General features: G+C 45.5%; 1 protein-coding gene, 3 long non-coding RNA genes, 3 other non-coding genes and 1 pseudogene across 9 annotated transcripts; 6 read left to right on the top strand and 2 right to left on the bottom strand.

Annotated features, from left to right (window-relative positions):
* Nucleotides 1–24583: 24583 nt before the first annotated feature.
* Nucleotides 24584–38174, bottom strand: LOC137840552 (uncharacterized). Of its 2 annotated transcripts, none has more exons than XR_011087287.1 (2): nucleotides 35751–38174; nucleotides 24584–24845 (listed from the first exon to the last, which is right to left on the bottom strand). It is a non-coding gene; the product is annotated as an uncharacterized lncRNA (long non-coding RNA). The 2 variants fall into 2 exon arrangements; XR_011087286.1 differs by lacking the exon at nucleotides 24584–24845 and adding an exon at nucleotides 34625–35150.
* LOC125974393 (U2 spliceosomal RNA) lies at nucleotides 31859–31941 on the bottom strand (annotated as a pseudogene).
* Nucleotides 38175–42718: 4544 nt separating the features above from the next.
* Nucleotides 42719–42909, top strand: LOC125974391 (U2 spliceosomal RNA). The gene has a single exon (XR_007483518.1). It is a non-coding gene; the product is annotated as a U2 spliceosomal RNA (small nuclear RNA).
* Nucleotides 42910–43377: 468 nt separating this feature from the next.
* On the top strand, nucleotides 43378–49505 carry LOC137840549 (uncharacterized). Of its 2 annotated transcripts, XR_011087281.1 has the most exons (4): nucleotides 43378–43424; nucleotides 43556–43672; nucleotides 45509–45618; nucleotides 46151–49505. It is a non-coding gene; the product is annotated as an uncharacterized lncRNA (long non-coding RNA). The 2 variants fall into 2 exon arrangements; XR_011087280.1 differs by having other exon boundaries at nucleotides 43393–43672.
* On the top strand, nucleotides 43622–43783 carry LOC125974387 (U1 spliceosomal RNA). The gene has a single exon (XR_007483514.1). It is a non-coding gene; the product is annotated as a U1 spliceosomal RNA (small nuclear RNA).
* Nucleotides 49506–49945: 440 nt separating the features above from the next.
* Nucleotides 49946–50060, top strand: LOC125974401 (U5 spliceosomal RNA). The gene has a single exon (XR_007483520.1). It is a non-coding gene; the product is annotated as a U5 spliceosomal RNA (small nuclear RNA).
* Nucleotides 50061–50438: 378 nt separating this feature from the next.
* Nucleotides 50439–52892, top strand: LOC125973220 (uncharacterized). The gene is made up of 3 exons (XR_007483080.2): nucleotides 50439–52244; nucleotides 52460–52677; nucleotides 52747–52892. It is a non-coding gene; the product is annotated as an uncharacterized lncRNA (long non-coding RNA).
* A 13497-nt stretch (nucleotides 52893–66389) lies between these two features.
* LOC125973458 (outer dynein arm-docking complex subunit 1-like) lies at nucleotides 66390–67352 on the top strand. The gene has a single exon (XM_068651523.1). The coding sequence runs from the start codon at nucleotides 66390–66392 to the stop codon at nucleotides 67350–67352; it is 963 nt and encodes a 320-aa protein (XP_068507624.1).
* The last annotated feature ends 4586 nt before the right edge of the window (nucleotides 67353–71938 follow it).

Genomic DNA, 71938 nt, shown 5'->3' with positions numbered 1-71938 from the left:
AATAGTGACCAGCGGGCTTGGCGGGAATTCAATCTCTTAGCTGACTTTATGTATTCTAAATTCTTATGGTCTGTCCAGACCAAAAAAGGCTGCTGTGCTCCCTCCAACCAATGTCTCCATTCTTCCAATGCCAGTTTTACTGCCAACAGTTCGCGATCTCCCACATCGTAATTCTGTTCGGCGGGCGTCAGCCGTCGAGACAGGAACGCGCACGGATGGAGCTTGTTGTCGCTCTTGGCTCTCTGTGATAGAATGGCCCCTACTCCTCGATTGGAGGCGTCCACCTCCACCACAAACTGTCGTGACGGGTCGGGAAGCGTGAGGATGGGAGCGGTGCTGAAGCGGTTCTTCAGCTCCTGGAAGGCCGCCTCCGCCTCCGCCGACCAGCGGAAGGGAACCTTAGGAGACGTGAGCGCGTGCAAGGGAGCCGCCGTGGCACTGAAGCCCTTGATGAACCGCCGATAAAAATTGGCAAAGCCCAGGAATTGCTGCACCTTTCTGCGTGAGTCAGGGGTAGGCTATTCCGTTACCGCGCTAACTTTCGCCGGGTCCATCTCAACTTTGCCCGGGGCTACGATGAAACCGAGAAAAGATACGGTGTTCTTGTGGAATTCACTTTTCTCGGCCTTTACGTACAGTTGGTGTGCAAGGAGTCGTCGCAGCACCGTCTCGACGTGAAACCTATGGGTCTTCAGATCCGGGGAATAAATCAAAATATCATCCAAATATACGTACACAAAACGGTCCAAACAGTCTCTCAAAACATCATTTATCATGGCCTGAAACACAGCGGGAGCATTGGTGAGGCCAAATGGCATGACTAGGTATTCAAAGTGTCCTCGATGGGTGTTGAACCCTGTCTTCCATTCGTCCCCTTCCCGGATGCGCACTAGATGGTATGCGTTGCGCAGATCTAACTTTGTGAACACCCGGGCTTGCTGTAATTGGTCGAACACGGTCGACATCAGTGGGAGCGGATACCGGTTCTTGATTGTGATCTGATTGAGGGGACTATAGTCAATACAGGGACGTAGGGTGCCGTCCTTCTTGCCCACGAAAAAGAACCCCGCCCCCGCAGGCGACGATGATGGTCGAATCAGTCCTGCTTGCAGGGAGGAGTCTATATATTCGTTCAAGGCTTGCTTTTCAGGTCCCGAAAGAGAATAAAGCCTCCCCTTGGGTATAGTTGAACCCGGCAGGAGTTCAATGGCGCAATCATACGGACGGTGGGGAGGTAGGGAGGTAGCCTTGGCCTTGCTGAATACCTCGGCCCATTGGTGGTAACACGCAGGGACCCCGGTTAAGTCTGGGGTTTGCGCGTCTAGAGCAGGAGGCACAGCGCGCGGGTTAGACTTGATACAGGAATCATGACAGTCGGGCCCCCATCCCGTTATTTCCCCTGATCCCCAGTCTATAGCGGGGTTGTCGCGTTGAAGCCATGGATACCCGAGAATGAGAGGGTTCATTGGAGAGGTCACGACATGTAGCCGTATATTCTCCTGGTGGGGCCCAATCGACAGCGAAACAGGTTCTGTTATGTGAGTTACCTCAAAAAGTGCCTGTCCATTGAGTGCCTTAGCTTTCACGGGAGTGTTCAGCAGGTCAGTCTTTACCCCCCCATCGGCGAGCAAATGCCCAGTCTATCAAGCTTTCATCCGCTCCTGAGTCTATTAGCACTTCAAGTTCTATTTCTTTTCCCAGCTGTGTAATCCTGCCCTTGGGGAGCACTCGCCCCGGGGACAGAGCCGCAGAGAAGGCGCTTACCTTCAGGGTCCTCCTCACCGGACAAGAGAGAAGGAGGTGTCCGAGCTCACCGCAGTAGTAGCATCTTCCTTCCCGGCGTCGCCGTAACTTCTCCTCCTCTGTTAACTTAGCTCTGCCCAACTGCATCGGTTCTGGCTCCTGGCGCTGCCGATCCCCGTCCGGCCTGGAGTGGTTAGCGTCTAGGACGGAAGGACCGGCTACTGGGACGAAGGCGGGGGCGTTCCTGCTTCGGTGCTTCCTCCACTCTTGCAGCCGGTTGTCGGTGCGGATAGCCAGAGCGATGAGGGCGTCGAGGTCGGTGGGAAGATCTAGGGGGATTAGCTGATCCTGTATGGATCCAGAGAGGCCCCAGAGGAAGATGTCATACAGTGCCGTCGCGTTCCAACCGCACTCCGCGGCCAGCGTGCGGAAACGGATGGCGTTGTCTCCGACGGTCTCTTGTCCCTGGACTATCTGACAGAGTTGGCGAGCCTTTTCTCGGTCAGCGGAGATTGGGTCGAACACCGTTCACAGAGCCTCGATAAAAGCGGGGAGAGAGCGACAGGAGATGGAATCCCTGGCCCATTCCGCGGTGGCCCACGTGCGGGCCCTTCCCGTCAGGTATGATACCATGTAGGCCACCTTGGAGCGCTCGGTGGGGAAATCTGCTGGGGACCTCTCAAAGTGCATCTCGCATTCAGTAATAAAGGCCCGGCTAAGGCCGGGTTCACCGGAGTAGCGCTCTGGAGGAGCCAGTCTGGCACCGCCGGTCATGGGAGCTATTGCAAGGGGAGTAACTGGGGAAGCAGCGGGTGTACTGGAGGTCGCTGCTGGTCCCGCGTTTAAGAGCGAGTGCACGTCCTGCATTTGCTGACCCAGCTTTGCTACTTGGGTGGCGACCGCTCCTCTGAAGTCTTCTTGACTCTTAGCGAGTCCTCGGATTTCTTCACCCAAGTCGCCCACTTGCCTCTGGTGCTGGGCGAGCTGTGAGGCATGGGAGCGCACTGCGGCGCACAGGTGCTCCGACTCTGCCGAGTCCATGTCTGGCCGGTGTGTACTGTCAGGCTGGGAACAAGGCGGAGGACTCGGATTCAGAGTTGTTTCTTTCTCTGATTTATTCCAGCACACACACTGATCAAAAGTACAACTCAAAACGCCTCTTGCGAGGGAAAACACGTGGCAAAAAGTACAAACAAAAGCGTCGCACTGGGGCGAGACAAAAAGGCTATGGGGATCACGGCACTAACAAAAAGCGTCGCTCGGTGGCGAGACAAAAAGGCTATGGGGATCAAGGCACTAACAAAAAGCGTCGCTCTGTGGCGAGACAAAAAGGAGGAGTCTTACTGAGAGCTTGGACGTCAAAGAATCGCTGGTGGTCGGGACGAGGCAAGACACTGGCACAAGACAAGGGGAAGACACGGACTAAATACACACAAAAGGGCGGGGACACAGGTGCTGACAATTAGTGTCAACTACACAGGTGCACACATTTGGGATCAGGGAAGACAAGACAACCAAACACCGAGGAAGGAAACACGAACTGAAACGGAAGGGATGACAAAATAAAACAGGAAGTAAAGTTACGCGACCGCATGACAACCACTACACCATGGAAACTACACTACATGTATAGCCTTTTGAAGAGCTTGGCAAAATTTCAACAAAAGTGCGAATGGTTTTCACCCAGTCTCAAATCAGGTACCCTTTAGCGAAACTACCGTAATTTCCGGTGTATAAGCTGTGACTTTTTTCCAAAATGTTGAACCCTGCGGCTTATAGTCAGGTGCGGCCTATATAAAAAAAAAATCGTGATTTTTGTGATGACTTGATCACTTTTACTCTTAACACTATTATATATAGTAAAAGCTACAAAACAAACTGACAGATGACTCGTTTTCAAATCAGATGAGTAAAAACTGGTCAAATATTTTTAAAAAAGATATTAAAAGTGAAGACAATTTGCAATTCTAGTAATGACACACGAATTTGATGCACAATTTGTCTTCGTGGGCCACATAGAATGATGTGGCGGGCCGTACCTGCCCCCCGGGCCTTGAGTTTGACACCTGTGCTCTAAACCCTTTCTCTTACTCTGCCATGTGACTCAGAGATTACACAAAGCAGTGGCGCTGTTTGGACCATCTGCATTGTATTAAAACCCAATCAATCAGCATTTAAATTCAATTATGCTCACCAAAAACAAGTTGTAATGAATGTGAACTTTTAATGCATTTTATTCAGAAGGTTACTTTGAACCCTGAGGCTTAAATGGCGGCGCGGCGTACTTATGGATTTTTACGGCCTCCGGCCTCCAGGGGGCGTGTTAGAGATTTGCTTACTCCAACTTATTTTGCAAGAACCACAAGGAGACAGGCAAGTTCTTTTAGACACCTGCAGGTGGAGAGTTCACTCGCTACAGGAATGAAGTCTAAAAGTCTCCTCCCTGCAAGGGCATATTTATTAGGAGGAACAGAGTGGGGGTGGGAGTGGACAGGTTTGGTGAACCCCCGGCCTCTGATAAGATCAGAGCAGGGGGTGTTTTACACTATTGTGGGAAACAGACTCTGCATTGTGAGGGCCAGACGTGATTGATTTAATTATTACATTGTGAGGGCCAGACGTGGTTGATTTAATTATTACATTGTGAGGGCCAGACGTGGTTGATTTAATTATTACATTGTGAGGGCCAGACGTGATTGATTTAATCATTACAGTCTACATTCCAACATAATCATAGGATCAAACTAACCTGAAAACCCTAACATCTCCCTCCTGATTTATCATATGATTATGCCACCCCAAACAACAACGATAAGCAAGAAAAAAAAAACATATATACGTATAATGAAGAAAGTAGAATGGTAAAAATAAAAACAACAAACAATGATAGCAACACTTTCCAGTGAAGATGAGGCATTACCTCAACACCCCAGATCAAACTTATTGTGTAAGCGAAAAACCTGCTGGCCAGATGTTATTAGCAGGAAAATTCTTACACGGCCCCGTTGCCACAGGCGGCCAGAATGCTATGAATAACAAAAAATAAAAAGAAAAACACAGAAACAGTACATCATTGTATCCATCACTTGCGAAGCATTTTCGATGGTCAAATCATCAAGTTTCTGTAAAACATGCTCAACAGAACAGCATCTACGCAATCCATGTTTCATCATCGTCATCACATCCGTCATTTCTAAGGAGTTGTATATGAACTTGGGCTACAGTAGAGGACACAAACTTCGACACAGCAGACTTCAAACATGGGATAACGCAGGTCGTAAACGAGCACAACACCACCAGCACAACAAGCACAGGAGACAGCAATTTCAAAAGCAGTTGCCACCAGTTGCCAGAGAAAAACCACGAAAAGAAATCAAACTGATGTGGGACCTTGTCATTAGACATGGCCTGCTGTAAGTTCTTCAGTGAATTCATGGCGTCGTTGATGTGGGTGTCATTTTCTCCTGGTATGTATGTGCAACAGGAAGTCCCAATGATGTGGCACACACCACCTTGTGCTGCCGTCAACAAGTCCAGAACCATCCTGTTTTGCAAGACCATCAGTCTGATAGCCTGAATCTCTCTATTTTGTCCATCGTTGACTTGCAGCGAGAGATTCACAAAGGATTGAAAACGATAGTTCAGTGTCTCGATGAAGAGCGATAGTTTCCCAACCCCAATCTGAGGGAAGAGCGCAAGGACAACTTTGTCTCCGGCAGACCATACTTTATGGTCCTCTGGAACGTTCACACCCCAGACAGGGTCATGAGGGTCAAAGGTTGTAACTGCTCTGCGTCGACGTCCTGTAGAGTTACGTGCTCCTGTCAACAAATGGTGTCGTATCCTGTAGGTGTGGTCTGTCACCCACACTGGTGCACACACTCCTGTCCAGTTGGCGGGCAGCATCGGATAAACCTTGTGACCACAAAGCCACCAGCCATTCTGTATGAAGTATGTTCCGTTCGATGGTGTAGCCATGTTGGTTGGAGAGCCCTCCCCACCTGAAATGGCTCTCTTATCTTGACACTCATCGGTGATGTCCAGAGCTCCCATCCAGTTTCCTCCTGGAGAGCAGTCGTCGTTAATGCAGACGTGGGTCTTGTTACCTTGGATGTAACATGTGTAATTCACTCCAGCTGGTCTCTCTGTGTAGGCCACTTGTGGTATTGTTCGTCCTTTAACAGTCACATTGAGATTTGTCCAGAACAGCTGATCACAGGCACCGTCAGCAAGTCCAGGGCGGTAAGGGTCAGCATCTTTGACTGTGACGGCACGGTGCTGATATCCAACTCCTCCCATGGATGCCATACATTTTGCTTCAGTGGCATTCATTGCTCTGGCCTCCAAGCGAACTTGCGTGGAGGAAGGGGGGAGTTTCGAACACACATAGCATCCCTCCTGTGTGTGAGCTCTCACAGTGAACCTGACATATCGGTACCAAGTGTTGGTTTCGTATGGGTTTGTGGGGTCCCATGACCAGTCTTCAAAGTTCTCATCATGTGACCATCGTTTACCACGGGCAACATTGTCATTTGGTCTGTTCAGATGAGTCAATAGACCATAGCACGCTCCAACCACAACGCAGCAGAGGATCCATCTGGCATATGGAGCCCCGTTGCTACTAGGATGGCAGAGACACTGGGACATCCCCTCGCCTAGCGGAGTGGGGATCGATGAATTCTTCACCAACATTGAGACGCCTCGCCCTAAACGACAGGGCCCCTTTGTAGTCAGCCTTCCCCACCACTCCGAATTAGGGGTCCAGCACTCTCTGCAACTTGCAGTGGCTGAGGTGAATCCAGCTGGGCCGTTGAGAGATTTTTACCGCCGTGGGAGTAGCAAGCAAAACTTGGAACGGTCCCTCCCACCGCGGGCTGGCCCAGTTCTTTCTTTTGATGACCTTGATGTAGACCCAGTCTCCTGGATTGATGGGGTTGTCCACCTGTGAGGGGGAGAGATCAGGCGGCAGTAAATTTGCATTTGACACATCTTTCAGTTTGAGCGTCCTGATTAGATAATCTGCCAAGGTCTGTTCTTCATCTGCTTTTTGCAAATCTGCAGGGAACACTGGTAGTCTATATGGTCTCCCATGTATGATTTCAAAAGGTGTTAGTCCTTCTGAAGTGGGAGTAATTCTCATATAGAGCTTCACTAAGTCGAGGCACTCTGGCCAAGGTCTGCCTGTTGTTTCCATGCATTTTTTCAACCTGCTTTTGATAGTAAAGTTTGCCCGTTCAACCAGGCCTGCGCTCGAAGGATGCCAAGCACAGTGGTTTTTTAACGTTATTCCAAGGTGTACAGCCATGTTCTGCACAACTTGGTTCACAAAGTGTGGACCATTGTCACTGTAAATGGTTTGGGGGATGCCATGAGTTGGTATGATGGTTTTGCAGATAGCTTTTGCCACTGTTAAGGCATCTGCGCGTTTAGATGGAACTACTTCCACCCATTTTGAAAATGCATCAATTATCACTAGGCAGTATTTGTAAGGTCCACTTTGTGTGAGTTCAATAAAATCCATATGCATGATTTGAAATGGATAAGAGGGTTTTGGAAATGAGCCTCTCTTAGATCTCATGTTTCCTTGTGGATTATGTTTCACACAAACAGGACATGCTTTACAAATTTTTTTTAAGTAAGCATCTAAACCAAAGGTAGTGAATTGTTGGTCTATGATGGACTTCATCCCTCCTGTCGACACATGGCAAGGCCCATGTGTCGCAAGCGCTGCTGCCTTAAAAAGTGATTTTGGTAAAACAGGTTTGTCATTGATGCGGTGGATATTATCTGTATCCACTATTGCACCTTTTGTCGTCCACATTCGTTTTTCTACCATTGGAGCATTGCCCTGCATATCTGTCAGTACAGTCTTATCTATGAGTTGTGTGTCCTCTGAACCCATTAAAAAAATTTCATGGCCATGTCTCCCTGCAGCTGCTTCTTTTGCAATCTTGTCTGCTAATCTGTTTCCATTTGAGACTTCATCTCTGCCAGTGGTGTGAGCAGCACATTTACACACAGCTAGTTTAGCAGGTAAAAGAATGGCCTGCAACAAGTCTTTTAACAAGGAGGCATGGGTAACTGGCTTACCGGTTGATGTTGTCATCCCTCTGCGCTCCCATTGTTTTGCAAAATAGAACAGAGTAGAAAACGCATACTGACTGTCTGTGTATACAGTGACTTCCTTATCTTCCGCTAATTGACAAGCTCTTGTTAGAGCAATCAGCTCAGCAGCCTGTGCTGACCTGGTGTATGGAAGCTTCTCTGCTTCAACAATCTGGTTTGGCAATTTCACAATTGCATAACCACTTTGATTGTTCCCTTTAGGATCCTTTGAACATGATCCATCCACAAACCACTTTTCCCCCTTGTCAAGTGGCGTGTCACTTAAATCTCCTCTGGGCAGCTGTAGATGTTCTGTAGCATCCAAACAGTTATGTGGTGTTCCATCCCCTGGCAACGTTGCTGGGTTAAGGATTGTGCACCTCTTTATCACGATGTGTGGTTGTGACAGAAGTATAGCTGTGTAGGACAGATGTCTGGCTGGCGACAAAAAGTTCATTTTGCTTTGCAGCAGCAACACATCTACAGCATGTGGAACCAGCAGCTCCATTTTGTGAAAGAGCACCACATCTGCAGATTGTCTCACTGCAAGCGCCGCCGCGCATACTGCTTGGACACAGTCCGGTAAAGACAGAGCCACTGGATCCAGTTTTTTTGAATAAAATGCAATTGGTCTTAGTTTGCTGCCATGACTCTGCAGCAACACTGAGGTCATAAAACCATTCCTGCAGTCTGCTGTTTGCACAAAGGTTTTATTGTAGTCTGGCAAGATAAGAGTTGTGGTTTCTATCAGAGCCTGTTTCAGCACTACAAAAGCATCATCCGCTACTGGTGTCCACATGATTTTTTCTGTCATTGTCATGGGAACTCCATGCACAATATCCAGCAGCGGTTGTGTTTTTTCCGCATAATGTGGGATCCATGCTCTGCAGTAATTGCAGAGCCCCAAAAATGACATCATTTGTTTTTTTGTTTCAGGTTTCGGTGTATCTGAAATAATCTGCTTTCTGGTTCTTTGTATCTGTCTTCCAGAAGCCGACAAAGTGTGACCTAAATAGTTCACTTCCTGTCTGACCCATTGTAACTTATTTTTGCTCACTTTATTCCCTGTTTTGCAGAGATAGTGTAACAATGCTAAGGAGTCTGCCTTGCAAGCAGCTTCAGTTTCAGAGGCTACCAGGAGATCATCTACATAAACTAGAAGTTGGCTTTTGTTTGACATCTGAAAATCAGCCAAACAGGCCATGATAGCTTGAACGAAAATAGTTGGACTATCAGCAAATCCTTGTGGCAATCTGGTGTATGTATAGCTTTGTCCTTTAAAGGTAAAAGCGAACCAAAACTGTGAGTCTGGGTGAATTGGCACTGAGAAAAATGCATTGCTGAGATCAATTACTGTGAAAAACTTCTGATTAGGTTTCAAAGTGTTCAGAAGTGTGTGTGAGTCAGGCACATTGGGTGCTCTTGTTTGCACTGCATCATTCACTGCTCGTAAATCTTGTATCATTCGCCAATTAATTTTGTCGGCCTTTTGGACTGGAAAAATGGGAGTGTTGCAAGGAGAATCCGAGCATTCCCTAATGATTCCTCCTGCCAAAAGATCATTTATAACAGGGGCAATCCCATTTATTGCCTCCTGTTTTAAAGGATATCGCTTAACTCTTGGACGCCACTCTGATCTTGGTTTGATCTGTACTGGGGAAATTGATTTTAAAAGTCCTACATCAGATGGGCCCTTGGTCCACAGTTTTTCAGGAAGCCCAGCCAATTCCCCCTCCTCCTTTTCATTCAAACAAATGTCAACTAGTCAGGGAAGCGCACAAGCGCCTGCTCTGCCTACAGCCACTTCACACACTGTTTGCTTCCACACGTCACAACTGGTACTGTAGCTCCACCCATCACCTTTGTCCTCATAATCAGTCACAGATCCAGCAAGTTTAATTCGGGAACCCACATCTGCCCACGTTATACTGTGAGGTTTAAACAATGAGATGTGGGGTACAGCCGACAATTTGTATCTGTCTTTCTGAGGAGCGGGCAAGAGTACAGCGGCAGCTGCAAATGACCTGCGATCAGTGTACAGAGCAGTGATTGTTAAAGTTACTTCTGTGTCGCTGAGAAAACTTCCAATATAGTCATCTTGTGGATCAGTGAGAATATTCATGGTGACATGTAATTCAGTACAAGTCATTTCTGATTCAGGTTGGGACAATTGTTTTCGAGCTTCACTCAGCAATCTGCTTGGGAGTTTAGGATTTCGTTCAGGAGGGATGGCATAGGAGCAGCAAATCTGTTCACCTGCTTGTGCAGCATATGAGTCCACATCTCTCACTCTACATGCTCGCATGCCATCCTTTACTGGAATTATTGCAATTCCCAACCGAGTCATCAGATCTCGTCCCAACAGGTTTATGGGACATTTTGGGGATAGGACAATCGAAACTGAAGCCATGCTTCCAGTTTCCTTATCTCTCACTTCAACTGGATTAGAGATACTTTCCTTGTGTACCTGCCCATCAGCAGATTTCACCCAAATAGTATTTTGGGAGGCCTTTAGATTTGGGACTTTAGTTTTTATCACGGGTTTACAAGCCCCGGTATCACACAAAAACTCGACATCACTGCCTCCAATGTTTAGAGTAACATATGGTTTTTCTTTTAATGCACTCAGAATGTCCCATGCTGTATGGACATCTACTATTTCTTCCTCTATAGGAGCACCAGAGGTCAAAGGAGGGGGTCTAGTCATGCTGAGAATTTGGCCTTTCCTCTGCCCCTCCCTGCACCCTTTGATTGATATTGTTTTGCAGAACGACACTCCCTTGCAAAGTGTCCTCGTTTCCCACAGTTCCAACAGTTGTCAGAATCTCGTGGGGGTTTTGAATTATATGGCTGCCTGCGACCTTGTTGGCCTCTATCTCTTCCTCTAACATGCTGGGACCCTTGGAAGAAGACTGTTGTATCTTCATCTAGTTCATCATCATCATTATCTAGATGAAATACATCAGAACTTTTGCCTTTTTTGATCACTTTTTCAGCATGTCTGGCCCATTGCATAGTTGTTGACACACTTGCAACATCCACTTCCACCAAATGTTTCCTCACCCAGTTGCCTATTTCAGGGCGGAAATTAGTGAGGAGCGCATTTTTAAGCTGTTGTTGATAAGCACTCTCAGCTGTATCATTGAATGGGATGCCACTATGCACCCTGAATTCTTTTTCAAATCTCAAATGAAAATCATCAGTATCTTCGCCAGGCTTCTGTTTTATTGCTGCCAAATGACCATAATTTGCTCGTCTTTGAAATATAGTTCGCACTCTTTGCACAAGACCATTCCATTGTGCTGCATACTTCCCTCCCAATTGATTTCCCTCAACGGGATAGGGAAAAGGCCCTTGATTATTTCTGCCTGTATAATTTCCTCTAACCTTTGCCCAGTCTTTTCCCAAGGAGGACATTGCAGCTTCTCCTGCCTCATGTCCATTCAGTCTATAGGAATGTATAATTCCAGCCATGTCATCTGCCCATTTATCTGGGTCTTCAGCAACAGGGGTAACCCCTTCAACTGCTTTTCTTGCCTCTTCCAAAGTCCATGGCCGGAAAACATATGTATGTGGGAGTTGGTCTTCCCCTACAAGAGGATTTGGCACCTGTATCATTGGGCACACATCAACCTTGTCTAAATTTTGAGAAAATCTCGCAGCAGTGGTCAAACTTCTTGTTTGTACAGGACTTCTAATAATGTGACCCTGACTTCTTTTGCTGTTATATGGGGGGGGGCTGAATTTTTCTTAAACTTGGATACAAGTTTTGTGTGCGAGCGGAAGGCCCCTCTTGCTCCTCTGCTCGAGCTGCCCCTTCAGCGTCGGCTGGAGCCGTGGCCGCGGCAGTGCGCCTGCGCACTGTGGCCTCATTGTCTTCCGGCCTGACAAACATAGTCTCAGCCTCATCACCTTTCATCTTTCTATCTTTTGTCTTTTGGATTTGTTCTCTTCTCTCTTGTGAAGCTTTTAACCACATTTTAGCACAATCCAATTCTCTCTCTTTTCTTTTCTTTTTCAGTCCATTTTTTCTTTTTATTCACACTCTCTTCTAAAACATCAACTACTATCTTCCACACTTCAACTCTCAACTTCCCTTCTACTCCATACTTTTTCTTCCACTTCGGCATATATTGCATACAATTAAGAAATCTACTCGCCATGTACTTCTCATCTCCGTCAAGAGGTAGAGATTTACCGTTTTTATTTCCCATCTTAATTCTAGTAGTTTTAGGTTATATAATTTCTTTTTCTCAAAAATATTATTATTATTACTTATTTATTTCTTTTATGTCTTTGAGGATCCTCAATGCAGGTTTAAATTGACCTTTCAACAAATTTCCATTCAGTCTATAGGAATGTATAATTCCAGCCATGTCCTCTGCCCATTTATCTGGGTCTTCAGCAACAGGGGTAACCCCTTCAACTGCTTTTCTTGCCTCTTCCAAAGTCCATGGCCGGAAAACATATGTATGTGGGGGTTGGCCTTCCCCTACAATAGGGTTTGGCACCTGTATCATTGGGCACACATCAACCTTGTCTAAATTTTGAGAAAATTTAGCAGCAGTGGTCAAACTTCTTGTTAGTACAGGACTTCTAGTAATGTGACCCTGACTTCTTTTGCTGTTATATGGGGGGGGGGGGGGGGGGCTGCAGGTTTGTTAAGCTTGGATACAAGTTTTGTGTACGAGCGGAAGGCCCCTCTTGCTCCTCTGCTCGAGCTGCCCCTTCAGCGTCGGCTGGAGCCGTGGCCGCGGCAGTGCGCCTGCGCACTGCGGCCTCATTGTCTGCCGGCCTGACAAACATAGTCTCAGCCTCATCACCTTTCATCTTTCTATCTTTTGTCTTTTGGATTTGTTCTTTTCTCTCTTGTGAAGCTTTCAACCACATTTTAGCACAATCCAATTCTCTCTCTTTTCTTTTCTTTTTCAGTCCATTTTTCTTTTTATCCACACTCTCTTCCAAAACATCAACTACTATCTTCCACACTTCAACTCTCAACTTCCCTTCTACTCCATACTTTTTCTTCCACTTCGGCATATATTGCATACAATTAAGAAATCTACTCGCCATGTACTTCTCATCTCCGTCAAGAGGTAGAGATTTACCGTTTTTATTTCCCATCTTAATTCTAGTAATTTTAGGTTATACAATTTCCTTTTCTCAAAAATATTATTATTATTATTACTTATTTATTACTTATTTATTTAATTATGTCTTTGAGGATCCTCAATGCAGGTTTAAATTGACCTTTCAACAAATTTCTAGCCTGTATTATTGCCGTGGATCAATGCTAGAACTGCTATTTAGTCAATTTATCCTACCAGTCACACACTCAATCACACAAACTCCAGCGCTTTTTTAGGCCTATCCAGGGATGGGTGTAAAACCCTCCCAAACAGCTTTGGAAAAACGGACAAAAGAAAAAATCAATTAAGAAAAAGAAGCTCTGTTTTTCTTAGCCCGTTTCTTCCACTGGGACTTGAACCCAAGCTATTCTTTGGCTTGGAAAAACATACAAAGAAAAATCTACGCCCTTCTTTGATTAACAAAAAAGAAGGTCCGTGTTTCTTAGCACGTTCCTTCCACTGGGACTTTAACCCAAGCCAGATCCCTCAGCTCGGAAAAACAGACAAAGAAGAGTCTACACAGTTCTTCGATGAACGAAAAAGAAGCTCTGCCTTTCTTAGCCTGTTTCTTCCACTGGGACTTGAACCCAAGCTGGCTCCCGTGCACCTCTATGTGTTACGTGTTTAACAACACAACACAATTTCAGGCCTTTAACTTACTTGTCCCCTGGTTCGTTGCACTGCCGGGTCCCGTCAATCCACCTCTGTCAGACGAAGGCAGACCTAAGATGCTGGCCCAGCGAAGAATTTCCTTCCCAGGTCTTTCTTTACCAGGTCCGGCTAGTGGACGCTGGCCCGTCGACGGTGTACAGCGCGTCGTCCTCCGTCAGCCAGATGATGGGTATGAGGGTCCCGGGTTTCGGCACCAAAATGTTAGAGATTTGCTCACTCCAACTTATTTTGCAAGAACCACACAGGAGACAAGGCAAGTTCTTTTAGACACCTGCAGGTGGAGAGATCACTCGCTACAGGAATGAAATCTGAAAAGTCTCCTTCCTGCAAGGGCATATTTATTAGGAGGAACAGAGTGGGGGTGAGAGTGACTGAAAAGGAAACCCTTGTGCTCTAGTCAAAACATATCAGGGGATGTTTTACGACCTTCTGTAGGATGAGACAAGGTAGGTTATTTATTACCGGTTGCATTCCAACATAATCATACGATAAGGATAATTTGAAAAACCCTAACAGTGTTGATCGCAATTTGGAGTCAGATCAATAACTAAAATCCGTAACCTAACATCACTTATAGTGGGTTGCTAATTGATTGCTCAAACAATAACACACGGAGGCAAAGATGCAGTACGAGCCGATCTTTACCGGGTGCTCCGTCACGACCCCACACAGACCTGACCACACAATCACTGAACCTCCAGTACTGACAGACAAACACAGTCGAGCACTGAGTGCTCGGTCCAATCTACCACATCCCTCTTTTCCAACTGAGAAGTAGTTTATCCATCAGTTACCTCAACTCTTTCGTATCAACACTGATCAAAATTGCAACATGCATATTTCAATTATAAACAAGGCATGTTTCAATAAACCAAATGGCTTTCAACAAGCTATTCTGTTAAGCTTATCGTTTGGCGAATCATGTTGACCTTTCTTTTTTTACTTTCTCTTCGAACTTATAACATTTTATAACATTTCAAGATAAACACAAATCATCCACCCGTTATTTTCTCCATCCTTTTTACAACATCACTTCAAGTCAATCGGTGTACCTGGCAGGGCGCTTAACTGCTCTGCCACTCCTGGTATAGCATGTGGGTGTGCCGTTCTCAGACACAGGATAAGGGGTGTGTGGTACCGGATCCAGTGGTGGTGAGTCCACTGTTGCAGTAGTCTGAGAATGTTGTAACTCAGAGTCCAAATGTTCATCAGGATGAGTGCTCGATTCAATCTACCACAGTTCTGAGAGAATCTATGGCCACAAACTGAGCAGGAAAAAGGTTTCTCACCTGTGTGTGTTCTTACATGTGTTTTTAAATGTCCCTTCTGAGAGAATCTTTGGCCACATCTTTTTTGATTAAAGGACACACCTTGTCCTTTTGCTCATTAGGCATGGCTATTGTCACATTCAAACTTGTACAGATAGAAGAATCAAAATCAGGACTCGATCCTGCTTACCAAGATCAGCGCTTCAACCAGCCATTAGGTTCGAGCTCACTAACTGGTTCTCAAACTTGGCCCAGCTATCTAGCTATGCTTGCTCACAGAATATTAGCATGGGAGTTAAACGTGCCTTTTGATTTGTGACACATCCTGATTAAATTTTGTATTATTGTACATGAATAGTTTATGTACATCAACTAGACCAAGGAAATTGTTGTTGACTTCCGGAAGGGTCACACCCGCTGACCATCAACGGTGCTGTGGTGGAGAGGGTGAGCAGCACCAGATTCCTGGGGGTGCACATCAGTGCGGACCTCTCCTGGTCCGCCAACACCGCGTTACTGGCGAAGAAAGCTCAGCGCCGCCTGTACTTCCTGCGGAAACTCAGGCGAGCAAGTGCTCCTCCGGCCGTCATGACTACATTCTACCGTGGCACCATTGAGAGAGTCCTCTCCAGTTGTACCGCTGTCTGGGGTGGTAGCTGCACTGCATACAAAATGAAGGCCCTGCAGCGTATAGTGAACACGGCTGGTAAGATTATTGGTGCTTCACTCCCCTCCTTGAAGGGCATTTACACCTCCCATCTCGCCCGGAAGGCGACCACAATTGTGAGTGATGTGAGTCACCCCGCTCACTCTTTGTTTGATCTTCTGCCCTCTGGGAAGCGGTACAGGAGCCTGCGCTCCTGCACCGCTAGATTCACCAACAGCTTCATTCTCCAGGCTGTTAGAATCCTGAACTCTCTTCCCCCTTCTGCGTAGCGTCCTGTACTTATTTATTGTGTTATTTGTTTATTTATTATTGATTCATCACTCTTATTTATTCATTGTTTGTGCCTTCTTGTTTTATTTTCTTGTGTTGTTTACTTGTATGTACATTGTGAACTATGTCTTGTCACCGTGGGATAGCGGGAACGTAATTTCGATCTCTTTGTGTGTCTTGGCATATGAAGAAATTGACAATAAAGCAGACTTTGACTTTAACTTTGACTCCAGCTGCGTCGCTGTCCCATCTGACAGCCAAGCTTGCTTTCCACGCAATGTCAACATAAGCAGACTTCAACAATTATGTAGCGACCTGGTTAACCCAGTTACCCTTCGCCCTAGACAACAATATAAGTCTCTAAGGTCTCTATTAAGGTCGCCAGGCATCCGTCCTGCTATATCAGTGATGCCTTCACCTTTTTTTTTCTTTCACGAGTCCCTGACTCGTATTGTTGGCCTGGCCGATCTAATTGACCCTGACCTTAGGCAACAGTACAAAGTCCCTAAGCGTCTACTATTGAAGCCACTCTGGTGCCCATATGCTAGCCATTGGCATCCCACAAGTTCCAGCGGTGTGAGCACCCTTCGGTGATCAGACGAAGTCCTCACCACCTGTCACGCCCGTGCCACTTCGCTCAGCCACACCCCTTTCGTTACCGTAATGTCTGTCACCTGCTTCCTCTTGTTACCCTGTGTATTTAAGCCCTGCCCGTGTGTTTCTCCCGGTCGGTGTCTACTGTTGTGTCCATTCCTGTTCGTGCCCAGTGTTCCTGTTCGTGTCATCTGGTTTTCCCTCGGTCTGTCTGAAGGCTCACGGTCAGAATTTTAATCTTGTCCAAGGGGACTTCATGTCGGTCAGTCTGTCTGTTTTGCTGGCCGTGAGTCTTCCTCCCGTCTGTGTCGTTCGTTCCCCACCTGCCTCCCTTCCAACTCCTTTTCCCTGCAATAAATCCTGGTTCAAGCTGCATTTGGTCGCCCTGGCTCAACTCATTCCTGACAGAAGACACCGACCATCACAGCGACCAGCGCTTGGACCAACCCTTTGCCGGCTCCCGCAACTGTTGCATGGTCCCCAAGGAGATGAGTTCAAGCGACGCAAGATGCACGGTTGCCCCCCCCCCCCCCCCCCCCCAAAACAGATCCGACGGCGCGGATGTTGCGGCCGCCACTTGTTCCGGCGGCGCGGATCCAGCGGCTGTCACCGTCGGCCTTCAACGGTGCATGACGCACGGCCGCCCCCCGACCCAGTCCCGACGGCGCGGATGCTGCGGCCGCCACCAGTTCCGGCGGCGCAGATCCAGCGGCCGTCACCCAGTCGGCTTCAACGGCGCATGACACGCGGCCGCCCCCCGATCCAGTCCCGACGGCGCGGATGCTGCGGCCGCCACCAGTTCCGGCGGCGTGGATCCAGCGGCCGTCACCCAGTCGGCCTTCGGCGGTGTGTGACGTGCGGCCACCTCCCCATTTCCTCCCGGCCCATGTTGGACAGTCTTGGATTTTTTTTTCTTTTTTGGGACGTCGGGAGCCGTCCCTTGTGGGAGGGGTACTGTCACGCCCGTGCCACTTCGCTCAGCCACACCCCTTTCGTTACCGTAATGTCTGTCACCTGCTTCCTCTTGTTACCCTGTGTATTTAAGCCCTGCCCGTGTGTTTCTCCCGGTCGGTGTCTACTGTTGTGTCCATTCCTGTTCGTGCCCAGTGTTCCTGTTCGTGTCATCTGGTTTTCCCTCGGTCTGTCTGAAGGCTCACGGTCAGAATTTTAATCTTGTCCAAGGGGACTTCATGTCGGTCAGTCTGTCTGTTTTGCTGGCCGTGAGTCTTCCTCCCGTCTGTGTCGTTCGTTCCCCACCTGCCTCCCTTCCAACTCCTTTTCCCTGCAATAAATCCTGGTTCAAGCTGCATTTGGTCGCCCTGGCTCAACTCATTCCTGACACCACCTTTCTCTTTTCAAAAAGAAATCATCCATACAATCATAAATGTATATACAACCACCATTCCTGAACACAGAGCTAAAATTATTCATTTTTAATTTTACTCTGCTTTCACTTCATAACATTGCTGGACTGGGAGGTTTTATTGAAAAAAAAAAAAAGGTTCCCCCTTACCTTTTGTGCTGATCGGACTGCAATATTGTTGAGCAAGAGCGGAGAAGGAAGAATTCTTCCTGGAGCATGCACTTTCCCTTCTGAAGAAATCACGTCGGATGGTCACCATTTGTTGGATTTTGGTCCACAATTTGGGAAGCGCGCTATTCGCGCCTCACGGCAAAAGCCATAGCCAATCACCTGTTATTCCATTTACTCACTGTGTGCTCGTTTTTTTTTTTTTTTCAGTTTTAGGAAAAGGCTAAGACACCGAAACGGAATTTAGACTTACACAGGTTGGTTGAGTTCAATCACAATTCTTGTTTAGAAAGCTCTGTTTTCAGGAAAGTACAATACAGCGCTGGGCCTTTCGTGCGACCATGCTCAAGAGCAGAAAGTCTCCATTCAGAAAAGGCAACGTTCAAGGTTCTTTGGTCAGCTTATATTCAGTTGCACATGCTAGTGTGGGCCGAGTTTGATGGGTGATGAATCGGGGTGTGGCAAGTTCGCAGGAGAGTTTGATTCCATGGGAGTGGGTGCTGGTTCGGTGAGAGCTGGTTCCGTGGGGGTGGGTGCTGATTATGGGCGATTCGGTGTGTGGGGGGGCTGTTGTCTTCCATCCCGTCTTTCGGCCTTGGCGATCACCTTTGGCCGGGTTCTTGGTTGTTTTCCTTCTGCCGCTCTTCCTCTGGCACCTCTACCGGTTTTATCTCCAAGGCTCCTTCCAGTAAACCATTCTTGCACATACATCCTCTTTGCCCACTGCCGCACACCGCCCATTCATCATTCTTTCATTTTTGTCATTTTGTACGGAATTATGTGAGCTTTTGGCTGTGACATCATCAATTTATTAATGTTCCCTGACTATGCAAAGTTTGTACTCACCATGTTTTTGTTTGTTTGTTCTTTTGATACTCCATGTACTTGCTTACGTCATCAGATTCTTAGTTTAATCATGCCTCCAACCATATCTTTTCTTTGTTAGGCTAAATATTTTCCTCTGTCCAGAACGTTCAGTCGTAATTGAAAACTAGCATCAAGCATTAGTCAATACATAAAATATAATCAAGTACTGTACATTTTTAGACAACTTTGGCAGTGTCCGTGATTTAGAAAATAGTCAGCCATGCATTGAACAGTTCCTTAAGGGTCATTAAGCTATTCAGGCAATATATCAAAAAACATGTTATTTCAAAGTGCTCAGTGCACACGCAGCGGCCACTCTCTGTCCCGTTCGGTGTTTTGTGAGTGTTTACTGAGTGTTTGTCCGGCAGTTTTGTGTGTATTCGTCTCGTGTGATACGTCGTGCTACTAGTGCGGCGGGCATGTTCTGCTCAACATCGGCGGAAGTGGGTTTTATGGCGTTCTGGACTTTGGTGCAGAGAGATTAAGGGCGCTCGGACTGCTTCGTCATGGAGCGACGCCGGACTGGCCTGCTCTTCCTCCACCGGTTGGACTGCGTCCTGAGCTCGGACTGCTCCATCCTGGAGCATTGTTGGGATGCGTCGGCAGCGGGTCTGCGAGGCAGCGGGAGAGGGGCCAGCGCGGAGACGTCTGGCCAGGCTTGCGGCCAACCCAGCTCGCTCAGCCGTGCCTTCCATTCTCCTGGCGTACGTTCGTTCGCGGGACAAGATGGGTTGCGTTCGCCTGATAGGATCCACGAACCGGACAGTGCGTGCCTGCTGTGTGCTCGTGTTCACAGTGGCCTGGTTGACTGTCATCTTACCGGAGTCTGCCGTGCATCGGGAGCGGCTAGCGTGCTATCACGCTTATTGTTCATTGATTTTGACTTCTTGTGTTATTTTTCCTGTGTTGTTTACTTGTATGTGCGTTGTGAACTCTGTCTTGTCACCCTGGGATAGTGAGAAACGTAATTTCGATCTCTTTGTGTGTCTTGACATGCGGAGGAATTGACAGTAAAGGAGACTTTGACTTTGACTTTGAAAAAAAAAATACATATCAGATCTGTCATGTAACATGGGGGAAAAGAAGGTGCAAATGGTAAAAAATGGATTGTTCACAGGAATAAATTGGCAGAGCTGAAATTCCAAATTTGTCCAAAGGATGGCGCCAGACCAAAACATGAGACCAAAAAAGGGGCCAGAATAAGCTAAGCAAGTTAAAATAGAAATAAAACAGGAACACGGTGTCAGAGTGTGAGTCATGCATGGACGCACAAATATGATTTTTACTTTTTGATTTCTTTGCTTGGTGTGGTATATGGTTTTTGCTGCTTTGCTGGTCTCCAAAAAACACTCGGTGGTCGGTGGCTGTTTTCAGAAAAATAAGCAATTCAGGGACCACGGCTGATTGGGAAAAGATTTTATTCAACCGATGTCAGAGTGAAGTCTTTCCAAAAAGTTGAGTGGCCCAAGGCATGGATGTAAAAAAAAGCCCTCCCCCCAAAAGAGGGAGCGAGCGAGCCCGCACTAGAGCGAGCCCCCGCTGGAATGAGAGACCGCTGGCACCCGCTAGAGCGAACCCCCCCCCCCTCTTGTCAGGCCCGTAGCTTTTATACCTGACAAGAAGCTGATGTCACGGCTTTGGGTAACAGCTGTAGTTTTCAATCTACTAGTTTACTTCAGTCCTAAAAAGGAGATCTTGACCAGCGCTGTTGGTGATGGACGACAACAGCCACCTTACCTTATTATAGGATTGCACACATTGCTGAAACTGAATTCTCCCTGGTCACGGACAACTGGCCCTTCTATCTTCTACTAAGTACTTGTACACTACTGAAACTAAAGCTTCTCTGTACAGCAAATATAGTTTGATAGTCTTACTGCTACTATTGGATCATCTAATGCAACATACAGATACGCCTAAAGTTCAAAATTCACTTCATTGGCTAAAAATGTATTCTGTAACCGCTAAAGCAATATTGTTAGTCAATTCGATCAAGAGACCCCTCACTATGAGAATAGTGGCGTGACATAAATTGTTTGGAGAAGCACAAATGTGATTTTTACTTTTTGATTTCTTTGCTTGGCTAAAAATGTATTCTGTAACCGCTAAAGCAATATTGTTAGTCAATTCGATCAAGAGACCCGTCACTATGAGAATAGTGGCGTGACATAAATTGGTTAAAGAAATAGATCAAAGGTTTAGATTTTTATTTCAGAGTTAATTGAAGCGTAACTTTAAAAATTATTCTCATGCAACAGGAAGTGAAGAAAAGGGGAAGTGAAAGGCTTTACCGGCGGCTAGCTGTACATTGGTGGAAAGTAATGCCTGGTCAAAGCGGAAACATCTGCTGAAGGACAGCAGGTGTATGAGAGGGGGAAAATTGTCCAAACCCTATACAGCGTGGGAAAACTGACCAGATTCTATAGGGCGTGGGAAACTAGGCGGTCTTATCCTATAGAGAGAATATAGGTACCAGACAAGTCTATAAAAAGTTCTGCAGGGGCAGCTACGGGGCTTTTTCCCCCAAAGAGCGCTCATACGTGAAGAAGCCCGAAGGAGTTTCAAGATTTTTTCCAGAGTCCCGGGATCTTTGTGCGAGACGCAGGATCGCTGGTCTGAAATTAACTTGGATTTACTCCAAAAAATTGGACTGGACAACTTTACAGGAGAAATTAGGTGAGGGAAAACGACTTTTATGTATTTTAGCGAGAGTGGGAAATAGTCATCGGGCCGCCGGCTCCCTCGAGGCCAGCCTGTTTATCTAATTTGGATTTTAGAAGTAAGATCGAATTGATCACTCGACTTTGCTTCCACCAAAAATAGCACGCAGCTGGTATCTACCTTTTCCCTCAAAGTCAAGTCAAAGTCAAAGTCAAAGTCAGCTTTATTGTCAATTTCTCCACATGCCAAAGACACACAAAGAAACCGAAATTTCGTTCCCCCCTATCCCACGGTGACAAGACATGGCTCACAACAGACAAACAAGTAAACAAGTATAACAAAAGCGTGCTGAATAAATAATGAATAAATAACACAACAATAAATAAATAAATAAATAAATAAATAAATAAATAGGAGGAGCAGAAAAAAAAGGAGCAAGTGCGCGTACAGCAGACATTCCCGAAAATAGCGCAACAGTGCCGCACGCTACGCAGAAGGGGGTAGCGAGTTCAGGGCCCTAACAGCCTGGAGAAAGAAGCTGTTGGCGAGTCTGGTGGTGCGGGAGCGCAGGCTCCTGTACCTGTTCCCAGAGGGCAGAAGGTCAAACAAAGAGTGAGCCGGGTGACTCACATCTCTGGCAATCGAGGTTGCCTTGCGGGCGACATGGGAGGTGTAAATGTCCTTCAGGGAGGGTAGCGAAGCACCAATAATCTTACCAGCCGTATTCACTATGCGCTGCAGGGCCTTCAAGTTCTGTTCAGTGCAGTTACCTCTGTCATGAATTGTGTTTTGCAATCGAATTGTTCTGGGATTGAATGATTTTATTAACACGGGTATCAGTGAGTGGAATTGTTCGGTTTCTCGAGTAATTGAGATTTGTAATTCGATTTCATGTTTCGTCAATAAATGTGTTTTGTATATTATCTACTTCGATGTGCGCTGATCTGTACTGAATGTGCAATCGAATGTTTGGGGTTGATTTGACGATTTGATTAATGTGCAGGGGATTATTATGGTATAACTTAGGACCGTAATAAATAAGAGCAACCTCAGACAATTTTAGAGAATTAAATAACTCCCGTAGTTATTTAAGACACGGGTTAATTTCAATCCGTTTGGAAGTTTGCTTCGTCTGAATAAATTAACGAAAGTGCTTACAACGGATTATCGGTTTAGTGTAGAACTAAAAATAATGTAATTATTTGAAGGGCGCGGGCCTGTTTCCCCTTTTTGACGGGCCGCGTAAAAAGCAACTCCGAACATGTTAGAGAATTAAATAACTTTCGTAAATATTTAAGGGAAAAGTGAATTTTGTTAAATGTTAATTCGTTTGAAAATTTACTTCCTCTAGATAAAATAACGGCGATGGTTAAAATAGATTATTAGAGTTGGTGAAGGATAAAAAAAAATCGGATTATCGGTTTAGTGTAGAACTAAAAATAATTTAATTATTTGAAAGGCGCGGGCCTGTTTCCCCTTTTTGACGGGCCACGTAAAAAGCAACTCCGAACATGTTAGAGAATTAAATAACTTTCGTAAATATTTAAGGGAAAAGTTAATTTTGTTAAATGTTAATTCGTTTGAAAATTTACTTCCTCTAGATAAAATAATGGCGATGGTTAAAATAGATTATTAGAGTTGGTGAAGGATAAAAAAATTTCGATTGTCTGTCGGGCGCGGCCCAGTTCCTAAATTTGTCGGGCCGCGTCAAAAGTTAAACAGGACGCGGTCGAAAAATAGACTTGCCTTCCAAATCAATTACTGGGCAAATCTAAATAGAGTAAAACATTTTTATTTGTTTTAAGAAAGTTGTTACTCTTTTTTAAAGCAATCAAGTGGGGTGAAGCACTCCGACCTTTAAGTGCTAGATCTACTTATAAGAAGTTGGAATTAATAATATAAAGTGCAGTAATTTTCTTCTTAAATGCTATTATTGTCACACTTTTATTAATTTGATTCTCTTTCGAATAAACAAGTTGGTCGGCTCGCTGCATGAGCGACCAAGTGGAACGGACCCATATCAACATTTACTTCGGCAAAACTAGTGCTTGGGTGCGCTATACAAACGAATCCCTGAGGTCTTAACAAAGACATCTAAAAATATCCGTAACATAATAAGAACTTCAAACATTAGCGGGGAGCCATCAATACGATGCGGTCACTTCGAAGTCTTGCCTCGAATTGAGTTACTCGGCTCGAGCTTCGGGTGACTTGAGAGGGATTGGCGTCGTACAGAAATTAGATTGATTCCGGTGGAGTTAATTTAACTCGGGTGGTTAGATTACGGACGAATCTCCGAACCCGGCTAAGACAAACCCGCCTTATGGAAAGAGGTGCGTTTGACCCGGCGTTGATGCTCGCCTTCAAGCCCCACCTCGGAAAACGGAATCCATTTATGTTTTTCTTCATAAGGGGCTTGTGAGAGCCGTGCTTTGTCTGGCCCCTCACCTAGGATCCGTTTGCCATGGATGACCCTACCAGGGGCATGAAGCCCCAGACAACATGGCTCCTAGGATGTCTGTGCCTCCTTACCAGCAAATTTCTGGAAGTCCACATGGCGTCTTTGATGGCAGCAAAGGTGAGCCACTGCTTTGTAAAGTTTTCTTGCTTGATTTTCAATGGGCTCACCCCATAGAGTACAAGGTCTGCATACAGCGCTTCCCTTGCCGGGAATTGCAGGTCGCCCACAAGTCTACAGCAGCCCTGCACTACCAGAGCAGGTGCAACACCGACTCCTGGGTGCCACAGCCAGGTCGGGGGCACGTTGAGAGCGCTGACATGCCCCGGGAGTGCATAACGGACCTGACTTGGAGGACATCATGGACCACCACCCGTAACAGGTCCCGGAGTTTGTTTCGAGAGGGCGCGGTGGTTGACATTGTGTCAAACTGTTGTGGGCTCGCCGAATGCAAGCCCGTGCACTGGACACGCCGCTTCCTGCTCCTGTACGACAGAGATCATAGACCTGTGATTTGTTAAAATTTCACTATTCTCTTGCTCTAATTTAAAGTTCTTCAAAAACTTCTTGACTAAGGAATAAGAAGGTGACAGATTAAAAGACACAGGAATTCTTTGGTCGGTGGGTATTAGCTTTATTTTCCAAAGGTATGAGCCCATCCGGAATCGTGTCATTGCTTGGCTTTTCGGTGCATTTGGTGTAACAAAGCGCGCTTCACAGGTGCAGGGCAACATATCTTCTACCGAGGAAGAGGTTTAACTCCGGGACTCCTTCTCCTCCGTTTTTTTTCTTTTTCTTCATGGTGTCCCTCTTCAGTCCCTCTGACTTGGATTTCCAGGTGAAGTAAAAAATGGCTCGGTCCAATTCTAAAAGCAACTTACTTGTTGGGATGAAAACAGAACTGATTAGTAAAAGCAAGGGTAAAATCACCACTTTTATGGTTAAAATTCTCTCTTCTACGGTCAGCTCTCTTAATCCCCCAAACCCAAGAACAGATACTGTTAGGGTTTTACAGAGTATCCTTATCATAGGATTATGTTGGAATGCAACAGGTAATAAATACCTTACCTTGTCCTCCTTATCACAAGATCGTAAAACATCCCCTGAGATGTTTAGACTAGAGGACAAGGGCTTTCTATTCAGACTACCCATACCCCCACTCTGTTTCTCTTAATAAATATGTCCTTGCAGTTGGGGGAGCTTCAGACTTCACTCCTTCAACGTGTGAACTCTCTACCTGCAGGTGTCTAAAAGAACTTGCTTGTCTCCCGTGTGGTTCTTGCAAAATAAGTTGGAGTGAACAAATCTCTAACATTTTGGTGCCGAAACCCGGGATCCCTCATACCCGCTATCTGGCTGACGAAGGAGGACGTGATGCATTGTCGACAAGCCAGTGTCCATTAGGAGGACCTGGAGAAGAAAGTCCTGGGAAGAGAATTCTTCGCTGGGCCAGCATCTTAGGTCTGCCTTCGTCTGACAGAGGTGGATTGACGGGACCCGGCAGTGCAACGAACCAAGGGGACAAGTAAGTTAAGGGCCTGAAGTTGTGTGCACGAGAGATACGGCTTTGGTTTGTCCGAGCTATGAGATACGGCTTTGGTTTGTCCGAGCTATGAGATACGGCTTTGGTTTGTCCGAGCCATGAGATACGGCTTTGGTTTGTCCGAGCCATGAGATACGGCTTTGGTTTGTCCGAGCTATGAGATACGGCTTTGGTTTGTCCGAGCTATGAGATACGACTTTGGTTTGTCCAAGCTATGAGGCCTAAAAAAGCGCTGGCGTTTGTGTGATTGAGTGTGTGACTGGTAGGATAAATTGACTAAATAGCAGTTCTAGCATTGATCCACGGCAATAATACAGGCTAGAAATTTGTTGAAAGGTCAATTTAAACCTGCATTGAGGATCCTCAAAGACATAAAAGAAATAAATAAGTAATAATAATAATATTTTTGAGAAAAAGAAATTATATAACCTAAAACTACTAGAATTAAGAAAATAAAAACGGTAAATCTCTACCTCTTGACGGAGATGAGAAGTACATGGCGAGTAGATTTCTTAATTGTATGCAATATATGCCGAAGTGGAAGAAAAAGTATGGAGTAGAAGGGAAGTTGAGAGTTGAAGTGTGGAAGATAGTAGTTGATGTTTTAGAAGAGAGTGTGAATAAAAAGAAAAAATGGACTGAAAAAGAAAAGAAAAGAGAGAGAATTGGATTGTGCTAAAATGTGGTTAAAAGCTTCACAAGAGAGAAGAGAACAAATCCAAAAGACAAAAGATAGAAAGATGAAAGGTGATGAGGCTGAGACTATGTTTGTCAGGCCGGAAGACAATGAGGCCACAGTGCGCAGGCGCACTGCCGCGGCCACGGCTCCAGCCGACGCTGAAGGGGCAGCTCGAGCAGAGGAGCAAGAGGGGCCTTCCGCTCGCACACAAAACTTGTATCCAAGTTTAAGAAAAATTCAGCCCCCCCCCCCCATATAACAGCAAAAGAAGTCAGGGTCACATTATTAGAAGTCCTGTACAAACAAGAAGTTTGACCACTGCTGCGAGATTTTCTCAAAATTTAGACAAGGTTGATGTGTGCCCAATGATACAGGTGCCAAATCCTCTTGTAGGGGAAGACCAACTCCCACATACATATGTTTTCCGGCCATGGACTTTGGAAGAGGCAAGAAAAGCAGTTGAAGGGGTTACCCCTGTTGCTGAAGACCCAGATAAATGGGCAGATGACATGGCTGGAATTATACATTCCTATAGACTGAATGGACATGAGGCAGGAGAAGCTGCAATGTCCTCCTTGGGAAAAGACTGGGCAAAGGTTAGAGGAAATTATACAGGCAGAAATAATCAAGGGCCTTTTCCCTATCCCGTTGAGGGAAATCAATTGGGAGGGAAGTATGCAGCACAATGGAATGGTCTTGTGCAAAGAGTACGAACTATATTTCAAAGACGAGCGAATTATGGTCATTTGGCAGCAATAAAACAGAAGCCTGGCGAAGATACTGATGATTTTCATTTGAGATTTGAAAAAGAATTCAGGGTGCATAGTGGCATCCCATTCAATGATACAGCTGAGAGTGCTTATCAACAACAGCTTAAAAATGCGCTCCTCACTAATTTCCGCCCTGAAATAGGCAACTGGGTGAGGAAACATTTGGTGGAAGTGGATGTTGCAAGTGTGACAACAACTATGCAATGTGCTTGACATGCTGAAAAAGTGATCAAAAAAGGCAAAAGTTCTGATGTATTTCATCTAGATAATGATGATGAACTAGATGAAGATACAACAGTCTTCTTCCAAGGGTCCCAGCAAGGCAGAGGAGGAGGTAGAGGGCAACAAGGTCGCAGGCCGCCATATAATTCAAAACCCCCACGAGATACTGACAACTGTTGGAACTGTGGGAAACGAGGACACTTTGCAAGAGTGTGTCGTTCTGCAAAGCAATATCAATCAAAGGGTGCAGGAAGGGGCAGAGGAAAAGCCAAATTTTTAGCATGACAAGCTTCCTGATCTTTGACCACTTATGCTCATACAGAGAAAGAAAGAATAGATGCCCATATGACAGCAAAACATGTCATTGTCAGATTATTATAATTTTTTTAGATTATTAGAAGTCTTGTCCATCCAAGAAGTATGACAATGCTGTTTGTATGCCCAAATTACAAATGACTAGAGCTCAAATTGTGTTACACTAAAGTTAAAATATGCAAATCACGTGGTAAAGAAATGCAACTTGCTTCTAGAAGATAAATAAATAAAATTAGAATGTGCTGTCCTCGTGTGCATGGGAGGGACCAGCTCCTGATCGACCACAGGAAATGGCCAGCCTGTGACGAATCATTGTTGCTGAGACCTACCTTCCGCATGCGAGAGCTGTGCATGTGTGTGCGTATGTGTTAAAGTTAAAGTTAAAGTCCCAAATTGATGAAGATTGGCTAAACTTTTAGTATAAAGAAATTTGCTAGACTGTTGTCTATTCAATTAACACCGCAGAACAGAAACAATTTTGACAGAAAAAAAAAATAGAGGAAAAGAGAGAGAGAAATCTGTTTGCGAGCAGAAACTAATCCACACTAGTGCATGTTAAGTGTCGAGCACACATGAGAAATTCGAAGAAGAAAAAAAAAAGAAAGAAAAAAAAAAACGACAGAACATGCTTTCAGGAATTGGAAGAAGCTAAATTGTGAATTTAAGATTTTGCAATGCTACATTTAATAGGAATAATTGATTGGTTGTGTTATAAGATTATGCAAAATTCTAAATGCAAGCTAAATCTGAGAGATTGAGTTCTTCAAATTTAAAAACAAAGAAAGAATTCTGATAAATTTGCCAGTTGTTTATTTTAGTTAAGTTTTTTTTGGACTGGTGGATTGTTCTACCAGGAAACCTGAGTTGAAAATGATATATGAATGTTGTGTGGTGAGCTTGGATGAATTGGGACCAATGTGATAGTATGACTCCTTTTTGGAGACTGTGTGAGATGCATATGATGAGCATTGATGAATGATTGCCTGAATGAAAGGTTGAATGGTTGAAGTCGTTGGCGACTACTATGGAAAATTAGTAGAGCGACTTTGATGAAAGAGTGATTTTGAGCAGGTTGAATGTTAGAAAGAAACACGTAGCTTTTGGATTGATAATTAACTAGAAAAAAAACTGGAGAACCAGTAACACATGTAGAAGATGTGTGAACTGAGAAATTGAGAAGCGTTTTGGAAAGAAAGTCAAATTAAATGATGATGGAATCGTATGTAGTACAGAACGCATTCTCCCAAAAAGTTTGTCAAGGTGTGAGTCATGGGCGTTGCCAAGCCTCAAAAGGAGGGAGTGAGTAGGACAGGTAGTGGAAGATAGTAATAATACAACACTTTATGACAATGAATTTTCGAATACATTTGGTGTTATACTGTGTTAAATTTTTTGTTCTGGTGTAGATAGGTTTGCAACACGAGAGATTTAGAGGTTCAAAAGAAAGACAGTTAAAAGAAAACATTTTTGATTTGGACAATTGCAGGCTAACAGGAACATGAGAACGATAAGAACTACGAGGTGGGATCCAATTTCATTGGGGAGATTGAGAATTCACAGCACCATACTCTAAGTCACATTTTTGAGCAAGCATGACAATAACATGTGAGAGGTCAAGACATAAAGATCAGGGCTTGATGTGGAACGCAGACCTCGATGAGTTGATTTTCAATAATGATACTGAAGACAACATACTGTCCGATTAAATTGGAACTATAGATAAAATGTAGCTGAAAAATAGGATGAGTTGCAGGATTTACGATATAAAAACGAGACCGCTGTTATTAGGAGAATTTGAAGTTTGGTAAATAAATGTTACCAGCAAATTGATGGAAGCAGCTAAATTTGGAGATAGTCTTACAAGTTTGACGTCCCAGCCTGTCATTCTCAGTGTCAGGGCCCCTGAAACCCAATCCGAGTCTTCGCCTGCAGCCGTGAACAACTACAAAATGGTGCCTGGCTCTGAAGCACCTTTGACCTTTGGCGAAGGACAAGAAAAGACTACTGTTGTGCTTGGAGAGGGGCAAGTACACTCCGGAGGACAGACAACATCCTCGGGGACGGAAAAGACAGTGAAAAGCGGAGGAACTCACAATGATGAAAATTGACTCATTTGAACAATGGACTCATTCAAGAGTGATGGATGGGGTCGCTCTGAAGCAACAACAAAAGAACACCAACTTGAGAGGGTGAAGTGCAGCAAAAAGATATGGACTTGGAGTGTCCGACAACCAAATCGCACTCCTTGCTACGGCATTACCAAATTTGGTGAAGCTTGGTTCAAAGTGGAAGGGAGGTTCATTGTGCACTGAGTTTGACAGAACTGAGGAGATTTTATAAATAAATAAATAAAAATTTGAAAAATACGTAGGACTACAGAGAAAAGCGTTATAATCAGAGATTGAACGGATTTGGATAAAACAAATAGGCTAAAACGGTAGGAAACAAGAGCAAGATCTGATATTTTGGCTCATCAAGCTTAAGACGTAGAGGTCGAGTTATATAAATTTTAGAACAGGACATTTGGCAGTCAGGAGGAAGCTAGGTTGCTCAATGTACCTACTCAATACAATACTAAGGTTTTTGTACCACAGTGGAGGTTGGATGGTCAGAAAGTTAGCTACGTTCAATTTTTGACATTCACACAATCATGCATAGGAGTCACAAGGCGACAGTTAACAAGACAATGACTGCAATAGGGGCCACCTACGACTGCACCGACATTAAAAAGTAGAAGCGAGAGAGCAGAGTATGGGATTAGATGCTAAAACGTCTGCCATACAGTTACCGATAGGAGATTCTATCAAAAGAAGCTACACGAGAGATGTGTGTGTGTGTGTGTGTGTGTGTGTGTGTGTGTGTGTGTGTGTGTGTGTGTGTGTGTGTGTGTGTGTGTGTGTGTGTGTGTGTGTGTGTGTGTGTGTGCGCACTCTGTGTGGGTGCAAGCGTGTGAGGAGAAAGAAGGCATGGGTAAGACAATCTCTTTTAAACCAGGAGGCAATAAATGGGAACGCCCCTGTCATAAATAGTTTTTGGTTAAAGGGAATCATTAGGAGGTGTTCAAATTTTTCCCGCAAACACTCCTATTTGCCAGTTAAATGGGCACGACAATTGACTACGAGAGTTGCAAACAACAGATGAAGAGCAGTCCTTGGCAGATTATATGATCAGGACGCTCAAACTGTGTCAAAGACAAATTTACTGCCGCTTGATCTTTCCTCCTCACAGGTCGACAACCCCATCAATCCAGAAGACTGGGTCTACATCGAGGTCATCAAAAGAAGGAACTGGGCCAGCCACGACGGGAGGGACCATTTCAAGTCCTGCTGACTACAGATGTTGCATCCAAGGTTGCAGAACCCACAAATGCATTAACGACGACTGCTCTCCAAGAGGAAACTGGATGGGAGCTTTGGACATCACCGCTGTGTGCCAGGATGAGAGAGCCGTTTTCAAGGTGTAAGGCGCTCTCCAACCAACATGGCTACACCATCGAACGGAACATACTTCATACAGAATGGCTGGTGGCTTTGTGGTCATAAGGTTTATCCGATGCTGCCCGCCAACTGGACACGAGCGTGTGCGCCGGTGTGTGTGACGGAACACACCTACAGACTAGAACATCATCAGCTGACGAAAACACGAGCACATATACAACTTCTTAGACGTGACAGATGTGATAATGATGATGAGACGTGGATTGCGTAGATGCTGTTCTGTTGGGCATGTATTACGGAAACTTTTTGATTTGACCATCGAAAATGCTTCGCAAGTGATGGATACAATGATGTATTGTTTCTGTGTTTTTCTTTTTATTTTTTATAGATAGCATTCTGGTCGCCTAGGCCAAAGGTGCCGTGTAAGAATTTTCCTGCTAATAACATCTGGCCAGCAGGTTTTTCGCTTACACAATAAGTTTGATCTGGGGTATTAAGGTAATACTTCATCTTCACTGGAAAGTGTTGCTAACATTGTTTGTTGTTTTTTTTATTTTTACTATTCTACTTTCTTCATTATACGTATATATGTTTTTTTTCTTACTTGTCTTTGTTGTTTGGGGTGGCATAATCATATGATAAAACAGGAGGGAGATGTTAGGGTTTTACAGAGTATCCTTATCATAGGATTATGTTGGAATGCAACAGGTAATAAATGCCTTACCTTGTCCTCCTTATCACAAGATCGTAAAACATCCCCTGAGATGTTTAGACTAGAGGACAAGGGCTTTCTATTCAGCCTACCCATACCCCCACTCTGTTTCTCTTAATAAATATGTCCTTGCAGTTGGGGGAGCTTCAGACTTCACTCCTTCAACGTGTGAACTCTCCACCTGCAGGTGTCTAAAAGAACTTGCTTGTCTCCCGTGTGGTTCTTGCAAAATAAATTGGAGTGAACAAATCTCTAACAGATACTACACTTGATCTTAGCCAAAAGGCAGAGAAGCGATGGAGTATGCGAGTGAGGGACACGCTTACAGGCTTCCCCGTCTACCCATTCTCACCAACGGTTTGTTAGAATAGGCCTCTTTGGCACATGTGATTAGCTAGGGAGCGTGAGCTATGCCATTATATCGCTGTAACCCTTCTCTTGCTTTATTAGCTTTCTCTACTCTATGACACCCTTTGCACATATGTAGAAGTCGCTCTCGGTTAAGACGACAAGGTCACACATTATCACACAGGCTAGGCAGAGTCGCCTCCTTGCAGGAAGGCGGCCAGAGTAGTATAAGAGCAGGAACCTTGGCGCTGGGAGAGGGACCTTCTTTTGCATCTCGCAGAAAAGGCTCCACAGCTGTGCATCGATCATTTTGGCATACATTAAATAGTTAAACTGTGAAGGCTGCCTCTTGGTAATTACTGTTAGCATATTGAGCATTAAAGATAAAGAACTGGGAAGAAACCTAACAGGTTACAGTACGGAACAGAGTGCTGCTCTTCTGGGCACTAATAAATCGGCAAACCTGTCTGCCGACTTATTTGTTCACTCTTCTTCACTCGCAGTAATGCATGAAGTTCTTGAGGCATATATGTGTCCCCTTTGACCAGTCTCTATCCAACTACACAGTGTAGGTACCTATTAAAAGGGTAGTCCCGATGAACATGAAAGGCAAAGATTGATAATTCGCCAAGAACTTTCCAGGGTATCATATGTACAACGGCTGCACCGAAAAGAGTTGGGCCAGAAGAATAGTACGGAACTGACAGAGGATTATAACCCACGCCTTAGGAGAGACTGGAGCCTAAATCCAGCAACTTAGACCGCTCAGCCACACTACCTACCAGCTGCAGTTCCAACATTGAATTTTGTTGACAATTCTATTAAAACATGAAAGTGGATAAAAAGTTGGTTTCTCCACCAGCATCCAGGTTAGTGCTGCCCGACTGAGCTTTGTTCATAATGTAATGAACAATATGAGTGACAATCAGAATCCAGTTGCGAGTTGGAACCAAATGCTTGTTTGCCGATTAGAGGACTTGAAGAACTTCTAGCACTGAGCAGCAGAGTGGCACAGCGGGTGCGTGCTGGGCCCATAACCTAGAGGTCGATGGAATCAAGCCATCTTCTGCTGTTTGGAGTTTGTCTGCTTTGGACCTTCTTTCAAGCCATGCTTTCGAGAAGAAATGTCGTGTGCATAATATTTTCCACACGTTGGTTGTGCTGCATGGAAGTCGACCCATCCTCAATGCATACAGTTTATGAGGCATATATGTATTTTTTTTCACTAACGAGGGGTTCGGTGATTGCGAATATGAAACTGGTGGGATTCGGTACCTCCAACAAGGTTAAGAACCACTGCTCTAAACACTTCCTATAGCTTCCAATGAGAGTGTGGATTCTGGTTGAAGGTATATTGGACCATTCTTCTTGACAAATCTGTAACTCCTATAAACTTCATTTCACTTCTCAAATATCACTGTGTCTGTCTGCTATTGCTGATCCGAACAGCCAAGGATTTATGAAGAAAATCTTGAAATTGATTAGGGGTGCCCAAACTTTTGCATATGACTGTATATGACCAAAGATTTGAGGTCCAACCGAGACTGGAACTGAGATCACTGGATTCAGACTCTAGAGTGCTCATGAAACCCTCAGGTGTAGGGAAGCATACGATTTCATGGGGCAGCCCACAAGCTGCTGCCATCTGTAAATTTTTCCCAGCTAAATGACAAATTATTTGAGGTCCCACCAAGACTTGAACTCGGATCACTGGCTTCAGAGTCCAGAGTGCTCACCATTACACCATAGAACCCTAGCAGTGGCAGAAGGAGGAGCATAATTTTTCTGAGCACAATGCACTAGCGCTCATTTTACGAAAGTGACAAAAGTAGTGGAGGCAGGGCTTACACACTCATAGGGCTGTACACAAAGTACTGAATTGGAATTTTCATTTTTTTTTTCCATGTAAATGACTACATTCTACCGTGGCACCATTGAGAGCGTCCTTACCAGTTGCATCGCTGTCTGGGGTGGTAACTGCACTGAACAGAACTTGAAGGCCCTGCAGCGCATAGTGAATATGGCTGGTAAGATTATTGGTGCTTCGCTCCCCTCCCTGAAGGACATTTACACCTCCCATCTCACCCGCAAGGCAACCTCGATTGCGAGAGATGTGAGTCACCCGGCTCACTCTTTGTTTGACCTTCTGCCCTCTGGGAAGAGGTACAGGAGCCTGCGCTCCCGCACCACCAGACTCGCCAACAGCTTCTTTCTCCAGGTTGTTAGGGCCCTGAACTCGCTACCCCCTTCTGCGTAGCGTGCGGCACTGTTGCGCTATTTTCTGGAATGTCTGCTGTACGCGCACTTGCTCCTTTTTTTTTTGCTCCTCTTATTTATTTATTTATTTGTTGTTATTTATTCATTATTTATTCGGGACGCTTTTGTTATACTTGTTTACTTGTTTGTCTGTTGTGGGCCATGTCTTGTCACCGTGGGATAGGGGGGAACGAAATTTCGGTTTCTTTGTGTGTCTTTGGCATGTGAAGAAATTGACAATAAAGCTGACTTTGACTTTGACTTTGACAAATTGGAAGTTCCACCAAGACTTGAACTTGTATTGCTAGATTCAGAGTGCTCACAATCACAGCATGCAAACATTGATTGATTGATTGATTGATTGATTGATTGATTGATTGATTGATTGATTGAACATTTATTGATCCGGGGGTGGGGAAATTCAGGCCCCAGCAGAACCCATACCACAGAGCGGGTACACAAAAGACACACAGATGGCATGAGCGCAACTCAATAGGCTCTCATAAGGCACCGTACAACGGCGCCACAAAGACATCACAGCAAACCAAAGCAAAAAGACAAAGGAAAAAATGTAACAGTTGCCAACTAGCACCCCTCAATATCAGAGAACACCCCAAAACACACAAAATACACTCCACGGGGTCCATAAACAGGTGAAAGGGCAGTCCAGTTCAACGGCGCTCAAAGGACCGTGGTCGTGAATCGGTGAAAACATCACAAAACAGGCACCCTGGGCACCCAGTCGGGGCACGTGCAGATGGTCACCACGGGGCTTGCACGGCGAAGGTCGTTGGTTCCGACGAGCACAAGGCTGCGAGGCCAAGGCGAGGGACCCGTCAGCACCAGCCGGATAAGCAGGAAGCCGGTCTCGACCGATTACACGGTAATCCAGAAGAGCATTAGCTTTAAAACCATCCAAGATCTAAAGTAAGTTCCACCAGTTGACATTGTAACTTGGAGAACATGTGATTACTTTATCAAATACTATATGACCAAATATTTGAGGTCCCACTGAAACTTAAAACTCGGATCACTGGATTCAGAGTCCAGAGTGCTAACCATTACACCATGGAATAGACACACACACGCACACACACGCATGAACACACAGGCACACAGGCACGCACACGCACTCACACACACACACACACACACACACACACACACACACACACACACACACACACACACACACACACACACACACACACACACACACACACACACACACACACACGCACACACAAACAATACTCAATGCAGCTGTATAATGTGGACATTATTTACCAAATCTACATTGAAATTATAATGAATACATAAAAAATAAACTAACTATGGCGAAAGGATAGCCAAGAATGAGAATATCATCGAATGACAAGATGAACAATAAAAGCAACTCGAAATAAGCGATATGGGCATGAAAAGGTTTTAACGTTCATAAGGGGTGACCATGAACCAACAGATTAGGCTCCACTAGGTTGTACCCTGATAAGTTGCACTCACTGAATGTCTTCTGGATGGATGAACTGGAGGCAGTTCTGGAGTGGGTCTGCAGTCAGCTGGCCAAGCCAAGAAGGAAAGAGTTGGCTTGACAGTTAAAGGTAAAAAAAAAAAAATGGAAACACAGATTAGAGGCTGGTTTCACCCTACACGTGGTCAGGGGAGCATTTTAGCGGAGTGTCGCACACCTGGCTGTTGCTGACTCAGAGAGCTTCTGGCTCACATTTGCAGAGGTGTCCCTGGCACACTTTGCAAAGCAGACAACACTGACAAATAAATTTAGAAAACGTTGTTTCCACCCAGTCTCAAACAGGGGTTGTTTCGCATCTTCGAAGAACATGATGACCACTACGCTATGGAAACTGCTGTGACGTCCAAAGCATTTTGAGAAGCCCGGCAAAAGTTCAACAAAAGTGAGTGAGGAAGAAAGCAGGCACTTATGAACTTTTTGATTTGCTTTTCAAAACTGTGCCAGCAAAAGCAATGTTTTCATTCAAAGAAATGAACTCCGCGCCGGGGAATTGAAGCCCTATTTGCCGAGCCCAGGCTAAGTCGTTTCGCTAAAGGGTACCTGATTTGAGACTGGGTGAAAACTAGGTTTCGCACTTTTGTATAACTTTTGCCAGGCTCTTCAAAAGGCTATGTGTGTCAGCGCAGTTTCCACGGTATAGTGGTTATCACATTTGCCTCACACGCTGAAGGTCCCTGGTTGGAAACAAGTCTTAAGATCCTTTTGATTTTAAACTTTGTGTCAGGGAATTGAAGCTCAGTTTGTCAAGCCGAGGCTGTGAATAGCATAGCTAAAACGGGCTGTTGCGTTTTGTTCAAGATGTCCATCGTTAAGCAAGGAAAACAAAAATGTGGAGTAACAGTTTTTGTAACAGATATTAGGTTGTTTAATGGCGGTCAGTGCACAAGGCACTTCAGCAGAAGAAACAACAAGGTCACACTCCAGATCAGAAGGCTTTATACTGACCAAAAGCAGGAACAAGGAAGGGAATGGGAGGGAAGGATAAGGTATGTTCTGTTATCACCTGAATATCCTGTTATTTACTGAATGTTTTGTGACTATGCGCCATGGAACTTTACTGAGCTCTGTGTGCCGTGTCTGTGCTCACTGCCTATGTGTAAGTGAAAGTCACAAAGCTCTGTGTGCTGTGTCTGTGCTCTGATTGAGCAACTATGTTTGGGTAAATTATTTACACATTGATTGATATGATGAAGTATATATGTTTGTATAAACTAATAAGAGTATCTGCACATTGCTGTGGCTCCCTCTTCAGGCCCTAATTGGATCCCCATTCACTTCCATCCTTTCCGTTCATTATCTGTACCGCGGGGGGTCGCAGGCGAGCTGGAGCCTATCCCAGCAGCCAATGGTGCAGTAGGCGGGGGACATATTGTAACTGGTTGCCAGCCAATCGAAGGGCACACAGAGACAAACAATCATTCGCACTTGCACCACACCTATGGGCAATTTGGATTACTAAATCGGCTGACCAAGCATGTTTTTGTGATGTGGGAGGAAAACCCAAGGAAAACCTACGAAGGCACAGGGAGAACCTACAAACTCCACAGAGGTAGCACCAGATCACAAGTCAAAAGTCCTTATATGATACAAATGGATTTGCTTTCATGTCGAATAGTATGCTTTGCATGTTTGAATGGGGATTTGGGGAGGTTTCACTGAAGATGTGAATGAATGAGGGACACTTTGGGCCAGTAAGTAAGGTGCACCACCGTAGCAGATGTTTCCATAGTGTGATTATCACGTTTGCCTAACACGCGAAAAGTCCCCAGTTCGTGATTGGGTAGAAACAGCTTTGTTACGTTCCGATTGATAGCGAATATGACATGGACCTGAGGACTGGATTTCAGTGATTAATGAATTCTGATTAATATCATAGTCGGTTTGGGCGTGCACTTCCAGGGTCATAATTGTGTGTCTACCGCTACCTCGTGGCAGTCAGGCCTAAAAAAAAGATGGGAACGCCTGAGGGAGTTTCGCCAAGATGAATTAGGAAGAACTTTATAAAATAAAGTTGATGTTAAAACGTAGGTGGACGTAATGTCTGGAAGCTTGTGTTCAACAGAAGTCTGTTTGGCAACAGTGAACAACGGACAAATTCAGCAAAGTAATTTAATTACGCCATGACCCAGATTCGTTCCGAGGATGCTACGGCCACCATGCTATACGATCATGACCGATATGATATCACAATAAGTTTAGGGTCTTTTATTTAGGATCTTCAGCCAGGACACCCAGGCAAACCATGAAGGAATGTTGATCTTAAAATGTTGGTGGAACTATCCAACTGTGCAGATCCGATGATCCCAAAGATTTGGGGTAAGACAACATTGAAAAAACCTTTTTCTTTGTTGACAGTGTCACTTCTATTGTGGCTTAGCTCTTCTTCGTTTCACATCTAAAGTATCGTATCATTTTACCTTGTGGCTTATACTAGTAAACCGTACATACCATATCATGTCACCCATACAACTCATGCATGAGATGCGATGGCTGAGATATTTAGGCGATGGGTTGCCACTCATCATTTCAAATCACATCCTAGTCGGATTTTCATTATCTTCACATCCAAAGTGTCTTGGCACAACATACATACCGTGACTTGTCAACACAAGACTTTCAAGACGAGGTGGCTGAGAGTTTATGGCGATGAAATGCTAGTCCGTTGTGGTCTGCACACCTGGGTTCACAGCTTCATCCCCGTCGAAGGTTGGTTTTAAATTTTTGTACAGTGGAGCCTCGGTTTTTGAATGTCCCCGTTCTCGAACAAATCAGTATTTGAACAAAAAATTCGAGATTTTTTTTTTGTTTCGGATGTCGGACGAAATTCGGTTGTCGAACCTCGCGAGATGAGCCGAGAGAACCCGCATGCCAACTGACTCCGTTCGTTATTAGATTCTCGTTACTCTGAGGATTGCATCAACTCTAATCGTGCCTCCAAAGGAAGCAAGTGGGAGCAGTAAAGCAATCCTAAAACACAAAGACGCTCCCAAAGCAATGCGACAGTGAGCGCCCGGTGCGCTGCGGTTGGGCGATCGGACCAAATTAAGCTCCCTGCGCACTGAGGTCCACTTAAATTCTGGAAAGTACATCAGGACTTTAAAAATATTTTGTAAATTTTAGCGACCGCTCTGTCACAATAATGCGAGCAGCAGTTGTGCGGTCGGCGACGCGCTGCAGTTGCGCGATCGGACAAAAATCATCTCCAGATGATTGATTGATTGATTGATTGATTGATTGATTGATTGATTGATTGATTGATTGATTGATTGATTGATTGATTGATTGATTGATTGATTATAGATCCCTGGGGGTGGGGAAATTCAGGCCCCAGCAGTATTCATACCACAGAGCGGGTATATAAAAGACTCAGATGACATGAGCGCAACTCAATAGGCTCCTATAAGGCTGCCACACAACGGTGCCACAAAGAAAGCCAGTAAGCACGAAAGTTAAAAGCCATCAAAGCAAAGCAACAAGACAAAGGAGAAAAGTAACAGCGGCTAACCAGACTCCCTCAATTCCAAAGAACACCTCAAAACACACAAAATAGCCTAATAGGGTCCATAAACAGGTGTAAGGGCAGTCAAGTTCAACGGCGCCCAATGGACCGTGGTCGTAAATCCGTAAAACATCACGAAACAAGAAAACGTGTGAGCAGCGTCCCGGGCACCCAGTCGGGACACGTGCAGATGGTCACCATGGGGCTGGTACGGCAAGGTTCCTACGAGCACGAGGGAGCGGACCTCCCAAATGGGTCGCGGCTGCGAGGCCAAGGCGAGAGACCCGGTCAGCATGAGCCGGATGAGCAGGATGGCCATCGTAGAGTCACGACCGATGTGTACAGCCATCCCAGCTCCCAGGGAAAAAAAATATCCGATCCGAAACAATCTGCACACGCCGAGGTGCAGTCGAAGGCACCAGCATTGCCGAATGGACAAATAGAAAGAAAGAAAAAGGAGATAAGAACAAAATAAAGTACAAAAGAGAGAACACTGCTGGTAGGCTTCCACTCACAGTGGCGCCAAACCAAAAAAAACAAAAAGGCCTTGCATATAAGGTCACCGCTCGTGGGGTCCGACAAATAGTGGATTTTGAAGTTTCTCTTCAGAGAGAATCTTTGGCCACAAAATGAGTAGGAGACAGGTTTTTCACCTGTGTGTGTTCTTGCATGTGATTTTAAGTTTACTTTCTGAGAGAATATTTGGCCACAAACTAAACAGGAAAAAGGTTTCTCACCTGTGTGTGTTCTTGTATGTGTTTTAAACTCTCCCTTCTCTGAGAATCTTTGACTACAAATTGAGCAGGAAAAAGGCTTTTCTCACCAGTGTGGGTTCTTGTGTGTCTTTTTAAGTTTCGCTTCTCTGAGAATCTTTGGCCACAAACTGAGTAAGAAAAATGGTTTTCACCTGTTTGTGTTCTTGCATGTGTTTTTAAATTTACCTTCTGAGAGAATCTTTGGCCACAAACTGAGCAGGTCAAGTCAAGTCAAGTTTATTTGTATAGCCCTAAATCACAAGCAGTCTCAAAGGGCTTCACATAGACAAACAATTGACACTTATTCTCAAAGCATCCCCTGATCTTTAGCTCCCAAAAGGGCAAGGAGAACCTCAAAAAAACCCTACCAGGAGAAAAATGAGAAACCTTGAGAAGGGACCACAGATGGAAGGATCCCCCTTTCAGGATCACCAGGCTGCAATGGATGCAGAGAGGGCACCTAAAATACTTAATATGAAAATCAATGAAAAAGTGGATGTCCAAGTCAAAGCGAAGAGCTGCCAGAGGTGCCCTCGATTGTCCTGGCAGTGTGTTCGAGGAAGGTAAGCTGCAGTTCCCTCATCCTGAAGTGGTCCACGAGAATCCAGATAGCCGCTCTCAGCTTGAGTGCCACCGAACCACCTCCCAGCCGGGGAGGGGTGGGGGGACGGGGGATGGGGAGAGGGAGCAAAAACAAACTCCTGCCGAATCGGCCACTACAGGTTAATTAAAGGCCATATCATAGAAATGTGTCTTTAAACGTGTCTTAAATGTTTCTAGAGAGGTAGTAGTTCTAATATCCATTTGTAGGGCATTCCAAAGCTCTGGAGCTCAAATAGAAAATGCCCTAGACCCTGCAGACATTTTCTTGGCCCTCTGTGTCACTAAAAGACTAGCGTTTTGTGAACGAAGGTTACGAGACGGAACATAAGGAACAACTAGGTTGGCGAGATATGAAGGCGCTAAGCCATGCAATGATTTATAGGTTAATAGGAGAACCTTGAAGTCACATCTTAAATGGACCGGGAGCCAATGTAAATTGGCTAATATTGGGGTAATGCGATCAAATTTTCTTGTCCGTGAGAGCAGTCCTCGGTTTTCGAACGTCCTGGTTCTCGAGCAAATAAGAATTCGAACAAAAAATTCGAGATTGTTTTGCTTCGATTGTCGAACAAAATTCGGAGGTCGAACCTCGCGAGATGAGCCAGGAGGACCCAAGACATCCCGACTGCGCAGCCCGGATGCCGGCTGACTCCGTTGTTATTGTATTTTCGTTACTTTGGTTCGGTTGCGCAATCGGACCAAATTAAGCTCCCTGCGCACTGCACTAAGGTCCACTTAAATAATGCGACCAGCGCGGTGCGGTTGCGCGGTCGGCGGCGCGCAATGGTTGCGCGTTCAGCGGTGTGCTGCGGTTGCGCGATTGGACAAAACTAAGCTCCCTGCGCACTGATGTCCACTTATATTTTGGAAAGTACATCAGAACTTTAAAATATTTTCTAAATTTCAGCGACGGTCTGTCACAAAAATGCGACCAGCGCGGTGTAGTTGCGTGGTCGGCGACGCGCTACGGTTGCATGTTCGGCGGTGCGCTGCAGTTGCGCGATTGGACAAAAATGCGCAAATGAAAAAACTGCTTAAAAAAGGCGTTTTTTTTTTTTTGGCTTGGAACGGAATAATTTTTTTTCCCCATTATTTGTAATGGAAAAATGTGATTCGGAATTCGAATGATTCACTTCTTGAACAGCCTTCTGGAATGGATTGTGTTTGAAAACCGAGGCGCCACTGTATAGAGGTGAATGTAATTCTCATTAATGGAATAAATTACTTCTTTTGACCAGCAGGGGGGTTTGTGAACCTATTCGCAAACCGTTTGGTGGGAAAGCTTCAAATCCCAAGTGTTCCAGTTTCTTCACTAAAGAGACGTGAGTTCTTTGTTACAGATGTTTACTGTGATCTTAATTCGTTGACATCACAGCCACACCATAGGACTAGCGACAACACATAGATGTACTTAGATTTACAAAACATACATATCAAATACAAAAGTAAAAGTAAAACATACATACCACTTTGGCCTGCCAGTGAACAACTGGGTACTTTACTGTTTTTAACTTAGTAGCTTCGCGATGACGCATCCTAGGTCGGTCGTTAACTATTGCGCTGTTGCATCACGTCACCTTTCCGCTTCTTTCCAGGAAACAGGAAGTGCCCTCGAAGTCTAACTTACCCCCGGTTTCTATCGCAACTTAATATCAACAAGACAGTGCTACAAACTATATACAAATAACAAGGAACTACAATTAATTCACACAAAAATAATTTGCACACCATGCAAACCTTGAAGCTTCGCCAGAGCCGCAACAGCTCCGCCCAGCGGCGAAAGACACATCTGCTTCGGGTTCGGCAGTTACACCAAGGAAGCCTCATGTGTCCATCACTACTCAAAAGCGTTCAGTGTGTCACAGCACTGTAGACCTAAACTCCGTGTACATACTACTGCGCAAATGTTTAGTTCTAAACAGAAAGAACGCAATCCCCCACAAGCAGAAATTATGCAGTAGAGATCCCCACATTTGGGGAATTCACAGGGGTCAGTATGTGGCATTAGCATTAGTCGATCTATGTAACCATAACTGGAATTGGTCTCTCTATTTAAGTCGTTGCCTCAGACCCATTTCCAGTTATTGCTTCTCGGCCTTTTGGCTAAGATCAAGGGTAGTATCTGTTCTTATCAGTTTAATATCTGATACGTCCCCTATCCGCGGACCACATATTAATTATATTTTTGGGTTAGGGAGATGGGGAAAGGGCTTGCCCCGTCCACTCCACGCATTGACCTGGTATTGCAGTGCCTCCAGGAACGGTGCACCTCCTCTCCTGGTCAAATCGGTAGTTCATATGCTAGAGAACCATTTCAATCCGTTCGCTTAATTCTTACAGGGTTAAGCAGTCAATTATGACTTGATGGGGTCTGATCTAAATGTAAGACATTTCGATTTGAGAGGCAGCAAGAATTTATGTAACCGTTCTAAATATAATTAAAATGTGTTTCATTGCTTGATATTTTCCTATCATTGTTCCAAGAATTTTTATTACAATTCTTATCCTCAATTTTTTAAGAAAATGTCATTTTCAAAACTTGTTCAGAAAAAAAAACATAATATTCAGTGGTTTTCAATAAACACAAATTCATACAGTTTTAGGGTTCTCAGGTTAAAAGAGGCAATGCTAAGGGGCATGTTTTTGCACATATATTATTTTACTACGATTTTTTATGGTTTGTTATGGTTGCTGCCATCACCGTTAGATGGCGACTCTAAGAAAAAGGAGGTGAACAAAGGCGTGGGGGTAGGGGCAATGAAGGGTAGAAAAAGAAGCAAAGCATGATGGTAGTGTTTCTTAATCTATTTCTTACTTAATTTATAATACTTTGGTTTTGTAATGACAAATGGTACTATTTAAACAGTTCTACAAATCCTGTTTCATCCGCTGAGTGTGTATGTGTGCCACACCTTTTTAGCAATTAAGCCCGTGACTGAAGATGGCGTGTGCGATAAAGACGTCAGCCCGGTAACTTCTACTATTCATACTTGCCTGGCACGGGAGACAACCTGAACAAGAAGGCAAATCACCCAGGGTGAGAATCATCCATTGCACTCCGGAAGTGCCGACTCCTGCGACTTAAGAATCGTGGGAAATCTTGACTGCATATCTTCTGTGGGTGAGGACAGCGTTCGCGCTCTCCCCCCGGACTTACTGATTAAAGCAAAAGTTACACGCAATTGTACGCACATAGATTAAGTCTGAACGCCATTGAGCATGTTAACTGTACTCTAGAACTGTGCATTTGCTTGCTAAACTGTTTCAAACAAATTAGTAAAATGCGAAATATGTAATTACCACGTTCCCGACTCGTTACATGATATGAACGTATCAAAACCTTTTTGTCAGCTGTAGGTCTGTCTTTTTGAAGAATTCGCCCGATTGTTGTTCCTCATACATTACAAGTATGGATTTCTAGAAAGCAACTTTTACTTCCTAAAGTAAACTGACAGATTTCTATTCAAATGTAAAATATCGAACGCCACTGTTGGGTTATCTATTAATTTATAATTAATCGTAATACGTTGAAGAACCAGACGTGAGACGGTCGTAGGATTGAACGGTCAAAAGGGTCCCCCCTCGTTTATTCACCCCTCAGGAATACCGCGCTATTCAAAGGTTCCTACTACCGTAGTTCACCTAATACTACATCCTCCTTTCTGAGTAGGAATCCTATTATTTTCAACGTCACTATAATAACCAAACTTTTCATGAAAGTGTTGAGAATATAACTGTTACTATATCTTCCGTAATACACACTCCTTTCAACTACTGAACCATTATCAGTTTCAACTGTGAAATATATGACTAACTACTGAGTAATGTAGTCCTTCAATCCGCTTGGAGGTTGTCTTTCCCTGGTAGGGTAGCGTCTCTCGTTTCCTTGTCTTCGCTGACTCCCATCAACCAGCGTGCTGTGTGTGCTCGTCGGGTCATCAACAACACTGTTGTGCCCCCCCTCAGTCTCTGATTGGACAATTTCAGTCGATGGTGCAATAGGAGTAGTAGAAAGATGTACTCTGTTTCTCCGCAGGATACCTCCTTGCATCTCGACATGGTATGATCTGGGTGTGTCTGCCGTGGAAACTATTGTCCCTCTTTCGTTCATGTCCTTCACCCAGACATTGTCACCTGGATGCAGACGCGGCAGATCATGTGCTCTGTGTCGAGTGTTCAAATGTCTCTGCTGTTTCTGTCGAGAACTTTGCTCGGTGTTTCTCAATGTCTCCATGTCTGCCCATCTTGGGTCCAGTTGTGAAGGGATAGTTGGAAGTTGCGTTCTTATTCTTCTCCCCATCAGCAACTCAGCTGGACTGTATCCATTTGCCAATGGAGTCGCTCTGTATGCCATTAGAGCTAAATATGGGTCACTGGATTTGCTTAGCAGACTCTTCACAGTTCTGACAGCTCTTTCTGCTTCCCCGTTGCTCTGTGGAAACTTTGGACTAGACGTCGCATGTTCGAAACACCAGTCCCGTGAAAACTTTTTGAAACTGTCTGATGCAAATTGTGGCCCATTATCCGTGCGCATTTCCTGTGGTATTCCATGTCGCGCCCATGTCGCGCGAATATGGACTTACAATGCTCCACTACTGCTTCAGATGTTGTAGATTTCAGTGGAGCAACTTCAAAAAAATCGGGAGAAGTAGTCGACAATGAGTAAATATACTTTACTCCCTTTTTGGAATAGATCTGCTCCCACCTTCGACCAAGGCCTCTCTGGGAATTCGGTTGGAATCAATGTCTCTTTATTGACCACTCTTTCTCGAGCACAAACATCACACTTCTCTATGTCATGTTGTATTTGTTTGCTCAATCCTGGCCACCACACTGACTGTTTCGCCCTCTCCCTGCATTTTTGTATTCCCAGATGTCCGTCGTGCAACCTACTCATGATGTCGCAGCGTAGAGCTTCTGGAATCACAATCCGAGTGCCTTTCAACAACAATCTGTCTTGCACACTGAACTCTCCTGAGAATGGCAAGTATAGCTGAATGATAGATGGCGCCGTGAACCTTTCTGGCCACCCTTCAGAACAATATTTTTTTACTTGACTAATCACGACATCGTTGTCTTGATGTTTCTTGATGTCTGCAATTCGGCTGTCAGTTGCTGGCAAACTAGCCATGACAGCGTGCACATACAAGTCAATTTCCTCCTCCTTTAGCTGATCTTCTGAGCTGTTCATCGGTGATCTTGACAACACATCCGCGGTTGCAATACTTTTGCCTGGTACGTGCGAAATGTCATATGAAAACCCCATGAGCCGCATCCTCAGCCGCTGTATGCGTGGTGGAAGATCGTCTAGGTGTCGTGAACCCAGGAGTGGGACCAATGGTTTATGATCCGTTTCCACGTGGAAAGTAGAGCCAATGAGAAACTCTGCAAAGCGTTCACATGCCCATGTTGTGGCCAAAGCCTCTTTTTCAATTTGCGCATAGCGCTGCTCTGTAGTAGTAAGGGCGCGTGACGCGTACGCAACTGGTCTTACTTTTCCATCCTGTTTCTGCAGAAGCACTGCTCCTAACCCATATGAGGAGGCATCAACCGATGCCACTGTCTCAGCGTTCGGGTTGTACAATGCAAGTATTGGTGGTGTCGTAAGTTCTTTTTTGATTTCTTCAAAAGCTTTTTGTTGCTGCAATCCCCATGTCCACATGTTAGTCTTCTTGAGTAGATCTCTCAATGGCTTTGTTTTGTCTGCTAAATGTGGTAGGAATTTCCCCAGGTGATTAACCATGCCGATTAAGCTTCTGGTTTCAGTGATGTTTCTCGGCTCCCGCATGGTGGACACCGCTTTCACCTTGTCTGGATCAGCACTCACTCCTGAGGCTCCCACAATCTGCCCCAGAAATGTTATTGTTGACTTGAAAAACTCACATTTGTCACTGAGTGTGACGCCTGCATCCTGGAGCCGTGTTAGTGCTGCATGAAGTCGCCTGTCATGCTCCTCCTGCGTAGCTCCTAGGATAAGCACGTCATCCATCTGGCACAAAACACCATCCAATCCATCTAGAATTTGTGACATTCTCTTCTGGAAGTGCTCAGGTGCGGACGATATTCCAAAGCACAATCTCTTATAACAGAATCTCCCGAAAGGTGTAATGAATGTCGTCAACAGAGACGAGCCTTTCGACAGCGGTACTTGCCAAAATCCAGAATTTGCATCCAATTTGGAAAATACTTTGGCTCCGGCAAGTTGTCCTAGTGTCTGTTCCACTGCTGGAAGTGGATGTCGCTCCCTCTGCACAGATTTATTTAGTTCTGTGAGGTCAGAGCATATCCGTACTTTTCCGTTGGGCTTGGGCGCCACTACCATTCCGGCACACCATTCGGGTGGTTCCTCCACCTTACTGATGACGCCTTGTGACTCCATTCTCGCCAACTCCTCCTTCACCTTTGGAAGTAGTGGCAGCGCAACACGTCTTGCCGTAGAGATTGAGAATGGCACTGCATCGGGTTTCAACACAATGTCGTATTCTCCTTCCAATTTCCCTAATCCATTGAACAGGTTGGGAAACTGTTGTTTTACTCTAGCTTTTGAGTCGAGAGTCACTGTATCAAGCCTAGCTACTAACTTCAGTGCATTTAGTGCTGGCCGTCCCAATAGTGGGAATCCTAGTTCTTTCACGACATAAATGTCTTGCATTGTTTCCTTGCCATTTTTGTGGAGTTTAGTGTTGAATTTTCCTTCCACCGTTAAAGGTACATTTCCTGGCCCACGCACAACTCTGCTGACGTGCTCCAGCTTTGCCAACTGTCCGTTGTAGAGTTTTGCTGGTATCGCCGTGACATCGGCGCCAGTGTCCATTTTGAATTTTGTGTCTGTGCCACCCATTGATATTGTTACAATCCATGGGTCATCATTTTGGCCATTGCTAAGTGCCCCTAAAAATAAATCATCACTCTCTTCTGTGACATTCATTTCATGCACCATTTTTGTGCGGCACACCTTGGCATAATGTCCTCTTTTCTTGCACAAATTGCATGTTGCTTCTCTTGCTGGACATTGTTGTGGATTGTGTCCTTTCAAATCGCCACATTTCCCACATTTTGTCTGTTTTGGGGTCTCTGAGAACGTCTTTTTAACCATTGTCCTCTTTTGTTGCCCTCCCGTACTTTTCCAGCAGGTGGCAGTGTCGGCTCGCTGACGCTGTTTCAGGCTGACGCTGTTGAGTTCCGCGCTTGCTGCTTCCATGTTAAAATTACTTTTCAACATTTCTTGTTGTTTCTTTACTTGTTCACTCTGACGGCACTTTGTCATGGCCCGCTCTAGAGTCAAGTCCGGGTCTAGCTGCAATTGTTCTGAGAGTTTTTTGTCTTTTAATCCGACCACCAATCTGTCTCGGATCATTTCTTCATGCAACGCACCGTAGCCACAATGCTCCGATAGACAGTGAAGTGCAGTAATAAAGCTGTCCACAGTTTCTCCCGCCTCTTGCTGTCACATATTGTATTTGGCTCGTTCAAAAATTACATTTCTTCTTGAAATAAAGTGTGCATTTAGCCTTTCCCTCACCGTTCCATAGGCGGTCATCTCTCTGTCAGTCAATCTTAATGACGTGAGGATATCCTTGGCCGCTTCTCCCATTGTGTAGATTAAGGCATTTACCTGGTTTCCCTCAGGTTGTGTTTCCAGTCCGGATGCTACTCTGAACCTTTCAAAGCGCTTTATCCACTTCGGCCATTCCTCTGGCTTGAACGTGAATTTCTCCGGTGGCGGCACATGGAACCTCTCATGCTTGCGTCTCCTCACCGTCACGCACACGGACTGCACCTGCTCCCCCTTTTGTGAGGCTTTCAATGTCCGGGACCTCCAACTCCGTGGTATCTTCCTTTTAGCACCACTTCTGACACCATGTTGGGTTATCTATTAATTTATAATTGATAGTAATACGTTGAAGAACCAGACGTGAGACGGTAGTAGGATTGAACAGTCAAAAGGGTCCCCCCTCGTTTATTCACCCCTCAGGAATACCGCGCTATTCAAAGGTTCCTACTACCGTAGTTCACCTAATATTACAGCCACCATCGCAGTGGAGGTGAATTACACTCCAAACCATGCCAGCAACGTCAAAAGCCTCAATTATTTGCGACACAAGAGAGATATAGAGCATTTCTGAAATTTGAGAAACCATTTGAGAAATTACGATCGTATTTTGTTTCCCGATTTGTGTTGAATAAAGTTATGAAATTACAAATTTTCAAATAAAACACAGAGATGGGATCATTTCCCATTCTCTCATACCAAAAGTACTGTCACGTGCTGGCGCCACCTGCGACAGGACCACGCCCACCTGTCAGTGGAATCGCCGTCACCTGCCACGGGCTCATGGACAGCGAGATATCAGCGCCGCCAGCGCACACCTAAGTGTCAGTCTGTCCCTTGATGCTGCTTCGCTCATCAGTCCCTGAGATACTGACTCGCTTGACTATTGGAAATCCTGCAGAATCGTTTGTCCTCTCCAGCCCGGTCGTCGCTCTAGCGCCAGCTGTTCCCATCATCCCTGTTAGGGTTTTCCAGGTTATCTTGATCCTATGATTATGTTGGAATGTAACCTGTAATAATTAAACTCGCCTGTCCTGTCTTAACAAAAGTAGTAGAACAAAGTGCTAAGATCTTTTGAACTGATTGACTAGCTGCAGAGGAAGCAATCAAAGTTGTTCTGTTTCCCACAACATCGTAAAACACCCCCTGCTCTGATCTTACCAGAGGCCGGGGGTTCACCAAACCTGTCCACTCTCACCCCCACTCTGTTCCTCCTAATAAATATGCCCTTGCAGGGAGGAGACTTTTCAGACTTCATTCGATAATCGCTGTTCAGACAGCGACGAATGGACTCTCCACCTGCAGGTGTCTAAAAGAACTTGCTTGTCTCCTGTTTGGTTCTTGCAAAATAAGTTGGAGTGAGCAAATCTCTAACAATCCCCTTCCACAATAAAGTCTGTCGCTACGCACTTGGCTGTACTGTCCGATCCCTTACAAGTACACGTACCAAGACATACAACTGTTGCAAAATAGTCGCCCAATCGATAGGTGATACCGTTTGAAAGAACGAGCGCCGTCAGTGTTCGATCAGGTACCTACAATCCTGTGCGCCAACAATGTTTAAAGTAAAAAAGACATTAATGAACACAAAATACTCGTTTAAACCTTCTATTTAAGTTGAGTCCTTGTAAGTATAGTAAATCTATGAACGTCTATTGTTTGTATTAGAAGGAATGGTTGCTGCAATTTGAGTGTGAGAACGCCTGTGAATTTGGTTGACCAGCAGTGGGGTGGCCCGGTTTGACCCAGATTATCAGCTCTCTCTTTCTTCTCTTCAGATGGAATAAATATTTCGCCTTTTACTAAAGATTTCCGTGGGGAGGAAATATAAGAGGCTATCTCAATATTTTTGATGCTCTGCGAAAGCGTAGCATTCTTTCTCTGTTAAAATATCAATATCGCAACGGATAGCCACCTATATCATTCTCCGCGCGACAGTCATACGTTCACATAATTCATACCGACACATATGTGAACATGTTCACATAAACAGAGAAATTATGCCGAGTGCAGACAGACAATCACGTTTAAGCCCTCGTTTATCAATGCAGTTTAATGTCTGGTGGTACCCATTTGAATGGGCACATGTCAGTCTATTGCAATTTGGCAAAAAAATATTGTTATTGAATAAAAACCAATAACCCCCCCCCCCCCCCCCCCAATAAGCACTCCTGCTCCTCACATCAAAGAACACGGACTTGAGAAGATACGTCGCGCTGTGCTTCGTTGAAACGTGGCTTGACGGACGCACCCACCACCACGCCGTGGAGTTAGCTGGGTTTCGGCTATTGCGTGCAGATCGCAGCGCGGAGTTCACTGGAAAATCAATGGGAGGTGGTCTCTGTTTCTATATTAATGAACGTTGGTGTACTGATGTCACGGTGTTGAAAGAGTCTTGCAGCCCTCTCCTAGAAACACTTTTCATGAACTGCCGGCCGTTCTATTCACCACGGGAGTTCTCCTCGATCGTCATGGCGGCTGTTTACATTCCACCGCACGCACGTGCGAGTGAAGCCACGCAGATGCTGGCTGACCAGGTGTCAGACATGGAGAAACTTCTACCAAATTCACTAATCATTGTTCTGGATGATTTTAACAGGGCGAACCTCGCACATGAACTCCCCAAATACAGACAGCACATAACGTGTCCCACCAGAGGGGCACAGACACTGGACCACTGCTACACCGTCATTAAAGATGCATACCACTCTGTGGCTCGTGCGGCTTTAGGACTCTCGGACCACTGTGTAGTTCGTTCATCTGATCCCGGCCTACAGGCAGAAATTAAAGACTTCTAAGCCTATTGTGAGGACTGTGAGGAAGTCGACAGTGGAGACAAGGCAGGACATCCAAGCTTGCTTTGACTGCACCGATTGGGGAGTTTCTGAAGCTGCAACTTCAGACCTGCATGAACTCACTGACACTGTCACATCATACATCAGTTTTTGTGAGAATCTGTGTGTGCAGACTAAGACCTTCTGCACGTATGTTGTAAATTTTAGCCTGCATGTGTCTCTGCATGTTGCCTTAGAACACCGGGCCGGCAGCAGTGGGATTACGCATAGGTTATTTGTGCTGGACAGGGAGGTTTAGTTTCAGTAATGTATAGGTACCTAGAATGTAGAAGGGCCAGTTGTCCGTGACCACAAAAGAACCGAGTAGATGGCCTTTTAGGGACAACGAAAACAACAAGTATACTGAGAGTCGAACCGCAGCTGTTATTCAAAGCGATATAAGAGTATAAGAGATACGATGCCTGGGAGACGAGAGGGAGCAGCTAACATCTTTGCTTTTGGGTCACTCGAATATTTGGAGAAACTTCACTCTGACATCGGTTGAATAAAATATTTTCCCAATCAGCCGTGTGTCACTGAAGTGTTCCTTCTCTCAGCCAGCCATCTTCCACCAAGTGTTTTTTTGGAGACCAGCGGAGCAACAAAGACAATTCACCACACGTAAAACAACGACAAACCTTGTTTTACACCGAACCTCAGGAGGCTGCGCAAAGTCAAGGAGGAGACCTACAGGAGCAGCGACCGGGACCTGTTCAAGCAGACCAGAAACACACTGAACCGAGAGGTCAGGAAAGCCAGCAAGTATTACGGGGAGAGCCTGGAGAGACACCTCTCTGCCAATCCTGATCCCTCAACAGTGTGGAAAGGTCTGCAGAGCATCACGGGCTTCAAAAAACGAACCCCCTGTCCTGTGGAGAGCCCAAGGCTTGCAAACCAGCTAAACAGGTTCTACTGCAGGTTTGATCGGTCCTCCCACACAACAGGACCTCCTGCAGCACAATCCACATACTCACCTCCCCCCACAACCGCTCTGTCCACTCCTCCACCACCGTTGTCACCTACTCTCTTGCAGAGTACTCCAGATCCGCGAGAAAGAAGTGTGCCACATGTTCCGGAGACAAAACATCAGGAAGGCACCGGGCCCAGACGGCGTGTCACATTCCTGCTTGAAAGTCTGTGCTGAACAACTAGCACCCACCTTTGCACGGATCTTCAACCGTTGCCTCGGATCTATTGACAACAATGGACTTTGTTCGCACTTGGTAAGTTCTCCTTTAATATAAATTCATATTGAAAATGGCTAAGGATAGCCCCGTGGCTAAGAACGTGCAGTGTGAAAAGCCCTAAAATGTGATAGGATGTTAGGAGTCATCAGCAGTAAATATGCAGTCAATTTTGGCTTTAGAGATTACACATGACTAATTTACGTTACAGAGAGTAGCTACAGTAACTCCTGGTTTTGTCTTACCGTTGTCAGGGTCCGGGGTGGTGTACCTCCTTTTTCCACAGGGAGCAACCGTGAGCAGAGTGGCAGAGGACCCAGTTGGAGCTCATCAGGCCCGTTAAAGGAGGGCTCTTAAGGAGCATGCTGTCAATTGCTCGTCGTGTCCTACCTGTTGTGATCACCTCCACGGTTGTGCCTTTGGCTCCTCGATACCCTCTTGCTCATCGACGCCACGTTCTCCTGATCCTCAGGTCTGCTGTAAGATCTCCGCCATAGCCACGTCGTATCCTCTGACCAAGCCTTGTGTATTTTGTTGGCAGATTCCCTCCACGGCTCACCGCCAAGATCCACCCCGTCTGGCTGAACTCCACACGCTCCGCCGTTGCTGCTCCTTGCTCCTAGCGCAGATCCTCCCGCTCTGCCTCCACCGCATCTCCTCCAATAAACACTCATCACTCATTCTGAACTTCTGAGTTGGTTTCCTGCATGTGGGTCAAATCATTCGCCAAAACGATGACAACCGCAAAAAATCTGTTTGCGAGCAGAAACTAATCCACACTAGTGCATGTTAGTGTCAAGCCCTCATGAGAAATTGTCACGGGTCAGAGACAGGACAACCAAGTGCACACGATCCTTTATTGAAAAGGGGGGAAAGGGGAAGTGGAACACTGGACTTGCGGTCTGGCGTGGCTGAGCAGCAGAGCACAGCGCGTAGTCGTAGTCGGAGGCAGGCAGGTTGTCAAGATTTGCGGCGATCAGGCGTGGTCGGTCAGTTTACGGAAACAGTTGGCAACAGAGATCGTTCAGGGGACCAAAAGGCAGTGGTGTCACGGGCAGGGTAAGGAGACGAACTGACAACCACTGGCAGAATGCATAGAGGTTAAGTAGTGGACCTAACGAGCTGTAGCAGGTGTTGGCAATTCATTGATTGGGGCTTGGCTGGGAGTCCGGTGACGCAGGGACGTGACAGAAATTCGGAGTAAACAAAACAACAGAACATGCTTTCAGGAATTGGGAGAAGCTAAATTGTGAATTTAAGATTTTGCAATGCTACATTTAATAGGAATAATTGATTGGTTGTGTTACAAGATTATACAAAATTCTAAAGTCAAGCTAAATCTGAGAGATTGAGTTCTTTAAATTTAAAAACAAAGAAACAATTCCGATTAATTTGCCAATTGTTTGTTTTTGTTAAGTTATTTTTTGAATTAGTGGATTGTTCTACCAAGAAACTTGAGTTGAAAATGATATATGAATGTTGTGTGGTGAGCTTGGATGAAATGGGACCAATGTGATAGGAAGACTCCTTTTTGGAGACTGTGTGAGATGCATATGATGAGCATTGATGAATGATTGCCTGAATGAAAGGTTGAATGGTTGAAGTTGTTGGCGACTACTATAGAAAATTAATAGAGCGACTTTGATGAAAGAGTGATTTTGAGCAGGTTGAATGCTAAAAAAATCGATTGATAATTAACTAGAAAAAAAAACTGGAGAACCAGTAACACATGTAGAAGATGTGTGAACTGAAAAATTAAGAAGCGTTTTGGAACGAAAGTCAAATTAAATAATGATGAAATCATATGTAGTAATACAACACTTTACTATATATGGATTCTCTAAATCATACAGTCGAGTAAAATAAAACATACATTTTGATTTGTATTCAAATTTCCAAGATTCTTATGATAAACAATGAGAAAACGATTGAAAAGTAACTAAAGAAACTACAAGAAAGTGAAAATGTCTAATCATTTGCTAGCTGAGTTGCTCCCCATTCGTGGAGGCCATCCATTTACTTGCTAAGCTAGTTGTCAAAACAGTCCAATTGCCACGAAAAGTAGCTATGTGCACGTGTGCAGTACACACACACACAAGACTGATAAGGTGTCAAGAGGTAACAAGCTTGCAGACAGAACCACAAAGCTGCAGCACAAAAGACACTTCAAATTTTATACACACAAGAAGCAGATTAAATCACTGAAACATTTTTAAAGATATGCAGCGACAAAGTCCATAGAGTGAAGTTCCATTATGGACGAAAAAAGGGGCAAGATTAGTGATTTGGCACTATAAATGACCTACCCTACCGAAGAACCTATGCAAATGGGCAGCAATATTGAGCCATGGTGCGTGTCACATGGCTCAAGAGGAGGGATAGTGGGGCAGGTCAGTCAGCTTTATACAACATATGGATTTGATTCATATTCAAAACATTTTCAAAACAAAACAATTTTTTTATTTTTTTTGTAGAGCTTGTTTCAACAAAAACAAAAACACTGAATGCCTTCAATTTAAAAGATCAATTTGACCTTTGCAGGACGATCTGCTGTGTCGGATCTGGACTGCCATGAATGTATGATGTTTATATGTGTACTTTGTCAACAACCGCTGTAGATGTTAAAGAATGGGATGAATATCTAGAATGAATGTGGATAAATTTTTTTCAGGTAACTAACTATAAGAGTAACTGAAAAAAGAAACAATTGATTGCTTATGGCAAAACAAGCTGCAAAGACAGAAAAAATTGAATATGTCATATGTATGGATTTGCGACCGATTATTTATGTTGTACCGTTGCCATTGACCAAAGATTGTGTGAAATCTGTCACGACTACTGGATTGTGAAATGTGTGACAGAGCATTCTATATAATATCCATTGAGAGAAAAAAGGAAAAAAAAAAAAGCCATTGCTTTCAGAGAATGTAGTCAAGCAAAATTGTATATACATCAACATGCCAAGATCTGGGAAAAAAGCTGGTAAAAACCAAAATATCTTTAAATTTGAGAGGCGACAATGATTTGACCGAAATTGATGCAATTGGAGTCCCTAGAGGAGTTCCTGATTAATAAGAATTAAATGACCAAATTGCAGCAGGATGGGAGTCCTCCATTTGCTGCTGGTGAACGATGAACAAGAACGTAGACAGGATAAATTACATCCATTACAACATGCAGAAATTGGGCAAACAGACACAAGCAGGGCTCGAGGCAGTGCATGAACAGCTAGCCACGCCTTCCCTAATGTCGATCCAGAACCACAATGCTCATGATATGTTGTTGTCTGAGAAAGGAGGCGTCTGCGCAATGTTTGGAGAACAATGCTGCACCTTCATCCCCAACAACACCGCCCCTGATGGGAGCCTGACGGAGGCGATTGCAGGCCTGCGATCCCTCAAAACGAGGAGGAAAGAGCACTACAAGTGGATGACGGCTTTTGGGAAGTATAACGCCCTTGTGTCCTCAATTTTACCATCAGTTGCAGTGTTGCTGCTATGCTCACCTTGTATGGATGTTCCATGCCATGTCTCCATGCTTGGTTTAATCGTCTCGTCACTACAGTAATATCGCCCATGGGGGACGAGATTGCTCAGATATACCTAATGTCTGAGCGGCAACATGATGATGTTGATGGCAAAATTCCTGCATCTGTGTTACCAGACGTTTCCCAGATCCGTGGGATTCTAAATGATGACATCGCAACGTTTATCCTTTGGTGTAAACATATTTGTCCTCATGAATGTGATCCAACAACTGAGAGTCGAGAAAAGGGGTTGTTTACGGTGATGTGTGAATTTGAGCAAATATGTGATAAACAGTGGGGAAATGTCAGGATAATTAGTTTTGTAGAAGCGCTGGCCGGCCTGAACCGGAGGTCTCATACCTTCGCTCAAGGCCAACACATCTGCCAGGTTTTAGGGAATTCTTATACTCCCTTCCTTGTCTTATCTGTGAGAGGCTCTCACTAGTTATGAACAGGACACCTTTGTTCCTTGTTTAGCTAAAGAGAAGTTCTTTATTATACCTTGTAGTTTCTATTTATGACCGGGACAGTTTTTACGTTATCCCATATTTACTCAATGTTTGGTTAAGTAGACTTCATGCAAGTTGTTGGGAGAAATATACTCTTTATCATTGGATTCTATGTGACTACTTTTGTGTGCAAGATTCTTCGCAGTATGTGACAGTCTGGCCTCGTGATAATGACTTGGGGGCATATGGCCGGCTAATGACTGGAGTCATTAGCCGCGCTATACAATAAGCCCCACAGTTAGCTAGACATGTACAGATCATGAGATTGTCATGGGATGGCTGAAGCAGACAAAGGTCTTATTTAAATTGAAGTCATGAGTACGGCACAGCGATGTATTCCCAGAGGCACTAAGACTACGTCTTTGTTAAGCTAATGGTCATGAGACGTCCATACTGCCCCGTCCATAGGAGTATCCCCTTTGTTCTGTGGTAGCCAGCTCAGTGGCCTAGTAGTAGAGTGTCCGCCCTCTACGAGACTGGAAGGTTGTGGGTTCAAACCCCGGCCGGGTCATACTATAAAAATGGGACCCATTGCCTCCCTGCTTGGCACTCAGCATTAAGGGTTGGAATTGGGGGGTTAGATCACCAAATGATTCCCGAGCGCGGCACCGCTGCTGCTCACTGCTCCCCTCTCCCCCAGGGGATGGATCAAAATCACATGGGGATGGGTTAAATGCAGAGGACAAATTTCACCACACCCAGATGTGTGTGTGACGATGATCATTGGGACTTTAACTTTAACTTGACTTTAACTTTAATGAGATATAACTATGGAATGTCCTTCCTGTTTGGGAACCTACCCGATCATGTACACTTGCCCAATTGTTTCTTTCTCAATAAAAGGCACGGCTAAACTCGAGAAGAGCACGGATCTCAGCCACACTTGCTGTGTGTCTGGGGTGCGTCCTTCTGCGCAGAAGAAAACGCTAAGCCAAAAAAGACCTACCGTCTCTGAGATTGATTTCAGATAAATGCTGTCAACCCAACACAAGTGATCGCACATCTACTTAACGTTTGTTGGAGTGTATGCACGAGAGGTATCTGATGATTTACTCATCATTATTATTGTGTGAAACGTAGCAAGAAGGTCTAGAGCATTGTTTTACAGGGACACGGGGTTACCGTTAGCGACTTAGCAGGTTAGTGGTTAATTATTAGTGTTTGGTTATTGTTAGGGTTTTAGAGTTAGCGTTAGGGCTTGAAGTTAGGGAATTAGGAGCATTAGGCCAACCAGATTCCATTTATTCCATTAATCACTGACATTCAGTCTGCAGGTCCATGCCACATGGGCTACCAATCGGAATGTAACGGGGTCAGCTGGTCAACTATGGGGCTCATTGGTACAGGGGAATGATTCTTGCATGATTCTTGCTTAGGGTGCATGATTGCCCGGGTTTAGCTCCCGGACAAGCTCTTCTTGCAAACACTGTTATCATTATGTGGAGCGTTTGACAGGCCAACGTTACACGGAATGTAACATGGTCTACAAGCTCTCGTTGTGGCTCGTTTGTCTAGAGGTATGATTCTCGCTATGGGTGTGGGAGTTCCTTGGTTCAACTCCCAGACGAGCCTTTCTTTAAAACATTGCTGTTGATTAACTAGCCCAATTTAATCTTGGGCGCTAGCCCGAATCCATACACGGTGGATGGCGACAGTGATATTTGAGAAGTGAAAAGAAGTTTATTGGATTTGCAGACAGTGTGTAATCATTATTTCAACAAAAGTAGGCAGGTATATACATTTAGTAGATCCTCCTTTTGCAGAAATAACAGCCTCTAGACCAGTGGTTCTTAAACTGGGTTTGGTCAAACCCTGGGGGTTCGGTGAGTCGGTTTCAGGGGTTCGGCAGAGCCTCCACTGCAGAGGTCCGGACACACCTGATTTATATATCCACATATCTGAACTGGTCTCGCAAAGGCAAAAGCAGAAGTCACACTGATTTGCTGGTATGTCATTTGTTGTGAATTTATGCATTGTGCTTGTTTCATTCTTTGAACAAGGTGATGTTTATGCACGGCTCATTTTGTGCACCAGTAAAAACATCTCTGTCTTGAAAAAAAAAAAAAAAAACACTAAAGAGGGGTTCAGTGAATGCACATATGAAACTGGTGGGGTTTGGTACCTCCAACAAGGTTAAGAACCACTACTCTAGATACTTCCTATAGCATCCAATGAGTGTGGATTCTGATTGAAGGTATATTTCACCATTCTTCTTGACAAATCTGAAAATCCCATGAACTTCATTTCACTTTTATAATATCATTGTCTCCGTCCGCTATGATATATTTAACTGATATTGCTGATCTGAACAGCCAATGATTTATAAAGGAAAATCTTGAAATTGATTTTGCATACGAATGAAACTTTTGCATATGACCGTATATGACCAAAGGTTTGAGGTCCAACCGAGACTTGAGCTGGGATCACTGGTTTCAGAGTCGAGTGTTCAAGGAACCCTCAGGTGTATACAAGCATAGGCTTTCATTGGGCAGCATACAAGCAACCATTTCACAATTTCTACCCAGCTATATGACAATATATTTGAGGTCCCACCAAGACTTGAACTCAGATTGCTGGATTCAGTGTCCAGAGTACTCACCATTACATCATGGAACCCTGGCAGTGACAGAAGGAGGGGGATCATTTTTCGAAGCACAATGCACTCTCTAAGGCGCTCATTTTACTAAACTGACAAAATTAGTGGAAGCAGTGATTACACACTCATAGTGCTATACACAATGTACTGGATTGGAATTTCCAAATTTTTGTTCCACCAAGACCTCAGCTTGTATTGCTAGATTCAGAGGATACACCATGCCAACATTATACGGTAATCTAGAAGAGCATTTGCTTTCGAACCATCCAAGATATAAAGTAAGTTCCACCAGTTGACATTGTAACTCGGAGAACATGTGATTACTTTATCAAATACTATTTGACCAAATATTTGAGGTACCACTGAAACTTAAAACTCGGATCTCTGGATTCAAAGTCCAGAGTGCTAACCATTACACCATGGAATAGACACACACACGTACTCGCACTTACACACACGCACACACGGACACATGTGCACACGCACGCACGCACGCACGCACGCACGCACGCACGCGCACACACACGCACGCACGCACGCATACACACACACACACACACACACACACACACACACACACACACACACACACACACACACACACACACACACACACACACACACACACACACACACAGGGCAGTGACTCTTTTATACACATAGATACCAAATAGTCAGGTGACGCTTTCCCGCCTTTTCCGGACAGTATAAAACCTTCTGACCTGGAGATGGGGAGTGTTGTTACATCTGCTGAAGTGCCGTGTGCATTGACCGCCATTAAATAATTCCAAGATGTTGCCAATAAAGAACAAACCGTTACTCCACATCTTAGTTTTCCTAACCCAACAACAGACATCATCAACAACATGCAACAGCTGTTGGTGGAATCGAACCCGCACTTTCCTAACTGTGAAGCGGACGTGCTAACCAGTGTACCAACGAGCCGCCAAAGAGTATAAATATTACTATGTAGAGTCAAATACAAGCCAGATTCCAGATTTAAAACCACTGTCAGGTTCAAAGTGCTAACTGAATATCTGAATAAGAGAAAAGGATCAGCAGACAAAAAACAAGTGAGGAAGAATATTGATTTTTCTCGCGAGGAGTGCGATACAGATTGCTTTCTACAATCTGACTACACTAAAAATCTGTTTACACTCCTCGCTCTTTTTATTTGGAACGCCCTACACACAGTGTGAGACGATTAACCCCTGAGGGTGAGGGGAAAAAAAAGATTATGGGCTTCGTCTCGTAAGAAAAGAAACAAAAAGTAATGCACAAAGTGTTGCGTGCAGATATGGCTATATCAGCAAAACAGTTTAAGCAATCAATGACTTTCTTGGATTCCGAGAGATAGAATAAGAAAGTGACGTTCTTTGAGGAAGATCAGAAGGTTCATGACGCATTGACGTGTTGTTTTCACGATCTGTTCTGGTGGACGCTGAGATGTCAGCAGTATCTTGTTTGACACAACCGTCATCTCGCCCCTGACCCAGCCGTAATCCTTCGACGAGGATGGGAATCCATGCGTGTAGAGCACAGCGGATTATCAATCCATCACCTTAAACTCTCGGTCGCCTCGTCTTGGACTACTTGTGTTGACACATCACATTATGTACGTTGTGCCAAGGTACTTTGGATATGAAGATAATGAAAATCCGGCGAGGATGTGATATGAAATGATAAGTGGAGAGCACAATGGGGTAGCAACACATCGCCTGAATATCTCAGCCACCGCATCTCATGCATGAGTTGTATGGGCGACATGATATGGTATGTACGGTGTGGTATAACCCGCAAGGTAATATGATACAATACTTTAGATGTGAAATGAAGAAGAGGTAAGCCACAAAAGAAGTGACACTGTCAACAAAGAAAAACGTTTTTTCAATGTCGCGTCACCCCAACTCTTAGGGATTATCGGATCTGCGCAGTTGGATAATTCCACCAACATTTTGACATCAACATTCTTTCATGGTCTGCCTAGGTGTCCTGGCTGAAGATCCTAAAGGTTTTGAACTCATTTTATGCTTCCGCATATAAGCCATGATCGTATAGTGATAAGTACTCTGCGTTGCGGCCGTATTAACTCCGGTTGAATCATGTTTTCAAAACTATTACACGCAAGCTTGGAAGGTACAACCTATTCTGGGGCAATGGACACAATGGATAATGCATCTGACTACGGAACAGAAGATTCTCGTTTCAATTCCTCTCTAGCTTCTATGGCATATTTTGGTCAACATTAGCTATGTGCACTTGAAACTTATGCGTTGAAGTGACTTACAGACACTGTCAACAAAGAAGTTTTTCCAATGTTGTCTCATCTCAAGTCTTTGGGATCATCGGATCTGCGCAGTCCCCTGCGTTTGTCGTCACCTTATCGTGGTGGAGGGGTTTGCGTGCCCCTATGATCCTAGGAGCCATGTTGTCGGGGGCTTCATGCCCCTGGTAGGGTCACCCATGGCAAACGGGTCCTAGGTGAGGGGTCAGACAAAGCACGGCTCACCCAAGCCCCTTATGACGAAAACCACAAATGGACTTTGTTTTCCCTCGCCCGGACGCGGGTCACCGGGGCCTCCCTCTGGAGCCAGGCCTGGAGGCGGGGCTCGAAGGCGAGCGTCTGTTGGCCGGGCCTTCGCCCATGAGGCCCGGCCGGGCATAGCCCGAAATGGAAACGTGGGTCCCCCTTCCCATGGGCTCACCACCTGTGGGAGGGGCCGAAGGGGTCGGGTGCAATGTGAGCTGGGCGGCAGCCAAAGGCAGGGACCTTGGCGGTCTGATCCCCGGCTGCAGAAGCTGGCTCTTGGGACATGGAATGTCACCTCTCTGGCTGGAAAGGAGCCCGAGCTGGTGTGCGAGGCAGAAAAATTCAGACTAGATATAGTCGGACTAGCCTCCACGCACAGTTTGGGTTCCGGTACAAGCCCTCTCGAGAGGGGCTGGACTCTCTTCCACTCTGGAGTTGCCCACGGTGAGAGGCGTCGAGCAGGTGTTGGTATACTTATTGCCACCCGGCTGGGCGCCTGCACATTGGGGTACACCCCAGTGAACGAGAGGGTAGCCTCCCTCCGCCTTCGGGTGGGGGGACGGGTCCTGACTGTTGTTTGTGTCTATGCACCAAACGGCAGCTCAGAGTACCCACCCTTCTTGGGGTCCCTGGAGGAAGTGCTGGAGAGCGCTCCTTCTGGGCACTCCATCGTTCTACTGGGTGACTTTAATGCTCACGTGGGAATGACAGTGAGACCTGGAAGGGCGTGATTGGGAGGAACGGCCCCCCCGATCTGAACCCGAGCGGTGTTCTATTGTTGGACTTCTGTGCTCGACATGGATTTTCAATAATGAACACCATGTTCAAGCATAAGGGTGTCCATGTGTGCACTTGGCACCAGGACACCCTAGGCCGCAGTTCGATGATCGACTTTGTAGTCGTGTCGTCGGATTTGCGGCCGCATGTTTTGGACACTCGGGTGAAGAGAGGGGCGGGGCTGTCTACTGATCACCACCTGGTGGTGGGTTGGCTCCGATGGTGGGGGAAGATGCCGGTCAGACCTGGCAGACCCAAACGCTCTGTGAGGGTCTGCTGGGAACGTCTGGCAGAATCTCCTGTCAGGAAGAGCTTCAACTCCCACCTCCGGCAGAGCTTTTCCCACGTCCCGGGGGAGGTGGGGGACATTGAGTCTGAGTGGACCATGTTCCGCGCCTCCATTGTTGAGGCGGCCGACCGGAGCTGTGACCGTAAGGTCGTTGGTGCCTGTCGTGGCGGCAATCCCCGAACCCGCTGGTGGACACTGGCGGTAAGGGATGCCGTCAAGCTGAAGAAGGAGTCCTATCGGGCCGTTTTGGCCTGCGGGACTCCGGAGGCAGCTGACAGGTACCGGATGGCCAAGCGGAACGCAGCTTCGGCGGTTGCTGAGGCAAAAACCCAGGCGTGGGAGGAGTTCGGTGAGGCCATGGAGAATGACTTTCGGACGGCTTCGAGGAAATTCTGGTCCACCATCCGGCGTCTCAGGAGGGGGAAGCAGTGCAACGTCAACACTGTTTACAGTGGGGATGGCGTGCTGCTGACCTCGACTCGGGACGTCGTGAGTCGGTGGGGAGAATACTTCGAAGACCTCCTCAATTCCACCTACACGCCTTCCATTGAGGAAGCAGGGCCTGGAGACTCCGAGGCGGATTTTCAATCTCTGGGGTCGAAGTCACTGAGGTAGTTAAAAAACTCCCCGGTGGCAAGGCCCCGGGGGTGGATGAGATCCGCCCGGAGTTCTTCAAGGCTCTGGATGTTGTGGGGCTGTCATGGCTGACACGCCTCTACAACGTTGCGTGGACATCGGGAACAGTGCCTCTTGATTGGCAGACTGGGGTGGTGGTTCCCCTCTTTAAGAAGGGGGACCGGAGGTTGTGTTCCAATTACAGGGGAATCACACTCCTCAGCCTCCCTGGTAAGGTCTATTCAGAGGTGCTGGAGAGGAGGGTCCGTCGGGAGGTCGAACCTCAGATTCAGGAGGAGCAGTGTGGCTTTCGTCCTGGCCGTGGAACAGTGGACCAGCTCTACACCCTCTGCAGGATCCTCGAGGGTGCATGGGAGTTCGCCCAACCAGTCCACATGTGTTTTGTGGACTTGGAGAAGGCGTTCGACCGTGTCCCTCGGGAGGTTCTGTGGAGGGTGCTTCGGGAATACGGGGTGCCGAGCCAACTGATAAGGGTGGTTCGGTCCCTGTATCACCGATGCCAGAGTCTGGTCCGCATTTCCGGCAGTAAGTCGGATTCGTTCCCAGTGAGGGTTGGACTCCGCCAAGGCTACCCTTTGTCACCGATTCTGTTCATAATTTTTATGGACAGAATTTCTAGGCGCAGCCGAGGCGTTGAGGGGGTCCGGTTTGGGGACCTCAGCATCGCGTCTCTGCTTTTTGCAGATGACGTGGTGCTGTTGGCTTCTTCAGGCCGTGATCTCCAGCTCTCGCTGGAACGGTTCGCAGCCGAGTGTGAAGCGGTCGGGATGAGGGTCAGCACCTCCAAATCCGAGTCCATGGTCCTTGATCGGGAAAGGGTGGAATGCCCTCTCCGGATCGGGGATGAGATCCTGCCCCAAGTGGAGGAGTTCAAGTATCTTGGAGTCTTGTTCACGAGTGAGGGGAGGATGGAGCGTGAGATCGACAGGCGGATCGGTGCAGCGTCGGCAGTAATGCGGACCCTGTACCGGTCCGTTGTGGTGAAGAGAGAGCTGAGCCAAAAGGCAAAGCTCTCAATTTACCGGTCGATATACGCTCCTACCCTCACCTATGGTCACGAGCTATGGGTCGTGACCGAAAGAACGAGATCTCGGATACAAGCGGCCGAATTTAGTTTTCTCCGCAGGATGTCCGGGCTCTCCCTTAGAGATAGGGTGAGAAGCTCGGTCATCCGGGAGAGACTCGGAGTAGAGTCGCTACTCCTCCACGTTGAGAGGAGCCAGATGAGGTGGCTGCTTCCTGGACGCCTCCCTGGGGAGGTGTTCCGGGCATGTCCCACCGGTAGGAGACCCCGGGGACGACCCAGGACGCGCTGGAGAGACCATGTCTCTCAGCTGGCCTGGGAACGCCTTGGGATCCCCCGGGATGAGCTGGACGAAGTGGCTGGGAAGAGGGAAGTCTGGGAGTCCCTCCTAAAGCTGCTGCCCCCGCGACCCGACCCCGGATAAGCGGAAGAAGATGGATGGATGGATGGATGGATGGATGGATGGATGGATGGATGGATGGATGGATGGATGGATGGATGGATGGATGGATGGATGGATGGATGGATGGATGGATGGATGGATGGATGGATGGATGGATGGATCTGCGCAGTCTGATAGTTCCACCAACATTTTAACATCAACATTCTTTCATGGTATGCCTGGGTGTTCTTGTTGAAGATCCTAAAGAAAAGACCCTAAACTCATTGTATGCTATTGCATGATCGTATAGCGTTGTGGACGCAGCATCGCCGGAACAAATCTGGGTCACGGCTAATTAAATTACCTTGCTGAATTTGTCCGTTGTTCACTGTTGCCAAACAGCTTTCTGTTAAACACAAGCTTCCAGACATTGCGTCCACCTATGTTTTAATATCAACTTTATTTCAGTTTTTCCTAATTCATCTTGGTGAAACTCCCTCAGGCATTCCTATCTTTTTGTAGGCCTGGCTGCCACAAGGCAGCGGTAGACATACAATTATGACTCTGAAAGGATACGCACAAACTGGCCATGATATGTTGTGTGAGATGTTGTTTCACCCGGCCGAAGAGATGTTGTTTCACCCGGCCGAACGCACGCTCCAAGAGACAGTTCAGCCTAATGAAAACGACTGCACCATGAGTCACCCACTCCACGATGAGGCTGTGGATCGCGTCCTGGTAAAATACAACACTACTCAACTCCAGTTTATGTGCAGCGATCCGGATATTGTGATCATGGACAGGGGCAGAGCCGTTGACAAAGCGGCCATAGTGGCCAGACTCTCGGGCTCACCGCAGACCAGTACCGTTACATCAGCCTCGCATCGGCCCGCGGTGGCCAGCAGCAGCAGCAGCAGCAGCAGCAGCAGCAGCAGCAGCAGCAGCAGCAGCAGCAGCAGCAGCAGCAGCAGCAGCAGCGTCCAACGTATTCCAAGTATGCGTGAGTGCATGAGAACGATGTCTATGAGACAAGTGGTCGCCATGTGCAAAGAACGTAACATCGATGTGAGAAATGAAGATACCGGGCGCCCGTACATCCACGCAGAGCTGTGCAAGCAGCTAACGGGCAGTTCTCCCACCATCACGGCACCCGAAACGGGACTGGTGGTGGACCCGACGCCCGCAAACAGTCTAGTGTACATTAAGATGCCCCACACTATGCTGCATAACACAGTTCGCGCAGCCCACGGTGTCACGTACAGCTTTGTGGCCGTGCAAGACTCTGTTCCGGGCACTTACAAGCCTGTGGATCCGGAGCACTATGTCGTCTGTCACACCCCTCCGAAGGACATTGCAGTGCAGCTGTCGCCCATCGACGGTTGGGGCCCGGACATCAAGTGGACACTGTTTGTGTCGCTGTCCGCGTACAGCACCACAAACACACCGGTGTTTTGCTCATGACGAGAGACTGTATTCGAATCTCCCCGATCGACAGTGCGCATACGAGATGTACAAAGGCCTTGGGGCATCGCCTGTACAAGTTGAGTCTCCCCAATCGACAGTGCGCATATGCGATGTACAAAGGCCTTGGGGCATCGCCTGTACAAGTTGAATCTCCCCAATCGACAGTGCGCATGTGTGATGTACAAAGGCCTCGGTACATCGTATAGGCACTACCATGGCAACACCCAAGAGGAACCGATCCAACCTCTATACGACATACACCACGTGCATGCGGAATACGCGGCACGACATAGCGGAGTATGCCCGAAGAAAAGGATTGGAGACCACTATTAACGGTCGGGATATGACAAAGTCCGAGATGTGCGCCATGCTGTTTACGGATCGGGTACCGCAACAACGGGTGAGCATAGACAATGCCGTTAGGACTCACAGTCTGGGGCAATTGCAGAACATGTGCACGGAAAAGGGCATCCCTTACCTGAATGAGCGAGGCATGCCCCTGACTAAGCACGCGTTGTGTGAGATCCAAAGGCTCCAGACTGAACATGACGAAATGCAACACATCCTCACCATCGCTCATAGTAATTCCAACCAAAAGAAAGAAGTCAATGCTACGTCAGATCTTAATAGTCTTTTGAACAATGAGGAGAAAATAGAGGAAGAGCTACAGTTGAACAAAATCAAACTAGTGGCTTTCAAAAAGAAGATTGTAGAATGGGAGAGGAAGCTGGTCGCACAGAGGGGGCTGACTGCACCGCATAATACAAAATGTGAAGACACTTCCATCAAGGATATCTTGTCGAAAGAGGACAGACTATACAAGGGTCACATATGCTTCAATGAGCTGATGATTAGGAACGGCCAGTTAACGCAGGAAATAGATACACTGGAGATGCAAAAGAGCGAGTTCCTGCAAATTCAGCTTCAGCTGAGGAAGGAGTTGCAATCCCTCCGCAAGGAAATTTCTGACTTGAGCGCTATGTGTACTAAAGCCAACAACGCCAGCGTTACAATCCAGGTAAAACAGAAGAAGCTGAAGGAACAAAAGGCTCAGTTTGAAGCTCAGTACACTCAAACAACAACCAACTTGGAGCATGAAATCGCCACACACTGCAATCTTGAGGCTATGGTCAATGTCAAGAATGCCGGTGATGAGGGCTCCGACCGTGAAAAAGAGGATCTGCTGGAGCATCTTGAAAGGTTGACTTATTTGGAAGATACCATCAGGAAAATCTTGATAGAGACGGGAGAGAGTGACCTGGATACATTAGTGGAAAACGTTTTAGCATTGGAGGAGGAGAACTATTCCTTACTGGGCTACGTCAACTGTCAGCACTGGCGTATAGTGGACAGTATCTCCGCCTGTCACGCGGAAGACTGGGGTTCGATTCCCCGACGGGGAGCCAAATGTTAGAGCCATAAGTAGGAAATGTTTAAGTTAATTGTATTGTGGTTTGTTTTTTATTTTGTAAAATTGAGTTAAGACGATTGACATTTGTTTAGGCATTTTTATTGTGAAATTTTATTTTATTTTGAAAGGTTTACTTCCTGTCAGGCTGTATTGCATTAGAAAAAAACCATTGAGGGATCGTTTAGACAGTTGGACTACGTAGACACGGAGAAAAACAGTTTTTGACCGTGTAGATCGTGTACATAGTATATAATGTGTATTTTTTGGAAAGAAAGAAAAAGGAATTGTAAAACTGATTTATCGTAATTTTTGTATTTGTATTTTTCATAGATAAAGACCTTTTTGTTAAATTCACGGTTCGCACGCGTCCTTTACTACAAGTGTCTAGGGAATGACACAGATATTGGATCTGTTGCCACGCAATATTAGTCAAAAACTGTCTCCAGGAGGATAAAAGGACATTCAAGAAAGAAGGAGACGAATGAGAGGAAGCTTTTGGAAGACGAGAGGATGAGAGCCATAGTATCACCGTGAGTAGCTGACCTGCTAACATGCTAATGGCGAAGCTAACTATGCTAACGGAGGGAGCGCCTATTCACACTTAATGAGTCGTTTTGCAAGTTAAGAAGACATTAAAGTAGAAAGTAGTTCAGTGGCTCGCATGAAAGAGGAGCAGCAACCGAGCTTGGACATGACGACCGCATTTATGAACACCATTCACTTAACGTCGACGTACAGCGTGAGCTAACAAGAAAATAACCCGCCTTAACGAGCTAAACAATAACTAGTAACTGGAAATGTTTTCGTTTTGTGGCCGAAGCCGACTACCGTTAGCCTCACGTTAGCCTTGACGTCACTACAATGACTAGGCGGACGTGTACTCCGTGGACTGTTGGACGTGATGCTACGTGAGCTAGCAACCTGAGCTAACCTGCAGGGGGAGACAAAGCAGCAGCATCAGACTGGAGACGCGCTCTCATTCTCATGAAACATGAGGCAATCTGTCCGAGGTCGATCACAGGAAGAAAATCCTGAAAATGACCTACAAAAATTGAAGCTACAATATCGTCAAGCTGTAAAAGACAAACAGGCATACGATGACAAAATTCAAGCACTCCTCCTGAAAGACAGCAGGGAGATCCAAAGGCTCCAGACTGAACATGACGGAATGCAACACATCCTCACCATCGCTCATAGTAATTCCAACCAAAAGAAAGAAGTCAATGCTACGTCAGATCTTAATAGTCTTTTGAACAATGAAGAGAAAATAGAGGAAGAGCTACAGTTGAACAAAACCAAACTATACCCTAACCCTAACCCTAACCCTTTCTGGTCTGTGTCTAAAGCCTTCAAACAACTCATCTTTTTGTTTAGTTCGGTCAATGTCTGTGTAATTTGCTCTACGTTGGAATTTTATTTTTATTCTGCCCAATAGTTGGTCAATTAGTATTTGTAATGGCACCCCGTTATATTCCACATATTTGCCGTGCCACAACATCTGTCTTTGTAATTTGATCATTTTTCTCATCTTAATTCATCACATTCTCAGCTGCGGTTCTTAAGCGAGCTCGCGCTGACACTGTGTCATCATCTTCCTGTCTGTGCAACAGCAAGTTCTTTTTTATCTTTTCTTCGTCTTCCTTATCTTTCAATTTTCCTCTCATCTGGGAAAATGAGAATGTAATTTTGCTTTTTAATTTTTAATTTTAAGTCTTGCAAAATTGCTATATCCTTACTGCACCGAGATAAACTGTTAAATATATCTTTAAAAACAAACAAAAACAATCTATGCTCCTGCAGAGACTCTTCAAAATGGGACCCAAATGTCAGATTACAAATCACTCTCACATTTTTTGATAGAACAGTCTACTTAGCTAGACACTGTCATATCATACTAAATAATGGCCTACAAATTAAATATAATGTTGTTGCTGTGGTCCCTCAAAACATGTGACTAGAATTTGGACAATTACTAACCCCCATCAATTGATAAATTATCTCCTCACTAAAGTCCTAGCCTGTTAACCTATCTGCAGCAAGAAGACATTTGCAATGCAGGGGATAAGAGAATAATAATAACACCTGAACCCTAACCCCAGAACACAAGAAAAACCTTAACAATAAACAAAATAAACCCAAGTACTCCAAATATTTCCTCATTAAGATTTTAGCCTTTTTGTGTCGAACCCCATTGATTTCTAATCATTAACCTAATTTTATCCAGTTCTACAATGTATGTTTTCTCTTACTCTCACATTTTTATGAGGGTTGGGCACTCTCCTCGTCGGACGAGTTTCTGCCCACAACCCTCATATTATTCTATAATTTCTAATTTTTACATTTAACAATGCAAATCTGATCAACCATTGTCTAGCACACCGTTTTCGTGCACCAATTTAACGCAATTCCAACCTTTATAACGAACTGATACACAAAGACAAACATACACAGAAACAAACACACGGGCCCACAACATAGACATGACAATCTTCCCAGCTGATAACAAGGGTGGGGGGAGCAACTGAAGTGCGGAGATTCTCGCCACCGCCACGTCGCATAATGCAACAACCCACCTCTGTCCAAAATATGCATTTGTCAAGAGATTTTATCAAAGTCAAAGTCAAAGTCAGCTTTATTGTCAATTTCTCCACATGCCAAAGACACACAAAGAAACCGAAATTTCGTTCCCCCCTATCCCACGGTGACAAGACATGGCTCACAACAGACAAACAAGTAACAAGTATAACAAAAGCGTGCTGAATAAATAATGAATAAATAACACAACAATAAATAAATAAATAAGAGGAGCAGAAAAAAAAGGAGCAATATTTTCTGTGTCGAAATTTTCAAAATTCACGAAGGGCGACGAGACTCGGTACAGGTCGGAAGTTGACCTTCTGACCACGTGGTGCAGGGACAACAACCTCCTGCTGAACGTAAACAAGACCAAGGAAATCGTTGTTGACTTCTGGAAGGGTCACACAAAACACCTGCCGCTGATCATCGACGGTGCTGTGGTGGAGAGGGTGAGCTGCACCAAGTTCCTGGGAGTGCACATCAGTGAGGACCTCTCCTGGTCCGTAAACACCGCGTCACTGGCAAAGAAAGCTCAGCGCCGCCTGTACTTCCTGCGGAAGCTCAGGCGTGCATGTGCTCCTCAGGCAGTCCTGTCTACTTTCTACCGTGGCACCATTGAGAGCGTCCTCACCAGTTGCATCACTGTCTGGGGTGGTAACTGCACTGAACAGAACTTGAAGGCCCTGCAGCGCATAGTGAATACGGCTGGTAAGATTATTGGTGCTTCGCTCCCCTCCCTGAAGGACATTTACACCTCCCATCTCGCCCGGAAGGCAACCTCGATTGCGAGTGATGTGAGTCACCCGGCTCACTCTTTGTTTGACCTTCTGCCCTCTGGGAAGAGGTACGGAGCCTGCGCTCCCGCACCACCAGACTCACCAACAGCTTCTTTCTCCAGGCTGTTAGGACCCTGAACTCGCTACCCCCTTCTGCGTAGCGTGTGGCACTGTTGCGCTATTTTCTGGACTGTCTGCTGTACGCTCACTTGCTCCTTTTTTGCTCCTCTTATTTATTTATTTATTTATTTGTTGTGTTATTTATTCATTATTTATTCAGCACGTTGTTGTTTACTTGTTTACTTGATTGTCTATTGTGGGCCATGTCTTGTCACCGTGGGATAGGGGGGAACGTAATTTCGGTTTCTTTGTGTGTCTTTGGCATGTGGAGAAATTGACAATAAAGCTGACTTTGACTTTGACTTTGACCCCTTCCATTAATTTCCAATCTTTGCATTTTAATTCATGTCGGGGTAGCGACTTTTGTTTGCTATTTGATTTTCCCATGGTTTATTTTTCTAAATTTCTGAGTTGGCAATTCGAATGGCACCTACAGTCTCCTAAAGCCAATTTAATTCACAGGACAGTGGTAAAATATTCAATGAGTGGTAAGTCTCCTTTCCTCTGCTTCCACACAAAGCCACTGTTTACAATCCTGTGTGTTTTATATAAAGGAGAGCTCAAATGAGATCACTCTCAGTCAAACCATACACACACACACACACAATGCGCACTCTTATCATCTCACAGGCAAGCAGGGGAGTCCGCCCTCCCGTGGATTTTAACAAACTCTTTAACCTTCCTATTGTGTAAAAAAAATATATATTTTTGCCCTTTTCTTGAAGTAGATATAAAACCTATCTTTTCATGGATAAGGGAGCCAAACCAGCTAAACATGATTGTTTTTTTTATTTGACCTATACACCACAATTTCACATAGCTTAATGTAAATATAAACAGAATAATTGTATTATTCTAATTATCAGTACCAGGAATTTAAAATAAATAATTTAGTGCATTTTACAATAGAAGAAAATTTAGCAGGTTTAAGTTATCGTAGGTGTGGCCCTCTGACACAACTCAGGTTTTTCATGTGGCCCCTTGTAAAAATTAATTGCCCACCCTTGCCCTATAGTATAGGTCCACGCCGCCACACGCCTGGAAGTCGACGCCGGTGCTTGGGGCCGTGTGGCGGTGAACTATTTATGTTATAGTTCAGGGGTCACCAACACGATG

The sequence above is a fragment of the Syngnathus scovelli genome, chromosome 8, assembly GCF_024217435.2.
Source record: "Syngnathus scovelli strain Florida chromosome 8, RoL_Ssco_1.2, whole genome shotgun sequence".
Taxonomy (NCBI): domain Eukaryota; kingdom Metazoa; phylum Chordata; class Actinopteri; order Syngnathiformes; family Syngnathidae; genus Syngnathus; species Syngnathus scovelli.
The sequence above is the reverse complement of the archived record's forward strand: the minus strand, read 5'-3'. Positions and strand labels throughout refer to the sequence as shown.

Bases quoted from the DNA above. Each gene is read 5' to 3' on its own strand.
- LOC125973458 (XM_068651523.1), top strand. From the start codon at position 66,390: ATGTGCACGGAAAAGGGCATCCCTTACCTGAATGAGCGAGGCATGCCC.